The sequence below is a fragment of the Pelobates fuscus genome, chromosome 1 (assembly GCF_036172605.1).
Source record: "Pelobates fuscus isolate aPelFus1 chromosome 1, aPelFus1.pri, whole genome shotgun sequence".
Classification (NCBI taxonomy): Eukaryota; Metazoa; Chordata; class Amphibia; order Anura; family Pelobatidae; genus Pelobates; species Pelobates fuscus.
Window position 1 is genome coordinate 204,928,470 of NC_086317.1, and position 51,719 is coordinate 204,980,188.

General features: G+C 43.3%; 1 protein-coding gene across 1 annotated transcript; it reads right to left on the minus strand.

The window, feature by feature from the left end:
- Positions 1 to 9,415: 9,415 nt before the first annotated feature.
- LOC134608655 (monocarboxylate transporter 7-like) lies at positions 9,416 to 43,223 on the minus strand. The gene is made up of 5 exons (XM_063451705.1): positions 42,998 to 43,223; positions 42,407 to 42,550; positions 23,610 to 23,738; positions 15,675 to 16,418; positions 9,416 to 9,801 (listed from the first exon to the last, which is right to left on the minus strand). Exons 1-5 carry the CDS (start codon positions 43,221 to 43,223, stop codon positions 9,416 to 9,418), a joined length of 1,629 nt encoding a protein of 542 aa, XP_063307775.1.
- Between the last annotated feature and the right edge of the window lie 8,496 nt (positions 43,224 to 51,719).

Genomic DNA, 51,719 nt, shown 5'->3' on the forward strand with positions numbered 1-51,719 from the left:
CCGCGTGTTGGAGCCGGGAGGGAACGGATGACAAATCCACGTGTTTGGTGTCTAATGGTAGGTTTCAAGTTTCTCCGTCATTTGGCAGCCTGTGTGTGTCTAGATGACACACGTATCGGTGGAAATTTCGCTCAGTAAGTCGCTTGTCGCAGGAGCTCTTGCTACCCGCGTCCGCCTGGCTCGGCAGTCAGGCCCCGCCCCCCGGCTCCATCAATTTTGATTATCCATCTGGGGGGCAACGATCTGGGGACCGTGCCTGTGGGGGGCCTGGTGGACATGGTCAGGAGGGACTTGTCCCAGATCTTGATCATTTTCCCCAACGTATCCTTAATTTGGTCAGAGGTAGTGGCAAGGAATTTTTGGCGGCATGCCCACAGCCAGAGTGCGCTGGAGTGCAGCCGCAAAAAATTTAATTGGCGGATTGCGAAATTTGTAACAGGGGTTGGGGGAATTTCAATACGGTACCAGGTTTTTGAAAAAAACTGCGGTGAACTTTTTTCGACCGGATGGGGTGCATTTGACGGAAGTCAGGCTCCACCTGTTTAACTTGGCGCTTCAAGAAGCTTTGGAACAGGCCATGGGGGGTTTGTCCTTGCCAAATAAGGGATGGTAGATTAGATGAAAAGGGGCATAATGGCCGGGTCTCATCCTCCCCCTGTCTCTTATAATGAACCTGGAGGAGGTACCAGGTTGGACGTGTCCCCACTGGGTTGCAAGTCGACCGGTGGGGAGCATTATGGTTGGGCCCCACCGAGCGGAAAACCGGCTGGTGGGGAGCCCTGAAAAGGAAGATGTTTTATTATGCCGAGGGAGGGAGGTGAGAGCCTTGGGGAAGTTAGATTGGCAAGGACAGTTTCTTGATTACTGTATGAAAAGTGTTTATGTTAATTTATTAATTAATTATTATGTTATACGTTTAAGGAGTTATACAGTATTTGGTTATGTTAATAAATGCTGTGGCCTGTTTTTTCCCAAGAAGTTGTCTGTCATTATTTGAAGGGGTAAGTTATGGTTTTATGGGGGGATGAGGGGAATGCTCTCCAATGCCCACTATGTTCATACATGGCCCCAGGGAGAGTGCGCAGCTTAGCGGACAGGGGCACATGTATGAGTGTGGGATGGATGATGCATGATTGGCTATGTGCTACGTGTGGGAGTGTGAGATGTGAGGAAATGGGTGGTGACAAAGCAGACTGACCTCAGTGCCACTTAGGAGCCGGGCCAGCAACAAGTTTCCCGCCCACCCTCGAGGCGGGGGCATGTCCTTGCCAAATAAGGGATGGTAGATTAGATGAAAAGGCGGATAATGGCCGGGTCTCATCCTCCCGCTGTCTCTTATGGTGAACCTGGAGGAGGTACCAGGTTGGACGCGTCCCCACTGGGTTGTAAGTCGACCGGTGGGGAGCATTATGGTTGGGCCCCACCGAGCGGAAAACCGGCTGGTGGGGAGCCCTGAAAAGGAAGATGTTTTATTATGCCTAGGGGGGGAGGTGAGAGCCTTGGGGAAGTTAGATTGGCAAGGACAGTTTCTTGATTACTGTATGAAAAGTGTTTATGTTAATTTATTAATTAATTTTATTATGTTATACGTTTAAGGAGTTATACAGTATTTGGTTATGTTAATAAATGCTGTGGCCTGTTTTTTCCCAAGAAGTTGTCTGTCATTATTTGAAGGGGTAAGTTATGGTTTTATGGGGGGATGAGGGGAATGCTCTCCAATGCCCACTATGTTCATACATGGCCCCAGGGAGAGTGCGCAGCTTAGCGGACAGGGGCACATGTATGAGTGTGGGATGGATGATGCATGATTGGCTATGTGCTACGTGTGGGAGTGTGAGATGTGAGGAAATGGGTGGTGACAAAGCAGACTGACCTCAGTGCCACTTAGGAGCCGGGCCAGCAACAAGTTTCCCGCCCACCCTCGAGGCGGGGGCATGTCCTTGCCAAATAAGGGATGGTAGATTAGATGAAAAGGCGGATAATGGCCGGGTCTCATCCTCCCGCTGTCTCTTATGGTGAACCTGGAGGAGGTACCAGGTTGGACGTGTCCCCACTGGGTTGTAAGTCGACCGGTGGGGAGCATTATGGTTGGGCCCCACCGAGCGGAAAACCGGCTGGTGGGGAGCCCTGAAAAGGAAGATGTTTTATTATGCCTAGGGGGGGAGGTGAGAGCCTTGGGGAAGTTAGATTGGCAAGGACGGTTTCTTTATTACTGTATGACTGTATGAAAAGTGTTTATGTTAATTTATTAATTTATTATTATGTTATACGTTTAAGGAGTTATACAGTATTTGGTTATAAATTAGAGGAAATGAGGGAGAAACTTTCCTGAACAGGAAGTAAATCCCTATAAAACCAGTACACCAGTGGAACACTATATAAATCACATTAAAAGTGTATCTCGGACACGGTGCAAACCACATAGAAAAATAATAAACAAGTTTATTGATAAAAAAAATAATTAAAGGTAGCACCACTTGCCTAAGTACATTAGACTGATCAAACAGTCATTGTGGACAAAACACAAAAAAAGACAGACTCCAGCTTCATATGGCGTAACTAGATTATATGGTACAGTTTGACATTAGAAATAATAACTCAATGGCTAGGAGTGTAGCAACAGTATTTGGTTATGTTAATAAATGATGTGTCCTGTTTTTCCCAAGAAGTTGTCTGTCGTTATTTGAAGGGGTAAGTTATGGTTTTAGGGGGATGAGTGGAATGCTATCCAATGCCCACTACGTACATACAGGTGGCAAACCTAAGAGTAGTGTTCAAAAAAATTTTCAAAAATATTTATATTTTATTTTTATTTTTAAATGGGCCTGGGCCTGGGCCTGGAGCTGCAGCTCCATCAGCCCCTACGTTAATCCAGCCCTGACAGGTCATACAAAAACAATACCAAGATGGCACTGGTAAGCTGTTTTAAAAAATAAATGTCATTGATTAGTAATTTTGAGACAACAGATACACTGGTCAGCAATTTGGGCACAAAAATGGCTATTTGGACACCAAAGTGGCACTGATATGATGGGGACAAAAATATTTTAAAACTAAGATGGCACTGATTAGCTATATTGGGACAGAGAGATGGCACTGATGAGCTATTTTAAGACAAAGATGGCACTGGGAAGCTGTATGTATGCAAATATAGCACTAATAAGCTTTTTGCGAGCATAACTGGCACTGTAGGAAGTGGGTGACATGTGACCTGGGTTGAGGGTGTGTGGTTTCCATAGAAATTGAGTGTGGTTAGAAGTATTATGTTTGTAAAGGGAGGAGTTAGCAATATAGCCACATCCACCAGTGGCACCAAAAATATTCTTTCACCCAGGCATCAGTGACCCCAGGATCGACCCTGGGTCAGTGTGTGTGTGTCTGTATGGGTCATTGTGTGTGTCTGTGTGGGTCAGTGTCTGTGTCTGCATGGGTCATTGCGTGTGTCTGTATGTTTGTGTCTGCATGGATCAGCGTGTACATATGGGTCAGTGTGCGTCAATCTACGTGGGTTAGTGCGTGTGTCAGTTTGCATGGGTCAGTGTGTCTATATGTGTGTGTCTGCATGAGGTCAGTGTGTCTCTAGCTGTGTGTGTCTGCATGGGGTCAGTGTGTGTCTATATGTGTGTGTCTGCATGAGGTCAGTGTGTCTCTATATGTGTGTGTCTGCATGGGGTCAGTGTGCGTCAGTCTACATGGGTTAGAGCGTGTGTGTCAGTTTGCATGGGTGTACTTGAGTCAGCATGTGTATTAGTCTGCATGATTGGGTGGAGCAAACGGGGCAGCAAATTTTTTTTTGCCTAGGGCGGCAAAAATGCTAAATATATATGCTAAATATAAAAAGCTAAGGTGCTATGGAAAAATGCAAAGTTCTAATCGTAATGTTAGCGTATAAAGTTTTTATTTACTTTGATATGCTAGTAAAACACTTCAATTCCGCTGTGCATTCTGCAGTAATTTAACCCCTTAACCCCTTAAGGCCGAGTGACGGACCTCGTCCGTCACGCGGTAAAATTAACCTCAGATCGCAGCAATCGCGGCGATCGTGGGGTTAATGGTGCTTTGGTCTGCCTCTGAATTAGAGGCAGACCAGGAGCACCGGATCGGGCTGTCCCAGTACATGTGCCCGCTCTGACAGCATGTCAGAGCGAGCACATGTGCTGTGTATACTTACCTTCCGCCTCCCTGCACTTCCGGGTTCAGTGTGAAGTGCAGGGAGACGGATCAGTGCTGAAAAAAAAATAAAGTTTATTTAAAATCCCACCCCTCTTTACCATTTTAATAAAAAAAATTAACTCCTTCTCTGACAAATGATCACTGACTACAGTGATCAATTGGCAGGGATTGCATTTTAATATGATCTGATTTTTTTTTTTTTTATCCCTGAGGGTTAATTCTTTTTTTTTTTTTTTAACCCTCAGGGGTTAAATGTATTTTATTAATTAATTTAAGTATTTTAAAATTATATATTTAGCTAGCTGGGGAGGGTGGAAGTTAGTGGGGAATTGGGGGATTTGGTGTTAGGCTAACTAGGGGTTAACGTTAAAAAAAAGTTTTAAAATAAGCTTTAAAAAGTTAAAGATTAAGTTAAAAAAAGTTTTAATAACGTTTAAGTAAAAAAAAAAAAAAAACACCCCCCTTTACCCAGTCCAAATAAAAATTAACCCCTTCCCTGCCAGTCGATCACTGCCTACAGTGATCAAAACACAGATCACAGTATTATACTGTGATCTAATTTTTTTTAACCCCTGACGATTAACTTTTATTTATTTTTTAATCCTCAGGGGTTCAATTTATTTAATTAACTAATTTAAATATTGTATAATTAAATATTTTTTTTCTAGGTGGGGTGGGTGGGAGCTATGGGAAAATGGGGAATTTACAGTTAGTGCTGCTTACTGCTAGTTAGGGGTTAATGGTAAAAAAAAAAAAAGCTTAGAAAAATGTTAAATCTGTAAAAAAAAGTTTTAAGAAAGTTTAGGAAGTTTAAAAAGTTTAAAAAAATTAAATTAAAAAAAACTAGAGAAAAAATGATCCCACGCTAAGGTTCAAAATATGCCTTTTGAATTACCCCAGGGTGTATTCTTTTTATAAATAGTATGTGTTTGTGGGGAAGTTTCAATAACCAACCATCTAAACTACTCCAAATTGGAACATGGACACAGCGTAAAACTTCAAAGTTAGAAAAAACTGAATGACTGCGTCTCAAATGTGCCCCTTCAACATCCACATATACCTGGCAAAGGTACATGCGGGGGTATTGCTGTACTCAGACCACATAGCTGAGCAACATATGAAGTATTATATAGTCGTAGCACACATAAGGTTTGCAAAATATACTGTGCAAACTCACTTTGTGTGTCAAAAAGGCAGAAAAAACGCTTATTACCACTACACCTGGTACAAGCTAGCGGAAAAATGATCCCACGCTAAGGTTCAAAATATGCCTTTTGCTACCTGGGATCAGTGTATGGATAGGCAGGGATGGCTCTGTATTGGCTTACTAGGATGTATTGCAAATTCTCACCTTGGTTTCACTTAATAGTAATATTAGACAGAGGGAGGACTGGGGATGCCTGTTCCCAACCCTCCCAACCCCCGCACCCAATACCGAAGCTCTGCCCTGATCGATTCCTGTGGTGGGCCGTGAGAGGATGAGATACCTCAAATCTGTAGCACCTTGGGGAATACAGAAAGGCCGTTTTCACTCCTGTACGAGGTACCATTTCTGGGTTTGTTTGTTTATGGTTTTGTTATAGTTTTTGTTTTGTTTTTTTTGGTAGGCCAGTATTTTTATCCGTACACACATAAGCTCGGGTTAAATCTGAATGTATTTATCAAAATGCTGCGCAAGTTACCGCTCTGATCCCCTTCCTGCTGGTTGCATTAGGTACTTGTACCTTGCTTAAATCAAGGAAGGAGGGGAAAGGGGGAAAGGGAAAAGAAAAAAAGAGGAAAGGAAAGATCTTTATTAACATATATATTAACCAAGGACAAGTCTAATGCAATCAGAACTTGCATACCTGTTGACTTATACCGCAAATGTAGAGGTACTAACCTATGCAATGATCCCTTTTTGTAATGATTAACGCTATGTCAAAAATACCAAACCGATAAACACAGAATGTAAAAAAAAAAAAGTTAACCCATGAGTAACTAAGCATTTGAAACGGTGCAGATAGCTTGCAATATATGACTAAATATAGCACTATGATTTCAAGCAAAATTGTTTTAGACAGCATGTATAACCTGATTGTTACTGGTATTCTGTTATGCCTGTCTATGTTTACTCTTGAATTTCTTATAAAAAAAAAGTGCAATATATCTTAAATCTGACACCAAAATGTCACCAATTGTCGACTACTACAACATTCTCTGTCAGTATTGAAACTTGTAATCATCTATGCACTTTCAAAAATAAAGAATTATAAAAAAAAAAAAAAATATGCCTTTTGAAATACCCTGGGATGTCTTCTTTAAGAAATTGTATGGCTTTATGGGGTATTTGGATCATATAGCCTGGTAAAATACTCTAAAATGGGACATGGGCACAGCGTAAAAATGTAAAGTTTGAAAAAAAACTGGAATGGCTGTGTCCCAAATGTGCCCCTCCGATGTCCACATATACCTGGCAAAGGTACATACGGGGGTATTTTTGTACTCAGCCGACATAGCTGAACAACATATAAAGTATTATAGAGTGGTGGTACACATAAGGTTTGCAAAATATACTGTGCAAACTCACTTTGTGTGTCAAAAAGGCAGAAAAAACGCTTATTACCACTACACCTGGTACAAGCTAGCGGAAAAATTATCCCACGCTAAGGTTCAAAATATGCCTTTTGAAATACCCTGGGGTGTCTACTTTAAGAAATAGTTGACCTTTGTGGGGTAGTTTGAATTTAAAACCTGCGAAGATGCTTGGAAATTACACATAGGCCCAGCGTCAAAATTCAAAGTTCTGTAAAAACTGATATGGCTTGGTCTCCTATATGGCACTGTAGCTTCACAAAATAGTGCCAAAGACATTCATTGGGGATGTCTTTTTACTCAGAAGACTTAGCTGAGCATAATTTGGGGGTTTTGAACTTAGTGGCACATATGAAATATACAAAATGCCCAGCAAAAATGCAATCCGTATGTAAAAAAATGCCCCAAATTATTTTTTACCACATACTTTGGCATATATTGCTGAAAAAATGGGGGCATGCTAAGGCACAATATGCACCTTATGATATACCCTGGAGTGTCTACTTTTACAAATGGTAGGTCTTTGTGGGGTTTTTTTGAACAGTCAAACTGTTATAATACCCCAAATGGAAGCATAGGCTCATTAAATCCGTCTCTCAAAATTCTACTGTGAATACTGAAAAGGACAGGTCTCCTGTATGGCACTGTAGCTTCACGAAATAGTGCCATAGACATACAATGGGGGTGTCCTTTTACTCAGAAGACTTAGCTGAGCATAATTTGGGGGGTTTGAATTTAGTGGCACATATGAAATATACAAAATGCCCAGCAAAAATGCAATCCGTATGTAAAAAATGCACAAAATTATTTTTTACCACATACTTTGGCATGTAATGGTAAAAAATTGGGGGCATGTTAAGGCACAATATGCACCTTATGAGATACCCTGGAGTGTCTACTTTTACAAATGGTAGACCTTTGTGGGTTTTTTTTGAACAGTCAAACTGTTATAATACCCCAAATGGAAGCATAGGCTCATTAAATCCGTCTCTCAAAATTCTACTGTGAATACTGAAGAGGACAGGTCTCCTATATGGCACTGTAGCTTCACGAAATAGTGCCAAAGACATACAATGGGGGTACCGTTGTACTCAGCAGAAGTAACTGAACACATAATAAAACTTTGTACAGGAATAGCACACACCAACTTTACAAAATACACATGAGAAGTTCTTTGTTATAAGTTTGTGTGCGAAAACCCCCAAAAAACACAATTTTACTCCAATATTTAGCAGAGGTTGGCGGTAAAATGGCTACGTAGAAAGTGTCAAAACAACCTTAGGTAAATAGCCTGTGGTGTCTACTTTATATAAATATATACTTTTGTGTGGCAATTTTGTTTTCTTTTATGGCTATTAAGCTTACAAGACAAACATACCAAATTCTAAAAGTTTATTTTACTCCTTGTGCTTTGTGACCTGTAACTACCAAAAAAAACCTTAAAATCACAGACACATTATATATTCTGTAAATCAGAACAACTAAATGAATTTATTTTTAATTACTTTCCTTAACCTGCACTAATTGTGCACACATTATTATTGCAAAAAAAAACACAACATTTTTCATTTTTTTTTCATTTTTCTGTATTTTTTAATAATAAATAAGCATTTATGTATATATATGTTACATCAAATTAAAGCCCTTTCTGTCCTTTAAAAAAACGGTATATAATATGCGTTGGTGCAATAAATTATTTATATATGTATATATATAGTGATATTTAAGTATATATTTATGTATATAGATATATATATTATTTCGTTCTACGTGTTTTTTGATATAAATATATATATTAATATTACAATACAGTTAGAACGAAATAACACATCTATATATTTTTTAATTATTTTTTTAAATTATTTTATTTATTTTATTTTTTAACGTATTTACATATTACATTTTTTTATATTTTATATTAAATATATATATAACAATAATTCTATATATATTTAATCAGTATCAGTCTACGTGTAATTTGATATTAATATATATATATATATAATTATATATATATTAATAGTGAAATACACCTATACAGTGTACGTGTGTGTATGTATATGTGTATATATATACTTAGATCATATATATATATATATATATATATAATATATATATATATATATATATATATATGATCTAAGTATATATTATTATTTTTTTACACTTTTAACATTTATTTTATTTTATTTTCAGCCAGTAGGGGGACCACCTGTCATTACAGGCAATCCCCCTGCTGGCAATACAGAAGCCAGCTATCCCTGCCATGTGATTGTGAGGTCCTCGCAAGGACCTCACTCTCACATGGCCGGGGGGGACCGGAGGAGGAAGATCTGCCGCGGGGGGGCTCCCTGGGAGTCCCCCCAACCGCGATCGCCGGCACCGGGTAAGTAAGGAAAGACCGGAGGGCGTACTATTACGCCCGGCGGCGTTTAGAGCCGCCTATAATAGGACGTAATAGTACGCCCTCCGGTCTTAAGGGGTTAATAAATAGTATAATAATAAAAAAGACCAATAGTAGCACAGAGACTGGCCCTGTATATGTTTGAATAGAGCTCTCATATCCCCTCTGAACTGTAGATTTTTAGAAAACTTGTGCCACATGTATGCAGATGAACAGAAAGAATGCGAAAACCCATGGGTGGCAAGGTGTCCAATGATTTTCAGATCAATCCGCTGACAGGTTTCCAGTCATTTCTGGGATTTCTATCACCACATCTTGGACATTTTGACATTCAGTGGAGTCTTGTGTATCGGGTGAATTTTTCTTGCACTGTCCATTAATGCAAGGTCTTACTATGGCAGGTAGTTCCATCTCTATAGTACTGGAGTTTTCCTCAGTTCCTGACGGGTTTTCATCTACTACTGCATTGTTTATTGGCATGTCTTGTGCATCTTGGAATTCAGCTGAGTCTTGTGTAGCTGGTGCCTTTTTCTTGCACAAACCATTCTGAGAAGGTTTTACAAAGGCCAAGCATATAGCACCAAGTGCCATCCCGACAGCACTGAAGTAGAATGCAGACCCATAATATTTTGTTTTGTCCACCAGTAAACCTAAATAAAAGAAAATAAAACAAAAAAGTAGAAACATTACTTTCAGCCATATAATCTTCTGCAGACATAGCTTGTACTCAGGGCCGGCCTTAGGGGTGTGCGAGCTGTGCGGCCGCACAGGGCGCCATGGAGCAGGGGGCGCCGTGCGGCCGCACAGCCGATTTAAAAAAAAAAAATAAAAAAAAAAATTTTTTTTTTTTTTTTAAATTTGCAGCGGGGGCGGAGCTTACCGTGCGGCGGGGGCGGAGCTAAAAGCGCCGGAAAACTGCTGCAGGGGAAGCAGGAAGGAGTCCCTGCTTCCCCACCAAACAGTCACCAGGAGCTGCACTGCCTCCACAATGAACTCCACAGGTAACTGTGGGATTGTCAGGTGAGTGTGACTCTCTGCCTGTGTGTATGACTGTCTGCCTATGTGTGTGTGTGTGTGTGTGTGTGTGTGTGTGTTACTGTCTGTGTGTGTGTGTGTATGACTGTCTGCCTGTGTGTGTCTGTGTGTGTGTGTGTATGACTGTCTGCCTCTGTGTGTGTCTGTGTGTATGACTGTCTGCCTCTGTGTGTGTCTGTGTGTATGACTGTCTGCCTCTGTGTGTGTCTGTGTGTATGACTGTCTGCCTCTGTGTGTGTCTGTGTGTATGACTGTCTGCCTCTGTGTGTGTCTGTGTGTATGACTGTCTGCCTCTGTGTGTATGACTATCTGTGTGTGTGTGTGTGTGTGTGTATGACTGTCTGTGTGTGTGTGTGTGTGTGTGTATATGACTGTCTGCCACTGTGTGTCTGTGTGTATTACTGTCTGCCTCTGTGTGTTTGTCTGTGTGTATTACTGTCTGCCTCTGTGTGTGTGACTATCTGCCTGTGTGTTTGTGTGTGTGTGTGTGTGTATGACTGTCTGCGTGTGTGTGTGTATGACTGTCTGCGTGTGTGTGTGTGTGTATATGACTGTCTGCCACTGTGTGTCTGTGTGTATTACTGTCTGCCTCTGTGTGTTTGTCTGTGTGTATTACTGTCTGCCTCTGTGTGTGTGACTGTGTATGACTGCCTCTGTGTGTATGACTGTCTGCCTCTGTGTGTATGACTGTCTGCCTCTGTGTGTCTGTGTGTATGACTGTCTGCCTGTGTGTGTCTGTGTGTATGACTGTCTGCGTGTGTGTGTGTGTGTATGACTGTCTGCCTCTGTGTGTATGACTGTGTGTGTGTGTCTGTGTGTATTACTGTCTGCCTCTGTGTGTATTACTGTCTGTGTCTGTGTGTATGACTGACTGTCTGCCTGTGTGTGTCTGTGTGTATGACTGTCTGCCTTTGTGTGTCTGTGTGTATGTGTGTATGACTGTCTGCCTGTGTGTGTGTGTATGACTTCCTGTGTGTGTATGGCCGTCTGACTCTGTGTGTGTGTGTGTGTCACATACAACCAATACACGCATATCACACACTGTTAATATACCCATTACAAATATCACACATAGCATACATATCACACACAGTCATCACACGTACCATTACATACACAGACAACACAAACATAACAGCATACATGGATGACGGGGGGGGGGGGCGCTGTTAAGATTTTTCGCACAGGGCGTCTAAATGCCTAAGGCCGGCCCTGCTTGTACTTATGTTAACCCCTTAACGCCGTTACGGCGTTCTATGCCGTCCCGCATTAAATGGGCTTTAAAGCCGTTGCGGTGGCAGAGAACGGCTTAAGCCCCCAGCAGCTCCGATTTACTCACCTCCGCCGCGATCCTCTTCTGGAGGGCTGCCTGACAGCCCAGGCAGCCCTCCCGCGGCAAATGAAGCCCCCGGGGGCCATGTGATCACTCTCAAAGAGCTATCACATGGCCCCCTATAGCTGGTTGTGGATCTGCCAGCAGGGGTACTGTCTGGAGTGTCAGACAGTCCCCCTGCTGGTGGATAGTGTTGGTAACAAAATACACTTAGAATGACATTCTATATCTATCTATCTATATATAAAATACAAAAAACCGCAAATATATATATATAGATAAATATATATAATTACATAAATAACTACATAAGTGTACACGTAGACTTTAAATACATATATATGTATATATATTAAAATTCTATGTGTATATTTAAGTAATATTTTAACATAATTATGTGATTTAATTAGTTAAAATTTGATTGACATACCTGACAACCCAGGCAAAAAGTGCAGAGTGCATTTTTCACACATGATCGGCACTTTTACTGACGATATTATTGTTGTAATACAAGTTACCATTTTGAAACACTAACATTTGTATTCAGCAAAGTCTCCTGAGTAAAACAGTACCCCCCATGTACAGGTTTTATGGTGTTTTGGAAAGTTAGAGAGTCAAATATAAGGCTTGCATTTCATTTTTTTCGCATAAAAATTTGCCAGATTGATTATGTTGACTTTTGAGACCGTATGGTAGCCCAGGAATAAGAATTACCCCCATGATGACATACCATTTGCAAAAGCAGACAACCCAAGGTATTGCAAACGGGGTATGTCCAGTCATTTTTAGTAGCCACTTAGTTAGAAACACTGGCCAAATATTAGTTTTTTGCTTTTTTCACACAAAAACAAATATGAAAGCTAACTTTGGCCAGTGTCTGTGACTAAGTGGCTACTACAAAAGACTGGACATACCCCACTTGCAATACCTTGGGTAGTCTACTTTTGCAAATGGTATGCCATCATGGGGGTAAATCTCATTCCTCGGCTACCACACGGTCTCAAAGGTAACATTACTAATCTGGCAAATTTCAATGTGAAAAAACTGAAAAATGGAATGTGCTATATTTGACCCTTTAACTTTCCAAAACACCGTAAAAACTGTTAATGGGGGCTACTGTTGTACTCGTGAGACCTTGCTGAATCCAAATATGTGCTTTTTTTGCAGTAAAAGCTAACAGTATTATGACATTTACAGCTGAAATGTGAGGCAGAACTACAATTCTTTTTTAAAATGTACAATTTCTCACAGTTTTTTTGCTTTTATTCATAATAAATAATAAATATTTGATATTAAAAGAAAGCCCTGTTTCTCCTGAACAAACTGATATCTAATAAGTGTGGGTGCATATAATATGAAAGAGGTGAATTACGGTTGAACAAACATATAGCACACATTCCAGTTTTTGTTTACATTTTGTTTTGATCAGAACGTGTACTATTGACTTCGTCCTGAAGGGGTTAAACTAAACTTTTCACTCTATCTGTACCTCCATTAAAACTTCTCAGTGCTTCTGATACTTATCTTGCTACAAAAGGGATAGTACATGGCCTGATTTCCCAGGTGCCTACATTCCCATCAATATTTACAAAACGTTTAGACCTGCTGACTTTTAGCCAGCTATTTAACCCCTTCAGGACGGAGTCAATAGTACACGTTCTGATCAAAACAAAACGTAAACAAATACTGGAATTTGCGCTATATGTCTGTTCACCCGTAGTTCCCCTCTTTCATATTATATGCACTTATTATATATCATTTTTTTTTTTTTTTTTTTATTTGTAGTTCCGCCTCACATTTTAGCTGTACATGTCATAATACTGTTAGGTTTTACTGCAACAAAAAGCACATATTTGTAATCAGCGATGTCTCACGAGTACAACAGTACCCCCTATTAACAGGTTTTATGGTGTTTTGGAAAGTTACAGGGTCAAATATAGAACGTTCCATTTTCAAATTGAAATTTGCCAGATTAGTAATGTTACCTTTGAGACAGTGTGGTAGCCCAGGAATGAGAATTACCCCCATAATGGCATACCATTTGAAAAAGTAGACAACCCAAGGTATTGAACGTGGGGTATGTTTAGTCTTTTTTTAGTAGCCACTTAGTCACAAACACTGGCCAAAGTTAGCGTTCATATTTGTTTTTGTGTGAAAAAAGCAAAAAACTAATATTTGGCCAGTGTTTGTGACTAAGTGGCTACTAAAAATGACTGGGCATACCCCATTTGCAATACCTTGGGTTGTCTACTTTTGCAAATGGTATGCCATCATGGGGGTAATTCTTATTCCTGGGCTACCATACGATCTCAAAGGCAACATAACTAATCTGGCAAATTTCAATGTCAAAAAAATTAAATGCAAGCCTTATATGTGACTCTCTAACTTTCCAAAACACCATAAAACCTGTACATGAGGGGTACTGTTATTCTCGGGAGACTTCACTAAACACAAATATTAGTGTTTTAAAACAGTAAAACATATTACAACAATAATATAGTCCATAAAAGTGCCGTTTGTTTGAAAAAAATGCAAAAAACTTAACTTTTACTTAAAATATCATTGTTTTAATACAATTTACCAGTTTTAAACACTAATATTTGAGTTCAGCGAAGTCTCCCGAGTAAAACAGTACCCCCTATGTACTATGGTGTCTTGGAGAGTTACAGGGTCAAATATAGTGCTTGCGAATTAAATTCGCTGCACTTTCTCCCTGTGTTGTCAGGCATGTCAATCAAATTTTAATTAATCAAATGACATAATTATGTTAAAAAATTACTTAAATATATACGTAGAATTTTAATATATATGCATTTATAGGTATTTAAAATCTACGTGCCTACTAATGTAATCTTTTATGTAATTATATGTATTTATCTCTATATATATATTTGCGGTTATTTGCATTTTATATATAGATAGATATATATAGAATGTCATTCTAATTGTATTATGTTACCAATATATATATATGAATAGCAAAATACAGTTAGAATGAAATTACATATGCTTATATAATTTATTTTAAATTTTGTTTCAATATTTTATTTATTTATTTTATTATTTTATTTATTTATTATTGTAATAAGACGTATTTATATATAATATATGTGTATATATCTATTATATATATAATATATATATATATTATATATATGTAACGTCATTCTAAGTGTATTTTAATATTAATATATATATACTAATATTAATATTAAAATACACTTTGTATGACGTTACATATATATAATATGTATATATATAATACATATATATATATATATATAAATACTTTTAATTTAATTTTACACATGTTTAATACATTTTTTTTACTCTTCCTACCAGCAGGGGGACTGTCTAATATTTTAGACAGTCCCCCTGCTGGCAGATCCATAGCCAGCTATAGGGGGCCATGTGATCGCTCTTTGAGAGCGATCACATGGCCCCCGGGGGCCTCATTTGCCATGGGGGGGCTGCCTGGGCTGTCAGGCAGCCCCCCAGAAGAGGATCGCGGCGGAGGTAAGTAGCTGCGATCTTCTGGGGGCTTAAGCCGTTACGGCGTTCTATGCCGCCGCAACGGCTTTAAAGCCGTGACGGCATAGAACGCTGTAACGGCGTTAAGGGGTTAAACATATATTTCACAGAATTCTTAGCCCCAGTGTTTGCTCCATCAGTGCAAACATTCCTGCTTTTTTTTTTATAAAACTAGGACTAGGATTATGAACTAGTGAGCAGGCACTGAGTCAGATGTAATTATTACACATTCACACAGCGCCTGATACTTGTGGAGTTTATAAACAGTTTTCCAGAGGATGCTGGACTGACCAAAACAGTCACATCTGTCATATTGCAGGGTTCGCAGTGTTGCATAGCTCATTCAAATACTCAAAATAGGGTGACTCTAATCATTGTAGACAATATATGATTCTGTTATGATGGCACAAGGAAACGAGCCCTGTGGAGACACTCAGAGTATTGCAGGTTATCATTATTTTAAATTTTGGAGTGGGCATTGGCAGAGGCCAACAATGAAGATCAAAGGATGCCCAGTGCTGGCCCATGCACAGCTGGTGCTAACCAAGTGCTTGTCTTGTTGTGTGACTTCATGGGCTAGTGGGGAGATAAAAAAAAATAATTATAACAAATTGTATTAGTTACCTGTTAATGGGGGTCCCGTCAGTGATGTGAAACTTTGAATAAAGACAAAGACTCCAACTGCTGATTCCATCTTCTCGATGCCAACAATGTCCTTTTCCCCTATCAGCGGAATGTAAGTTGCTGCAACAGCTCCCATAATGTAGCTGTAAAAGAAGCTACATGCCATCAGTCCCAGAAAAGTATGAGCAAAAGGGATGGCAACAAGAGCTAGGCACAGCAGGATGACAAATGTCAGTTCAATGTAAATCTTATTAATTGGCTCCTTGTGCATGATAAAGCCTCCACTAATTCTTCCGAGGAGTTCAGCAAAGGCCATGAAGATAAGAATGCGTGTTGAAAGTTCTTCAGGTATGCCCAGACTTACACTGTAAGGAATAATGAATAGGGGAGGTACAGAAGTGCCAAAGACAGCAAATAATCCAAATAGTGTGTAAAATATAAAGCTAGTATTTTTCAATATAGAAAAATCAAGTACAAGCTCATCCTTTTCAGACTCTACTGGCTCAAGCATCTTCTCCTCTTTGGGCATGTCAGTCTTTGCCTTTGTATTGTCTACAGAATCTGTGATGTCTATAGTAATGCGTGTGTCCTTATTATCAACTTCTGAATGTTGTTTTGGGTCTTCTTCTGGTATAATAATGATTGGCTGTAGCAAGAATCCACAAACCATGATGACAAGTTGCAGAGCTCCGATGACGAACAGGCAAATTCTCCAGCCCATGTATTGCATAAGTGCAGTATAAGCTGGAAAGTAAAGAAAAAGGCATTATAAGCATGTAAGTGGGAAACAATCATCAGAAAAATATAAATCTCACAATATGTTTTTACATAGTTAAAACCCTTAAAACGTTCTTCATATTAGTATTCGTTTATACAGAATTTGTTGGCACTATATAAGTGTCAATAATAATAATGATAATCATAATAATAATAATAATAATAAAAAAGGAGCAATGATTAACTAGAAACGGAATTTACAGTGCTTAGGTCAAACATTGCCAAACTGGGATCATTATTGAGTTGAAACACAGTTCCCAATTTGCAGAACTGTTCCTGAATTCACTACAGTTTTGTTTGTTGTTGGGTTTACTCACCAAACTGTGAATTGCAAACCACATTTAAAAAAGAAAAAGAAATGTATAGTCACAACTTGGCTATTTTTGTTATTAGGTTTGCAATTCACTAGCATTCAGTCATTATCCATATAATTGTGCTTCGCAGTCTGCTGAAAAGTAGTTCTATGACCAAACATTTTTAGACTAGATTTAAGACACTTTTCAAGTGGCAAAGCCATTTTAAACACACCTTTTTTATTTAAAGTAAAAGAGGGCTGGTCACAAATGCTTGACGACAGCGTTATAAACTACTAGATAGCACTGAAATTCTAATGTGTCCATGTTATATCCATATAACGTGTGGCTCTTTCTAATGTCACTTTTCATTTTAAAAATAGATGAACTAGAAAATTCCTTAAGCAGGAATGCCTTCAGTTCAGCTACTTTGGCCTTAAAGGGAAACTCCAGTGCCAGAAAAACGATCCGTTTTTCTGGCACTGGAGGGTCCCTCTCCCTCCCACCCCCCAATCCCCGGTTACTGAAGGGGTGAAAACCCCTTCAGTCACTTACCTGGGACAGCGGCGATGTCCCTCGCCGCTGTCTCCGCCTCCGCGACGCTCCTCCTAGTGATTACGTCGGCCGGTGGGCGAGACTAATCTCGCTCACCGGCCGAGGAGACCTAATGCGCATGCGCGGAAATGCCGCGCATGCGCATTACGTCTCCCCATAGGAAAGCATTGAAAAAGAATTTCAATGCTTTCCTATGGGGTTTTGAGCGACGCTGGAGGTCCTCACACAGCGTGAGGACGTCCAGCGACGCTCTAGCACAGGAAACCTGTGCTAGAAACTAGGAAGTGACTTCTAGTGGCTGTCTAATAGACAGCCACTAGAGGTGGAGTTAACCCTGCAATGTAATTATTGCAGTTTATGAAAAACTGCAATAATTACACTTGCAGGGTTAAGGGTAGTGGGAGTTGGCACCCAGACCACTCCAATGAGCAGAAGTGGTCTGGGTGCCTGGAGTGTCCCTTTAAATTTTAAATTCACTCTGAATTCTCACTCTATTAAATAGCCCTGAGAATCTCTTTCCAGCATTCAAAACTTTTTTGCCACTGTAACAAGTTTATTCTCAAACCTGTGAAATGTTAGGGACTCACCAGGGAATTACAAATTTACCCCCATTTTAGTTATTTTTGCCTAAATTTAGTAATTTCCTAGTCAATTCATGTCAATACACCATTAAGTTTATAGCCACCTCCCCACCCCCTGCACCCACACCTGGCATCATGTGGGAGACATTTAAATTGTCTGGTGGGTTATTTTTCCACCATCATGCGTGGAGTAATAATTCCCTTGATAGGTAGTGGACAAGTTCTTTGTACAGCTACACTAACCCCTGTATAAAGTGGGGACTTCGTAATAAAGTAAAAATACAAGGTGGAACATACCATTATCCCTCCATTTCTGCTCAGTGGATGAGGTATTGATAAGAGCAGTAGCTGACTGCCATAGTTATATATTTATTTCTACAGCAAACAGGGTGACAATGTTTCAGCCTACACTGGCCTTTTTCAAGTCATAAATCTAAGATCGTGCCTATCGATACATATGTGGCGGCCACTCCAATAGGGACACGAGTCTCGCCGCCAAGGATGTCCTTTTTCCCCTCTCTGGAACTCTGCTGCGCCGGATTTGGTGATATAGCTGCTGAGTGATTATAGCTGTTATAGCTTTCGCCCACAGACATTAGCCGAGACTTAATGCTGGGAGTGAACTGGTTTAATGGAGCATGGTACATGCAATTTATACACAGACCCCCAGCAGAGAGTCTCCATATAGTTCAATACAAACTCCTCTTCGGCGTCTCTGTGTCAAAAGACACCTCAAAAGAGGTTAAGAGGGTTAACAAGCTCCAAGGTGGGCTGAGTACTGGGGGTATAAAAAGGGAAAATTTGTGGTCATGTTCGGTTACCGAACGGGAAGGGGAAAAGGATACACACAAGTATTTTCAGTGTCAGGGTGTTCTGTCATACTGCTCCCCCCCTTGTATGGTGCTTCAGCAGACATTGCTTAATAGTTTTCGGGTCAACTTCGATATGTCTAGACTTGCTTGTTAGTTGGTGAGCTCAGTTTGCCTTGACAACCCTTCGGCGTTCCCGTTCTGCTTGCTGGGCCGGTAGTGTATGGTGAAGTTGTATGGTTGTAAAGCTAGACTCCACATCAGTAATCGGGCATTGGCTCCTGCCACCTGGCTGCCACCAGTTGAAGATGTGTGTTAGGGAGGCACAAGAACAGGGGAGATAGATATGATAAGGTGAGATGGGACAGGATCGAGCGGGCAAGTAGTCGGGCGAGAGGAAAGGAGAAGCGCAGCCACCTCTTGTTTAATAGCCGGGAAGAAAGTCTGAAGGGCAGGAAAGGCATTATCTACGTGCGCTTGAGAAAGAGAATGGCAAGGTGGGGAGAATTCTTTTCGTAGTGGTTCAATCTTGTCAGTAAAGTAGCAAGCAAAGCATCGGCTGTAAGGTTAGTTTGGGGGGCGGCCACAGCAGGGCGAAGAAGAGAGTTAAAGGTGCTGATGAGTTCTGTCTGCTGTGAATTGGGTGCGCTGTTCCAAAAGGATCTGCCTGGGAAAACCTACTTGAGAGAATATCCAGATCAGTGCATCTGCTACGGTTTCTGCTTGGATGTTAGTCAAAGGGACTGCTTCAGGATAGCGGGTAGCGTAGTCCACTATGGTAAGTATATACTTTTTACCGGAGGGACTAGGTCTCACTAGGGTTCCTATTATATCGACCGCTATTTGGCTGAATGGTTCCTCAATGATCGGCATGGACTGCAGCAGAGCCTCGGGGTGATCTCCGTTCTTTCCCACCCGTTGACAAACATCACAAGTTTGGCAGTACTGCTGAACATCTTGATTCCCGGTCAAAAGAAGTTCTGGGTTACTCTATGAGACGTCCAGCCTATGCCCAGATGTTCTGCCGAAGGTATATTGTGTCCGATCCGTAGGAGTTCCAGCTGATACTTCCTGGGAACTACAAGCTGGTGCTTCTGGGATGGGGCTGCCCCTCTATTATGATTCTCTGTTAACCGATATAGCCTGTCCTGTTCTCAAATAAACTTTTTCCTCTCTAAACCCCCTTGTTCGGTGTCTGCCTGGGTCCTATAATTTTGGAGTGTGGGTCTTCCCTTGCCTCCCTCCCAAACTCCTCTGGGGTGTCCCAAGCTAACTAGGCCAGGTCTACTGTCGGGGTTGGGGAGTCATCGCTTACCTGGATCTCCCTAGAACGTGAGCCAGCCGGGCTTGAAGATAAGTAATTACTGGATGAGCTTCCGCAGTGTTCCCTGGTAACGTAGGCTGAGGTAAGGGTCCCCAAATCACTTCCGAGCAGTACCTCCGCGGGCAAGTCTTTCATAATCCCCACATTCACAGTACTGGATCCAGCTCCCCAATTCATGTGAACTCGGCCAGTGGGTAGTCTGTAAATAGCGCCCCCGGCTACCCTAATGGCCACAGATTATCCAGTATGTTCATTGTCCCGAGCCAAGTAGCGTTGTACTAATGTCAGGGTAGCTCCGGTGTCTCTCAGTTCCCTAGCAGTTTGTCTGTTTACAATGACTAACTGTGTATGTTGTTGAGGGTTGTCCATGGTAGCAGCCTGAACAGGATCAGCTTCATCTAATGCTCTCCAGGATCTTCTGGTATAGGCTGGGACTCTTTCCAGGGATACGTGTTCTCTGCATTCTAAGCAGTGGGCTGTGGCCCTGGGTGGTACAGGGTTGGTATGACCCCACGAGGGTCTTGGGGGTTCCAGTGGGCAGTTGCACCTTACATGCACTAGTTGCTGGCATCGGAAGCATCTGGGCCCGGTCTTTGTTGGTGCTGTTTGGTTCCCAGGTAGTCCCCTGTAAGGTGGTTGAAGTTGGTTGGAGGTTCCTGGAGCAGCAACTTCGGTGCGGGGGCAGGTCTTACTGGTGGTCGTTCAGTTTTTCAAGTGTCTGTGTATACATCTGCCAGGCGGGCAGCCTCTGGTAAAGTGTGCAGTCTCCTATCTCAGATCTGGGTTAAGTAGGTTAAAAAAATGTTCCATTAAGAATAATTGTAGGATATCCTCTCCCGACAAGGCTGGGCACCCTATATCCAGTATAAGCCAGTATAAGGCATCTCTGTGGAGGCGGCATTCTGCATAGGAGTCTTTATCCTCCTTTCGCAATTCCATAAACCGCCTGCGGTATGCTTAAGGGGTGACTGCATACCTGGCTAGCAGGGCTTCTTTCTATCTTTCATACTGATGAATCTCCCCATCTGGTATGGCCCTGAATGCCTCAGCAGCTCATCCTGATCATTTTCCAGCCAGTATCATTACCCAGTCATCCTCTGGTACTTTGTGTAGAGCGCACTGCCTTTCAAAATCTGTGAGATTTCCATCAATCTCATCTGTCTCTTGAAATGCTTTTAAGGCTGTGAAAGGTACCTTCCTCCGTTCTGGCTGTGGAGTGGGGCTTTCAGTCAGCGGAGCTCCCGAACACTGTATTTCGGCTAAGTGTAGTTGGTATTCCCGCTTGGCTCTAGCTTCTGCAACCGAGTCCGCCAGTACTTTCATTATTATTTTGTCAGGAGGGTTTGGCCCGAACAAGGCCAAGCGAAACCGATCGTCCCGCATCTGTTCGGATTCTTCAGTGTTCGTGAAACTGCTTCGACGCTGGGATTGGTTCGGTCCAGCTTCATTAGTTCGGCAATTAAAGCCCTTTTCCGTATGTTTTTAGCATTTCATCCCTGCCTCTCCAGCACATCCTTCAATGTGGATCGCTTGAGCTGCTCGTAGCCATTCTCCATCTGCTGCTAGTTCCGGGTTCAGCATCCACTCTTGGGGAAAATAAAAATCCCACAGCTGCCACTAGATGTGGCAGCCACCCAGGTAGGGACACGGGTCTCGCTGCCAAGGATTTCCTTTTCCCCCTCTCTGGAACTCTGGTGCGCTGGATTCAGTGGTTATAGCTGCTGAGTGATTCTAGCAAGCTGAATGATTATAGCTTTCCCCCACAGACATTAGCCAAGACATAATGCTGGGAGTGAACTGGTTTATTGGGGCATGGTACATGCAATTTATACACAGGGTACAGTTCAATACAAACTCCTAACAGAAACAACAATATATGTGAACACAACCCAGTGAAGAAAATTATATATATGTGATTCAAAGCAAACCAGGACTTCCCTTAATGTTTCAGGTGAAGTATCCTGATAACTCCCCGAAGACTTCCTCTTGTCTTCAATAGATGTGCAATACAAACTCCTCCCTGGTGTCCCTGTGTCTGGGAGATAACAGTGTACTTTGCTTAAACTTATTATCTCCCAGGCACAGAGGTACCATGTGTAAAACACATAACACCCCAAAACAAATACAATATTACAAGGGACCCCTTGGTACAAGTCCTATATTCCCGAATAGCCTGGTTCCGAGCACCCAAAGTGTCCAAATAGCGCTTAGATCCCACGAATACAGAGGAGTCGCCACCGGGGTAAAGTTTTGACTGACCGCACACGTGGCGTCTGCCCAAAATAGTTCCAGAGGAAAAGTGGAGGTGGTTGGTCACTTTCGGAAGTCCCAAAACGAATAAAGCACCAAACAGATTATCTTGTTCCTGGGTAGCTATTGTTCGCCTAGTTTTTGCAAACAATCCTACCGAACAGCGCTCTGCTGAGATGTTTGGAAAGGGAGCAGGCGAGGATAGAAGTTCAGCGGTGTTTGCAAGTTAGTCTGTCCATTTTAGTTCTATACACTCGACGTTCGAACACCACTCCCTGCTTTCATGCAACAAGATGGCCTCTGACTCAGTTCCCACATGTTCGTTCATGTGAATGGCAGCCACCCAGCAGAACACTTGAAACAATTAGGTGTGAACCGATGATGGAGGTGTCAAGAGAGGTCAATAGGGTTAACAGGCTCCAAGGTGGGCTGTGTACAGGGGGGTATAAAAAGGGAAAATTTGTGGTTTTGTTTGGTTACCGAACGGGAACGGAAAAAGGATACGAACAAATATTTTCAGTGACAGGATGTTCTGTCACAACAGTGACAGTACAATAATGATATAATTATATGTAACTAAAATAGAATTAAATCATTCAATTACAAAACACAATATCACATACTAATTGGTTTGGTACTTCTGGTTACTACAAAAATAAAATTCCTCATGAGAGATCACATGTCAATTTCCTGACACAATGATATCATCAGAGACAATCTTAGCTCTCAAAGAGGGGGAGCATAACATCATTAACAAAACATGTAAATAATAGCCCCACGTAAGAATAAAAAAATAGAGGTTAAACTTGGAATCACACAGAAATGTGATTCCCAATCAATGTGGTTACATGACCACTACTTCAAAATACTCAGATGATGCCCACAAAGGCGTTATCAAAGGGGAAAACCTATGATGCCACAGGAGTAATGGGGTTACCGGTCATGTGACCGCAAGCATGGTAGGTAACACTTTTGATGGCTGCACACTGTTTACAGGAAATGCTCAAACTAGGAATAAGTCAGGTGACGGATAAAATAAGAAAAAAAAAATCCCTGTGGCTGCTGTCTGTTGTACTGGACAGTCTCCACATACATAAACATTGCACTACCTTGGAGTGTTTAATGATTTTCTTGCTGACTTCTAAAGCAGGGAACAAATAGTCCAGATTTTTTGCATCTGGGTCCTTATTTTTGCCATTTTGTTGCAGCTGGACAGGTTAAATGTGGTGGACTTTCAAAAGGTTGTATTGCAAAATTCCCACAGGTGTAATCTGGTCCATTGTGCACTGACCTGTTGGTTATTGTTACTTTAGGGAGGGCAGACACTAGTTAATTATAGATCTTACCTGGAACAAATACAATGACTGCAAAACATTCCCCTGTGGTTGCAGCAGAAATAACCAGGGACCGGCGCCTGTCAAAGTACTGTGACAAAATGGTGAGGCTTGGGAAGAAGCTAAGGCTGAAGCCAAGTCCTAAATGAAAAAATAAATAAATATGTTATCGAGAATTAACATTGAAACAGAACTGCTACCAACTAGCTGCACTTAGATTCTAGGTAGCAAGCTTAATTGTTATGGCAAATTGACTGTGCATCAACCCTTTATTCATAAATAATTATTATTGACCAGATCTATAATTATTACTAACTATAATATTTAAATTTAGAATAAGGAGACATTAGTTAATCTAACGAGTATAGCAATGTTATAAGTTACTACCTAGTTTTCATACATTTTTCTTGTTTAGAGTTATTTGTTTAGCTCTACATTTTCATGAATAAAATCCAAATGACAAACTAAGGGAAAACTAGACTTGGAAATATTCCCAGACTCGTTTTTTCCATTCTAATTTGTGAATCACCATTTTTGTATTAATTATATTACATTTCCTAGTAAATGTCTATTATTAAGACCCTTTTTTTTTATCCATAATTCTGGTTGAGGCTGATTTTTATTGTCAACCCATCTCAAGGAGTCTGAGCAACTATTTGCTGCTTGCAGTGATTAATTCAAACTGTAATTTACTAAAGTCCGAATGGTCCATACTGAATGGGGCAAATTAATATGGTTGACTACTCATACAGACCCCTTGTAACAGATGCCCTGTTCGTTGGATTTCTAATTTTGTTGCTATCTATTCATTTACACTACCATTCACCTAAAACGGTATACGAATAGAAACAAACAAACTTTACCCAGCTAATTTGTATACAGAATGTTTTACCGAACCTATCGACCACCCAAGACAGTCGTGTGCAGTCAATTGACTTATTTGACACTATTACAAACCGCAACTCTAACGTTCTAAGTGGTTCACTGGGTGGCTGTCGATTCGTATGCACAAACACGTGGCGGTGGCCATCTTGTTTTGTCGAACGCGTTCAGCGGGGTTTGGTCGTCAAGTGTCTGGAACTATTTTCAGACACTCGATGGCCCGAACACCGCTGAGAATTCCAGGACAACTTAGATTCGTATTCATTCATCCGAAGAAGGCGGCATTCGGTAACCATGCACGAAAGAGACCAGCCGCACCAGCTGAATTCATGGAACTATTCTGGGCAGGAGCCTCGTGCATGGCCGGGCAGAAATGGGACTTCCACCTAACTTTCGAACCCCTGAACCGATTTGAATGATTTTTAAATATATTGTTCCCCCAGATAGGGGTTATCAGGAGATGTATGTTATATGGGGTTCTGATGTGATTTTGGGGTGTTTCTAGAAATGCATAAAATTGTCCCTCTTTTTCATTTGGAGATAATTGAGTTGATACAGTAATTAACTCAAATATCTCCCAAGCAGAGGGGAGGGAATGTGTGTAATGTATGGTGTGTCTCTCTGTCTGACTCTATGTTTATTGACTTCACTGTGTGTCCCTGTTCCCAACAAGGTCCACCTGGGTGTCATCCTTGTTGGGAAAAGTTGCATAAAAGGCCAGTGTGGCCCCATTAAAAATCAGCTCAGCTTAACCCTCAACACGTAGCCTTGTCTCGTGCTTGTAGGGAACCTGCTTCACAACTAATCACTAGCTCTTGTAAGAGCTCTACTACCTATTTGGAGATTTGATCGGCTGCGATGACATCTGGAGAATACTGCAGCATAGCTCCATCTATAGGAAAAGGACGTCTTTAACTGCATACACCCCTTTGATACTCAAGGGGTGTATGCAGTTAAAGACGCCCTATAAGTCTTATTTATTATTATTTTACACCTTCTTGTTGTGGTGGCTGGCTAGCAAGTGCAATTCTATCTAGCCCCCCTAAATATAGTAATATCTTAACTATATTCCAGTCTGCTGGTGCGGTCTCTGCCCCATATCTGCCTCTTTTGCTAACATCATCAGAAGTGATGATCTCAGTCAATTAAAATGCTTCCCCATAGGAAAGCATTGGATTGGCTGAGATTGTCAATTCTGATTGTCACGCCAAGGGTGCATAATTCATTGTTGCACTATAGAATATTGCCATTTAATGTAATTTATGTAGTGCATATATGAATTGGCCACTTAGTAGAGTTCAGATGACAGAAGGGGTAATGTAAATTGCAAAGGAATGTGAAAAGGGCCAGATGGCTTACAACAAGCATGTCAAACTCAAAGGCTAACACAGGCAAAATAAACAAGGTTTAAGTTTATATAGGCTGCAAAAAAACAAAAACTTCAGTTTTCACAGAGACGTAGGTTTATTTAGAAAAGTACAGTATAAAAAAAGTTGCCATAATACAGACAAGGGGCTGTGTAGGAGGGGGGCTGGCAGGGAGCGTTTACTTACCTCTCCTGCAGCTCCTGTCAGCTCCCTTCTCCTCCGCGCTGGTCCGGTCAGCTCCCTCTGCAAGTCCCAGTGTAAGTCTCGCGAGAGCCGCGGGGTCAGAGTGCGGCTGCAAGACTTTCACTGGGAGCTTACAGGGGAGCTGACCGGACCTCGCGGAGGAGAAGGGAGCTGACAGGAGCTGCAGGAGAGGTAAGTAAACGCTCTCTGCCAGCCCCCTCCACTGAACTGCCAATGCCACTGGACCACCAGGGAGTGAGAGCCCCCCTCCCTGCCATGTATCAAGCAGGGAGGGGGGACGAAAAAATAAATAAAAATGTAAATAATAAAATATTAATAATAATAATAATAAAATTAAGAAAAATATTAATATAACAAAAAATATTAATATTAAAATTATAATAATTAAAAAAATAATAATAAAAATGCCCACTCCCCACCAAGGCTCCGCATCACACTCTGCATCACACACACACACTGTATTCATACACACACACTGACCTCATACACACACACTGACCTCATACACACACACACTGCATTCATACACACACACACACACACTGCACTCATACACACACACTGCATTCATTATATACACACACTGTAAATAAATATTCAATTAATATCTTTTTTTTAGGATCTAATTTTATTTAGAAATTTACCAGTAGCTGCTATACTTACCCAGTGAAAGAAGAAGAATGTTACACTGTATACAATTTCAAATAAAACGTATACAAACATAGCCAGGATTCAGCTGTAAGCATTTGCAACACTTACAACAATCAAGTAACATACATTCATATAAAATGTAAGTTACTTAGCCTTTTAGTAAGTTACTAAAAGGCTGAAAGACCTGAATTGGTCTTTCACCATATATACTAATACTAAGTAAAGATTACTTAGTATTAGTAAATTATGCCCCTATTCGCTATACCGCGAGTAGGGGCATGTCTATTAAACAGTGAGCAACCTGTGGCGGGTGGGGGCCCTAAAGAAAAAAAGGGGGGGAGGACCTATTGTCCTCCCCACCGGCCCCCACCCCTGAGCGGTGGGTGGGGGCCCTAAATACAAATTGGGGGGGGGGACCTAATGTCCTCCCCCCTGGCCCCCACCCCTGAGTGGTGGGTGGGGGCCCTAAATACAAATGGGGGGACCTAATGTCCTCCCCCCTGGCCCCAACCCCTGAGCGGTGGGTGGGGGCCCTAAATACAAATTAGGGGGGAGACCTAATGTCCTCCTCCCTGCCCCCCACCCCTGAGTGGTGGGTGGGGGCCCTAAACTAGAATAAGTTGGTGGGGACCTAATGTCCTCCCCCATAGCCCTCACCCCTGAAAAGTGAATGGGGGCCCTAAACACAAATTGGGGGGACCTAATGTCCTCCCCCCTCGCCCCCACCCCTAAGCGGTGGGTGGGGGCCCTAAACAAAAATAAGGGGGGGGACCTAAATACAAATTGAGGGGGACCTAATGTCCTCCCCCCTCGCCCCCACCCCTAAGCGGTGGGTGGGGGCCCTAAACAAAAATAAGGGGGGGGGACCTAAATACAAATTGAGGGGGACCTAATGTCCTCCCCCCTGAGCGGCGGGTGGGGGCCCTAAATACATATTTAACCCCCCTCCCCCCAGGTGACTAGGGGTCCCCAAACCCCTAGTCACCCCCTCCCCCCAAAAAAATAAACTCCTACCTACCCTCCTCATCCTAAAAAATAATGAGGTGTGACCTTTAACTAAATACCTATAAAAATAAAAATAAACTTACCTTTCAATGGTTTCTTTCTTCTAAAATCTTCTTTTTTTAGCCCCAAAAAAGGCCAAATAAAAATACATAATAACCGACGCAATTAAAAAAAAAAAAATAAATAAAAAAAACAAGAACAAAAAACAATAATCCATCTTCAACCCGGGGAGGGCTCGTGCAGACTGAAGGCTTATAAAACCTTTCCCCGCCCTGCAATTAGGCTCAGAGCACTCTGATTGGTGGGTTTAAACCATCTAATCAGAGTGATCTGACAGGTAAGTCTCTACATTTACCTGTCACAACACTCTGATTGGTTGGTTTGAAATCCACCAATCAGAGTGCTCTGTGTCATTTTACACAGCGTGGGAAAGTTCTTTGGAATTTTCCCACGCTGTGTAATTTGACTCATAACACTCTGATTGGTTACTTAATCCACCAATCAGAGAGTTATGAGTCAAATTACACAGTGTTTGTTTATTTTTAATTGAGTCGGTTATTATGGCTTTTTATATGGCCTTTTTTGTGGCTGAAAAAAAAAAGATTTTAGAAGAAAGAAAACATCAAATGGTAAGTTTATGTTTATTTTTACAGGTATTTAGTTAAAGGTCCCCTCTCATTTTTAGGGTGAGAGGGGTAGGTAGGGGTTTACTTTTTGGGGGAGGGGGTGACTAGGGGTTTGGGGACCCCTAGTCACCTGGGGGGAGGGGGGGTTAAGTTTGCATTTAGGGCCCCCCCAATTTGTATTTTGGGCCCCCACCCACCGTTCAGGGGTGGGGGCCAGGGGGGAGGACAATAGGTCCCCCCCCTTATTCTTGTTTAGGGCCCCCACCCACCGTTCAGGGGTGGGGGCCAGGGGGGAGGACAATAGGTCCCCCCCTAATTTGTATTTAGGGCCCCCACCTGCCACTCAGGGGTGTGGGCCAGGGGGGAGGACATTAGGTCCCCCCCCCTTATTCTTGTTTAGGGCCCCCACCCACCATTCAGGGGTGGGGGCCAGGGGGGAGGACATTAGGTTTTTTTATTTTTTTTTAACAGTTAGCAGCCACAGTAATTTTTACTTAGTATTAGTAAATTTGTCTGAAAGACCAATTTAGGTCTTTCAGTCTTTTGGTAGATAACTCCCTAATACCGTGGGAATTAGGGAGTTATCTACCAAGCGGCTCCAAGTAAAGTCCCGAAGTACCGAAGTTGCTGAAGTTCCGAAGTGCCAAAGTGTTCAAGTGCCAAAGTTGCCGAAGTTCTAAAGTGTCGAAGTGCCGAATTGCCGAAGTCCCAAATTTCGGAATGCCGAACCGAGCCGAATATTTTCCCCATGCTCATGCCTAGCTATCAATAACATAAAAAATAAATTTTTACCGATAGACCCCATGCCGCCAGACCAACCCCCAGTAAGGGCACAGACACCCAAAGGGATACCAGATGGGTCTGCCCCTGTTACCCAGCGGGACTTTCAGAACCTGGTCGGGGAACTCAAAATCCTCCTGGCATCCAGCACAGCATCCATAAAAACAGATGTGCAGGCTACAGAGGACGATATTTCCGGCATTAAGCAGGGATTGACAACCCTACATGACTCGGTCCTGGCCCTACGAGCCCAACAGCAAGCAATCTCTCTCCACTATACCGCCTTTGATGACAGAACAAGGCGCAACCACCTTAAGATCAGGAGAGTACCAGACGCAATCATATCTGACGAACTGCCTCACTATATGAGGCGCCTCGTAGCCGCTGTCCTGCCGCCAACGCATGCCAAAAAATGTAACACAGATGGGATATACCGCCTACCATCCTCAGGCAGAGCAGCCCCAAATGCGGTTCGAGATGTGATTGTACGCTGCACCACCTCCCAAGACAAGAGCAGGCTGATGACAGCTCTCCGGGGCAAGACACCATTAACATTTGAAGGCGCACAACTCACAGTCTATCAAGACCTCACTAGATCCACGCTACAATGGCGAAGATCGCTGCACCTGGTCACCAGCACCCTCAGAGAAGCGGGACTGGAATATCACTGGAGGTCCCCCAGGTTCCTGGTGGTCACACACAGGGGAACTGTCCATAAACTCTCCACACTAGCAGAGGTCCCGACATTCTGTAAGGCACTGGGCTTTCCCGCACCCACGCAGGATGCCGACCGACGCAGCAGATACCTGACTCCCCCGGACACAATAATAACCAGGACACACACAGTTTACCCCCAGCTGAGATGCTTCTATCTTGTTAGCCCCGAGACATTCCCAGTTTGCCGCTATGTTCCCAACCCTCCCCCCCCCCCCCCCCCACCCCGGGGCCCTCCAGGGCTTAGGGTAAGTTTAGAAGGAGGCCCTGAATCCACAACCTGTTCAGGTTGCATTAAGCTCACCCATATCACGCAGCCATCCTCCCGGAGTAGTTCACACACTCCTGATAATGTACCAGTGCTGGTCCATAATCTTAACGGTTCATTCCTGTTCTCACACTAACTGCATTGGTTCAGGGATGGCCACAGTGGTTATTTCTGAAGTTGGGAGCGTTAAGGTCAAGCCTGAGGCCCTCGTCTATATGGGACAGATAGGTTATGAGTTCTTCTAAATCCTCTGGCAAGTCCCTAGCTGCAACCTCATCCAACAAAGTATCCGAGAGACCATTCATAAATATGTCTACAAATGCCTGGTTGTTCCATCGCACTTCTGCAGCATAAGTGCGAAATTCTAAAGCGTACTCCACAAGAGGAAGGGATCCTTGTTCCATCTTAAGAAGAGTTTTGGCTGCATTCACTCATCTTCCTGGGGGATCAAAGGTTTGTTTGAATGCAGCCACAAACTCAGCATAGTTGTATACCAAGGGGTTGTTATTTTAACATAAAGGGTTTGCCCATATCAATGCCCTATCTACAAGTAGGTTGATCATAAAACCCACTCTAGTCCTTTTGATAGGGTAGGCCCTGGGTTGTAATTCGAAGTGTATGCTGACTTGGTTTAAAAACCCTCAGCATGCACCTCCGTAACGTAAAGGGGACGTCATATGAGTGGACGTATTAACTGTGGCAACCTCTAGGTTAAGTGAAGCAACTACAGGTATAGGATTTTGCGCTTCGGTTTGCAGATGTGCTGTACGAGCCAGTAAAGTCTGCAGCGCAAGGGCAAACTGGTCCATTTCCTCGAACCGCACATCATGGCCAGAAGCTTGTGGGTTGACACCTGCAGGGTCCAAGGTCCTATTCTAATATCACGGTCGTGTGATAACCCAACACGCAGTATGTAAACCCACAAAAAATCCAAGCATGTATTACTGAACCTTAAAATGGTCGGATTTAACGTAGGTGAAAAAGAGTAGTCAGAGGATAGACAAAAATCATAATACCAGAGATCAGGAGAATGATACAAGAATAGCCGGGTCAGCATACTAGAAATCAGGAGGTCAAAATACAAACCGAGTCAGGGAACCAGAAAACAGGAACGTCAAAATCCAAGCCAGGTCAGTATACAAAAACAACAGTAAATATGCAAGACGAATCAAAGAGCACTAAGGGGAAAATAAGGAACCACAATAGGGCAAGGAACAAGGCAAAAGGCACCCCTTTTATAAGGGAGCGTCTTTTGCTTTAAGGCCACGGGGCCTCGTCAATGACGTCATGACGTTGGAGCGCATGCGCCACGTCATAAAAAGGGGGTGACTCCAGCGGCCGGCGTGTTACATGCTTAACTCGTTGGAAGAGGAGTCTGCCCTGGATCCTGCACCACGTGGGCATGATGGAATAAGGTAAGAGATCTTGACAACTTTGCTGGGAGGGCAGATTGTGTGTTAGTCTGTGCCAGAGCCAGAGATGTATGCAATACCATGAGGGAATGGGCAAAAACAACTTCACAGGAAGCTAGGGGAGGATGAGCGTGTGTGCCTATCTGTGCCAGAGCCAGAAATGTTTGAGATGCCATGTGAAAAAAAAGTGGTTTAACTCATTGGGAGTCAGGGCAGGATGAGTTGGTATGTTCACCTGTGCCTCAACCAGGAATAGGTCAGGTGCGAGAACCAGGAGAGTTTGAAGGTCTATGTGAGAGGATGGCCTGGCTGGGTGAGGAAATTACGTAAGTGTGGGCAACATTCTGTGCCTGACCATGGGGTGTCAAAGGTGTCCTGTGAAAATGTACAGAAAAAAACTTCTAGCAAGAGGGGGTTGAATGAATATATGTGCAAAAATGTGCCTGAAGCAAATGTATTTAATGTGCTGTGTATAAAATGTGGAGGGACAGCATGGCTATGAGGGGAGAGCAGAATGTTTGTGAGCCGTACTCCGTGCCAGACTCAGCCAGTTCCCAAGGTTCTGTTTGTGTGAGGAGATGGAGTGGAAGCGAGGGAGAGACAGTGGTTTCATCGGTAGGAAAGTCGACCCATCCACAGTCTGCCCAAAGTGAAGGGCAGGGACAGACTCAGCCTGTGGATCCAGGGAGTATGGCCGCATGGGAGCATACTGTTAGGGAAACAAGGAACCTTGTCACCTTATCACCACCACACGTCACGCATACACCCAAGCCAGCTCAGGAGCAGGAGTCTGTCTCTAAGCAACTGTCTGGTTCTGAACGAAAGGTTCAGAGTCAGATAGTGCAATGAGCCCAGCAGACAGACCACACAATAAAAGAGATGAAGGGTGTTGATACAAGCAAATGGGAGTGTTTTCTGTCTCATCTTTTGTGTGTTTACAGGGGGGTACTGCAGAAATCTGTTGGTTTCTTCCCCTTAGAGATTCTACATGGGTGCAGTGGGTGTGGCCCAAGGGATGTGACCAGAGAGCAGTGGCAAATGGAAACAGGCAAATCAGGCATGTTTGTTGTGGATATGGCTGTTATATGGCTTAGGGACTAAATGCAAGCCTTTTAGGGGGAGGTGTGAGAACACATGAGGGCTACCCCATTCATACATAAACAGTGCTATGAAAAAGATGAGTGTATGGTGTGAAGGCAAAAAAAAAGAACAAGTGTTGATACACAAGGTAGAAGCATGAGAGCCTTCTCCTATTGCTTCTCTTATTTGGGGGAGGTGTCATGCCAAGAGTACGTAATTCATTGTTGCACTATAGAATATTCCCATTTAATGTAATTTACGTAGTGCATATATGAATTGGCCACTTGGTAGAGGTCAGATGACAGAAGGGGTAGGAATGTGAAAGGGGTCAGATGACTTACAACATGGATTGATTCTTTGATTAATCAAAGGCTCTGCAAGGTGGACTGTGAAATTCTACACTTGAAAAGCCTGTATGTCTAGTTCCAATGTAAACTAACTGACTTCAACCATATGGCCTGTAACTCTTAATTGATGAGTTAATTTCTTAAAATATTAATGATCATTAGCTTTCAAGAAAAAAAACCCTTGTGTTCCAGTATTAGATCCAAAAGAAACATTAATACTTATCCACAGATTAATAATTAAGCCTCATTTTTATTATATTTAGAATGGGACAAGCACAATCTTCTAATCAATCCTAAACATGATTGGCGTAACTTAACCATATGGGAAGGGATTGTGATGTCCGCTATATTGGGTCACAAGTAAGAAGTGTGACGTATCTATGGAATGGAAAAATGGTAACAAATTCATAGATGCAATTATTATTTCGTTGGCAAGTACAAAAGAGGAGATCGAAGAAAACATTTCTATTTGGATTCATGTTGGTCTGGAACACAAGGGGGTGGTCACTTATTGTTTCTAGAGGTTAGCCTTTTCTTCACCTCTGGGCCAGGCTTGGTAATCCACAGGGTATATATCCAATGCTATCGAAATGCATATTGTACTTGCTTGGGGCCAAAATCTAATTTTGAGTGAGTCACCATCTTCCTTGCCAGAGACCCCCAGGGCAGAAGTTTTACCTGAGTTTAAACCTGAGTAAGTGATTGGAACTTCTGTTATTTTTTCCTTTTAGTTTTTTTATCTGTTGTTGGTGTAAATAATTTGTTTATCATCTATTTTTTGTATGCATTGTGACTATTTGATGCTCATAATAAATATTCCTTTATTGTGTTCTGCCTTTGTCTGGTAAAGAATCACGTTACCAGAATAGACTAATTAGTGTTATGCAATAACATAAATATTGTGCTAAGTTGTATTTGGTGTTTTTTTTTTTTATTAATTTACGTGGGGGACGAAGGCACCCCATTTATAAATTGTCTTGGTGGTGGCAGTGTTAACATTTTAATATTTATATTATTATGGTTAAGTTTGGGTAGTGTTAAGTGGGAATTTATCATTATTTCCGTTTTAGTGCAGACAAATAGTGATCTTTAACCCTTTCACCACCACAACTATATCAGGCACACTCTTGAAGTAGGGTGCTTTCGTGACATTGATGATCTCCGTCAAGGAGGTGGGCCAGCACTGCCCCAGAAAGCCCCCAGAGAAGCCATCTGAGAAGTGGCCACTGCAGGTGTCCTAAGGCTGCAATGTTTTTCTCTGAAAAGGCAGTGTTTACATGAAAATGCATGCAAAGACTAACTATAGTCACCAGAACAACCAATTGGCAATTTAGCCAAACCATATCTTCCTAAAGGCACGTATGGTTGCGGACACTGTAGTGCCTGCCAATTTATACCCAAAGACACTAAGATGTTTTCAGATAGTTCCAATCACGAAGTCCATCATGTACAATCTTTCTTCAACTGTCGTACGGAGGGGGTCATCTACCTTCTGACGTGTTCATGTGGAATTAAGTACGTGGGGAAGACCTTCCGCCCCTTTAAATTCCGCATTAGGGAACATGTGAACTCTGTCAGAAGGAGACTGGAAACCCCTATCTCCAGACATTTGAAGATATATCATGCTAATTCATCCAGCAGATTACGTTTTATGGGCATAGAACTTATACCCCAGCCCCAACGTAAAGGTGACTGGGACCGCAAATTGAGACAAAGGGAGTCCTATTGGATTTACAAATTAAAAACACTCTCCCCTAAAGGACTCAATGAGGGGTTCTCATTTACTCCATTTTTATAGTTTAAAGGGTACTATAACATCCACGATTAATAGGCTAGTCACCCTCTTAGAACTATTTTTAAATCCTTAAATTGCTGACTGCGCAATGGTGTATATATGTAAATAATAAAGTTTTTTTGTTTTTTGTCATCTGTTCTTTGGAACAACATTGTGTGTAATCACTAGCTCTTTATCTGACTTAATAGTACTATCCCTTTAATTGAGGGACTGTCATTTAACGCAGTTTAACTAATGGCCCCTCTCTCTGTCTTTCTTTGTAGCTCTTTGCAGCATATGGGTTTGATGTATTAACCCATGTTATGCATTAGCATAACCCTCTAAGATAGTGGAGTTCTAAAGTTGGTCTTGCAGCATTCATTTCACCTTTAAGCTTGGGTTAGATGTCGTAATATGATCTTCCATCGTGGGCACTCATAAGTGGTTTGTTTATTTATCTATTAGCCCTCGTTAAGCACCATAATCGGTGTATGTGCGATGTGCTAGTTTAGTGAATAATCCCCTTTTACCAGATTTGAGTGATTGACATGAAACCCCGCCTCTTTGACGGAGCTTCACACTCCCACTTAGCTGGACAGCCCAGCATTGAAGGATTCATGGCGATTGGATTGCTAGTTACTGCATCCCCTCCCCCTTGTCCGCCCACATTTGACGGACATGCTGTTGAACCTATGACCGCCGCCGAGTGTGTGCAACAATGAGGATAGGCGGATCCGCTGTGGGATCACCTTATGATTGACCCACACTTCCACCAATGCATAGGCACTACTCGGCTATGATGCGGCATAGGAGGTGGGACAGAATGACACCTTCAATTTGCCTCGATCAGCTGCAAGCCATCTGGTCATGATACGTCGGATATTTAAGAAGCCTGGGAGCACACAGTGTTTGACTAGCTCCTGACGACGGCGTGCATACACGCTGAAACGCGCGTCGAGCGTTTCCTTTACTTTATTTTTCTTATGTTTGTCTCACACTTTTAGGTAGCACTTTATAGTTTTTTATTAGGTGACTTTTCGGTTTGCCAACGGTAGCAGGCATTTAGTGTGTTTGCCCTAGTTAAGGTGGTTGTATCCACATATTATACTAGGCAGCTATTGGAGAGATATTTTTGGGGGTTCTCTTGTTTGTTACTCCTCTATAGCCCTCGTGCGGGGCTATTCATCTAGTTTTACTATTATTTTGTACTAGTATGATATATCAAGCAAGTTGGGGGTACAGGTTATGATTCATTATCTCTCACCTGTTCATTCTCCTATTACTCTCTCTCTCTTTCCTGTTACCAGGCATTCAAGTGCCTTTTCCGTGTCCAAAGTTGCTTCTCAGGATCCCCTTGTCTCAAGGGTCTCCTTTTCTGTGTATTTTCTCTGGGTTACCCCCTACTTTGCAGCTTTGAGGTAGGCAATGAATGGGGTCTTTTTCAATGGTTTGCATATAGCTATGTGAATTATTGGATCTACCCTATTCATCATTCGTTTCTTCGTACATTAAGCTGTAGTTGTTCTGGTGACTATAGTGCCCCTTTAAGTATTAGTCGTGTATACTGAATTTAGTGTTTTACCCTGTCAGTTACTACCATGTCACTGGCCCTACAGGCCTTTATGTTGGTGAACCTGCCTGCTCCAGCATGAGTCAGAAACTCAACTGGAAGATAAAAATCAATAACAGCTGAGGATCTGCCTTTTGGTTTTCTGCATTAGGGGCTGATGTGGGTGCAGGGAGGGCTAAGGTAGGTGCGTTGGGGATAGGGGCTATACAAAAAGTCTACATGGCGCTTAACTGTACTTTCTTGCAGGCTGCTACAGCTCCTTATCTCCTAGGTGCTCACCCTTCCTCCTCCCACCCCCTGGCCACCTCTTCCCCCTCACAGAGAGCACTGCAGAGGGGAAAGAGACCATAGAAACATAGAAACATAGAATGTGACGGCAGATAAGAACCATTCGGCCCATCTAGTCTGCCCAGATTTCTAAATACTTTCCAGACAGCAAGAACTGTGACAGAACACTGGGTCTCACTGAGAAGGGGTCACCTAACCTGTGATTGTAGAGGTTGCAGGAGTCCCATAACCTCCCACTTTAATATGTGATTAATTATGTTTTCTAGGCGGTGAGGTCTATGATCTCCTCAACTAGAGCATGGCCCCTATCTGCCTCAGGCCCTCTGTCCATGACCTATCTGCCCGAGTCGTCAGTCCTACACTGAACAAAAGTCCAACATAAATATCAGGATTAGTGATGTCCCGAACGGTTCGCTGGCGAATAGTTCCTGGCGAACATAGCTTGTTCGCGTTCGCCACGGATGGCGAACATATGCGATGTTCGGTCTGCCCCCTATTCATCATCATTGAGTAAACTTTGACCCTGTACCTCACAGTCAACAGACACATTCCAGCCAATCAGCAGCAGACCCTCCCTCCCAGACCCTCCCACCTCCTGGATAGCATCCATTTTAGATTCATTCTGAAGCTGCATTCTTAGTGAGAGGAGGGCCAGCGTGCTGCTGCTGATTTAATAGGGAAAACGATAGCTAGGCTAGTGTATTCAGTGTCCACTACAGTCCTGAAGGACTCATCTGATCTCTGCTGTAAGGACAGCACCCCAAAAAGCCCTTTTTAGGGCTAGAACATCAGTCTGCTTTTTTTTTCTGTGTAATCTAATTGCAGTTGCCTGCCTGCCTGCCAGCGTGTGTGTCAGGCTCACAGCGTATACTGTGCCCACTTGCCCAGTGCCACCACTCATATCTGGTGTCACAATAGCTTGCATTTAAAAAAAACCAAAAACTTTTTTGACTGTAATATAATAGCAGTCAGTTTCCTTCACACGTGTGCCTTTCAAGGCCTGCCAGGGCACAGTGTCACACCAGTGCAACTCATATCTGGTGTAACAGTAGTGTACATTTAAAAAAAAAAACCTAGAAATTTGACTGTGAAATAATAGCAGTCAGTTTCCTTCACACGTGTGCATTTCAGGGCCTGCCAGGGCACAGTGTCACACCAGTGCAACTCATATCTGGTGTAACAGTAGTGTACATTAAATAAAAAACTAGAAATTTGACTGTGAAATAATAGCAGTCAGTTTCCTTCACACGTGTGCGTTTCAGGGCCTGCCAGGGCACAGTGTCACACCAGTGCAACTCATATCTGGTGTAACAGCAGTGTACATTTTTAAAAAAGATTTTTTTTTAAATGTAATAGATTGAATAGCAGTTAGTTGTCTGCAAGCATGCGTGTCAGGCCTACAGCGTCTACTCTGCCAACTTCTGCCAGTGCACAGTGCCACTCATATCTGTTGTCACAGTAGCTTGCACGCATAGTACCACTAATCGAAAAAAAAATGACAGGCAGAGGCAGGCCACCCCGCAGGGGCCGTCGTGGTCGTGGTGCTGTGATTCCCTTTGGCCCTTGAATAATGCCCAGTGTTCAGAGGCCACGTACTTCGAAGTTCTGAGGACATAGTTGACTGGCTAACACAGGACACCCAATCTTCTACAGCTTCCGCTCGGAACCTTGACGCACCACACTCCTCCAGCTTAGCTTCGGGCACCTCTCAAGTTACCACTCGCCTGCCTGCCGCCACCACCAACACTAGCACCACAGCCGCTTCACTTGATATGTTAGAGGAGTTATTTACACATCAGTTGGTAGAAATGAGTGATGCACAAGCATTATTGCCAGAGGATGTAGATAACAGGGATATGTCTCAGTTAGGCAGCATTACACACATGGACGTACGGTGTGGTGATGATGATGTTGTACCCGCTGCTGCTTCCTTTGCTGAGTTGTCAGATACAAGTGAAGCGGTTGATGATGACGATGCGTCCGTGGATGTCACATGGGTGCCCGCTAGAAGAGAAGAAGAACAGGGGGAAAGTTCAGATGGGGAGACAGAGAGGAGGAGGAGACAAGTTGGAAGCAGAGGGAGGTCGTCGCAAGGAGCTAGTGGCACAGTCAGACAGCATGCATCGGCACCCGGGGTCAGCCAGACAGCACGCCAATCAACGCATGCTGTTGCCACCACCAGAATGCCGTCATTGCAGAGCTCAGCAGTGTGGCATTTTTTTTGTGTGTCTGCCTCTGACAACAGCGATGCCATTTGCAACCTGTGCCGAAATAAACGGAGTCGTGGGAAGTCCAACACCCACCTAGGTACAACTGCTTTGCGAAGGCACATGATCGCACATCACAAACGCCTATGGGATCAACACATGAGTACAAGCAGCACACAAACTCAAAGCCGCCATCCTCCTCCTGGTCCAGCATCTTCAGCCCTGTCCTCCTTGCCCCCTCTCAACCATCCGCCACTCCATCTCTCGCCTTGAGCAGTTCCTGCTCATCTGCCCACAGTCAGGTGTCTGTTAAGGACATGTTTGAGCGTAAGAAGCCAATGTCACAAAGTCACCCCCTTGCCCGGCATCTGACAGCTGGCTTGTCTGAACTCTTAGCCCACCAGCTTTTACCATACAAGCTAGTGGAGTCTGAGGCGTTCCAAAAATTTGTAGCTATTGGGACACCGCAGTGGAAGGTACCAGGCCGAAATTTCTTTGCACAAAAGGCAATCCCCAACCTGTACTCGATTGTGCAAAAGGAAGTAATGGCATGTCTGGCACACAGTGTTGAGGCAAGGGTCCATCTGACCACTGATACCTGGTCTGCAAAGCATGGTCAGGGCAGGTATATCACCTACACTGCGCATTGGGTAAACCCGCTGATGCCTGCCAAGCATGGAATGCGTGGCTCTGCAGAGGAGTGGTGACACCGCCACGACTTGCAGGCAGGCCTGCTGCCACCTCCTCTACTCCTCCTACTCCATCCTCTTCCATAACCTCCTCGGCTGAGTCCTCTTCTGCTGCTGCGTCTTGCTCCACATCAACGGCACCCCCCCAGCTCCCCAGGTATTATTCCACATCCCGGATACGGCAGTGTCACGCCGTCTTGGGGTTGATTTGCCTGAAAGCAGAGAGTCACACCGGACCAGCACTCCTGTCCGCCCTGAACGCACAGGTGGATCAGTGGCCGACTCCGCACCAACTGGAGATCGGCAAAGTGGTTTGTGACAAAGGAAGAAATTTGTTGGCGGCATTGAATTTGGGCAAGTTGACACATGTGCCGTGCATGGCACATGTGTGTAATCTGATCGTACAACGCTTTGTGCATAAGTACCCAGGCTTACAGGCGTCCTGAAGCAGGCCAGGAAGGTGTGTGGCCATTTCAGGCGTTCCTACACTGCCATGGCGCACTTTGCAGATATCCAGTGGCGAAACAACATGCCAGTGAGGCGCTTGATGTGCGACAGCCCGACACGTTGGAATTCAACACTCCTAATGTTTGACCGCCTTCTCCAACAAGTAAAAGCCGTTAACGAGTATTTGTATGACCGGGGTGCTAGGACAGCCTCTGCGGAGCTGGGAATTTTTTTGCCACGTTACTGGATGCTCATGCGCAATGCCTGTAGGCTCATGCGTCTTTTTGAGGAGGTGACAAACCTAGTCAGTCGCACCGAAGGCACCATAAGCGACATCATAACATTTGTTTTCTTCCTGGAGCATGCCCTGCGAAGAGTGCTGGATCAGGCCGTAGATGAGCGTAAAGAGGAAGAGGAAGAGTTGTGGTCACCATCACCACCAGAAACAGCCTTATCAGCATCGCTTGCTGGACCTGCGGCAACGCTGGAAGAGGATTGTGAGGAAGAGGAGTCAGAGGAGGAATGTGGCTTTGAGGAGGAGGAGGAAGACCAACCACAACAGGCATCCCAGGGTGCTCGTTGTCACCTATCTGGTACCCGTGGTGTTGTACGTGGCTGGGGGGAAGAACATACCTTCATTGACATCACTGAGGAGGAGGAGGAACGGGAAATGAGTAGCTCGGCATCCAACCTTGTGCAAATGGGGTCTTTCATGCTGTCGTGCCTGTTGAGGGACCTTGTATAAAAAGGCTGAAGGAGAACGACCTGTACTGGGTGTCCACGCTACTAGACCCCCGGTATAAGCAGAAAGTGCCTGAAATGTTACCGAATTACCGCAAGTCGGAAAGGATGCAGCAGTTCCAAAATAAATTAAAAAGTATGCTTTACACAGCGTATAAGGGTGATGTCACAGCACAACGGGAATCTAACAGAGGAAGAGGTGAAAGTAATCCTCCTCCTTCCACGACCACGCCGGCAAGGACAGGACGCTTTACAGACGTGTTGTTGATGGAGGACATGCGGAGCTTTTTAAGTCCTATGCATCGCCACAGCCCTTCGGGGTCCACCCTCAGAGAACGACTTGACCGACAGGTAGCAGACTACCTCGCCTTAACTGCAGATATCGGAGCGATGAACCCCTTGACTACTGGGTGTGCAGGCTTGACCTGTGGCCTGAGCTATCCCAATTTGCGATAGAACTTCTGGCCTGCCCCGCTTCAAGTGTCCTGTCAGAAAGGACCTTCAGTGCAGCAGGAGGTACTGTCACTGAGAAGAGAAGTCGCCTAGGTCAAAAAAGTCTAGATTACCTCACCTTTATTAAGATGAATGAGGGATGAATCCCGAAGGGACTGACAGTGGGCGATACATTCGACTAAAAAATGCCTGATGAGGGGGACTACTTAACACACCACTCCTTTTTGGTGGCACATTAGATTACACGCGCAGTGCCCCAAATTTGAAGTAGGAGGACCGACCAAGCATCTTTTTCCATCTCCCGGTTCCTAAAATCGATGCCATATACACGTCCCCTGATAGGGTACGTAACAGGGATTAAACTGATAGCAATAGTACTACTTAACACACCTTATAATAACGCAGAGAGAGGCAACGCAGAGAGAGGAGTCTGAAGAAGAGGAGTCAGAGGAGGAAGGTGGCTTTGAGGAGGTGGAAGACCAAACACAGCAGGCGTCCCAAGGGGCTTGTTGTCACCTTTCGGGGACCCTTGGTGTTGTACGTGGCTGGGTGGAGGAATGACATCAGTGAGGACAAGGAACGGGACATGGCTAGCTTGGTATCCAACCTTGTGCAAATGGGGAGTTTGCGGTTGTGCAAATGGACTGTTTGCGGTTGTTTGCGGTGCGTTAAACGGGGAGTTTGGTCTGTCACTGTGAAGCGGGCGTAACCCTTACACTACCTGATCGATTCAACATCATACCTGATGTTTTAAAGCACGTTATTCCAAACAATTTAGGAATGTTAGGTGATTTATGCCCTTTATGGATTAAAACCAGACTCTGCATCAACTATGTAATTTTCCACGGGAGTTTTGCCATGGATCCCCCTCCGGCATGCCACAGTCCAGGTGTTAGTCCCCTTGAAACAACGTTTCCATCACTATTATGGCCAGAAAGAGTCCCTGTGGGTTTTAAAATTTGCCTGCCTATTGAAGTCTATGGCGGTTCGCCCGGTCGCGAACATTTGCGGAAGTTCGCGTCCGCCATTCGCGAACGGAAAATTTTATGTTCGCGACATCAGTAATCAGGATCCCTCAGGTAAGGTTTCCTCAGACGGAAATCTTATGGCACTTTCCATGTGTGAATGTATTGTACTGGGAAATATTAGTTTTGCCACTACAAAGTTCTTTCACTCAGTCGCACAATGCTGGCCATAGGAGCAAGGAGGGTTTAATCTTTCTTTTCTACTAAGAGCTGTAAATGAGGGGCACTTACTAACATTTCTGGTACAATTTTGTATGATTTTGGGATTGGGGCACTTACCTGACATAACGCCAATTGAGATGTACATTGTGTTCACATTGCTTGCAAATGTGGTTACCAGCATGCCAATACTACAAAGCAATCCTCCAGCCATGACTACAAGGCGATGTCCAAACTGACTGGTCAGGATACTAGCAATGGGAGCTAAAATTAAACAGATGACACTTTTGTTCCTGTAATTAAGAGTGTTCCATAACAAATCTAAATACATTTAGGGGTTATTCACTCAACTGGGAATTGCACATTTTGAGGAAAATTATAGCCTTTTTTCATCTTGCAATTCCTTTGTCAATTTGACACCCTTCCTAGAATATAATTTTTCTAGAATATAAAACCTTTCATGAAGAGAGCCTGAATTTAATGCTGAGTATTTCTTTGGTGATTCCCTTATCACTGAATTGTGGATTGACTAAAATAACCAGATAAACTTCCAGCCTATGAGCTGGTGTCTTTCTACGTGAGAGTGGGGCTAAAACGTCAAATAAATGTCTGCAGGTAACATGCAGTTCTTGTAGATCAAAGCATTTTCTATCCCTTCATATAAAGTCAGGTTACCTGACCTCCAAAGAACTATTCCTTTAAACCACTTACCTGTGACTGTGAAGACAAATGCACAGATAGAAAAGATCCATGATACTTTGTCGTTACTTTCATTAAAGTAGTCTTTTAGTTCATCAAAGAAAATTCCAAAAGTATTGATGATTCCGTATGTGAAGGCTTCCACAAAGAAAAAGGCCACGGCAATCACCCAGCCCCAGCCTCCATCAGGCACCTTTGTATAAACATTGGGGCGCATAAATTTCTTCATAGCAATCATGTTCGCCCTGAGGACACAAAGCCATAATACATCATACACATATTGGGGAAAAATAGTTACATTTACACAGTATTAGGAAATTATCTCTGAAGAAGCCACATTCTTTTGCTTTTCTAATCTCCATGGGCAGAAATAAGATGGCTGTAAAGCTAAATGGACACTCCAAGCACTGCAGATTATTTTAGTGGTCTGGGTGCTATAAGTCCATGGGTGTTGTCCACCAGTTTGCTGACAAACCATTTTGGAGCAGTTAAACATAAAACAGGAATCCCCTTGCAGCCACATTGATAATGTAGAATTTATACTTCTGCAGCATCAATGAGAACTTGTTTGCAGTTCTCTCAGTCTGACACTGCCATTCAAGGTCAGATAGATTGGCAATTTCTTATTCAGATTTCAGAAGTGTAATTTTCACATTATCAGAAGAGCATGTTTTTGTCACTATTACTCCAAAAAGGTGTGAAAGCAAATATGGAGATAATAAGAGATATAGAAAAAGGGACAGCGCTGACAACACCTGCTAGAAATAATAAAAGGGGGGATCCCTCTTCCCCGCTTATGGACAGTAAACAAAGAAAAAACAACAGAAGGGGTCACAGATTAATAATCCTTAAGGTACAGTGGAAAACAGCTTAAATAAGAAAAATATGGTAATAAATACAGAAATGTCCAGATTTTAAAGTCCAGAGGTTGAGAAAGTCCAAAATTAGTATACCAATATAGATGTAAATATACAGTAGCCAGAGGTGGTATTCGGAGGTATGGGAAGGATTCTTCTACGGGAATGTCATTGACTCCCATAATATTACTTCCAGTGACATCCCCATAGAAGAATTCTTCCCATACCTCCGGATACCACCTCTGACTACTGTATATTGGAATCCACTGTAGTGGTTATGGTGCTTTGTGTCCCTTTAAACAGACAATTATTCTTAATACTTCATCATTTCTTCTCATTAAAGTATGTTTTTAATAGCAGATAATTGGTTCCTATGTCAATGCCTAAAATTCTGAAAACACAGTAGTCAACCAACACAGATCTTCAATTTGAATTATTTTAGTAAATGTAGTATAGTGAATGTTGATGTAAATATAATTATTTATTCAAAAGACTGTCCTAGTCCTTTTCTGTCCACATGTTATTGTAAAGGCTTGTGGTTGATATGTATTTGGCAAATAGGTTTCTAAACAAGAATTAAATATCAAAGGAGGTTTAATACTAACCTGTAAATGTACAAATATTCTCACTTTTCTTGAATTTCTTGAATTAAAGTCAATATTAACCTATAAGTGATGGGTGACCACTGCACTGAAGGCATATGACCTATACAATGTGCAAACAATGTGCAAAGCAAGGAGGAAATAAGGCTGTCTGCCCGTGACATCACAATGTTTATGAGGTATGCAGGTAAGGCTGTCATAGATATATTTGATATGTTAACTTTTTTTTTTTTTTATTAAAAATGTGCTTGAACTCACTTTTTTCTTTTTTTCTTTTTTAAATCTCTTTTATATCTGGTCATTGCAACCTGGATGTGTCTTATGGTTATTTTTTTACTTATTCTTATTTTTTATTTTGTCTCTTTCTGGTTTGAATATATTTTTTAGTGTAGTCCTGTTATTTCATATTTCCTCCATAGCGTTAAGCTCAGACACTCTTGGGTCGGTTAATACCTATCTCTCATTCCATGCTTTACCTTTGGTAGAGTTGCTGCCTTGCATCTTGCTGAAGATCTTCATAAATCATGACAACCTTCTAGCAGGTTCTTAAGTCTTTCTCCAGTCCTACTTGCTGTGATGAGTTTCTGTTTTTTTTTTCAAGTTTTATGGCTTTATTTATGTCGTACTTATTGCCAAAATGGTAAAATATCTCCATAGTGCATAACCGCCACTTCTAGGAAAGCCTTTAAGTACAAAGCATGCTTACTTATACTGTACTTCTGCGTTCGCATTGACTTGGCTTCTGTATGATGCCTCGTGCATCTATTGAGAAATGCTGTGCAGGTGCATGGGTAAATTCTAAGTTACATGGACCTGGACTGCCAGGTATTCCATGTGAATTTAAAAAGTGTGAGATTTTAACACATTAGCACCTACAAAGGATATAGGGTACTTGAACCAAGTACCATATGTGGTAGAGCCAGGGGCGGACTGATCAAGGGCCCGCCCTCCTGGTCATGGTCCAAGGTTTTCTGGTTCCCTGCTATTCTTCTACCCCTTCTTTCTGGTGCTTTTACACATATATTATGTGTAGGCTGCCCAGCACACAGAATGGATGTGTGAGCCACAAATCCCTGACTCCCACATCCCCGAGTGCCCCCCAAAATGGCCAGATTTACTTTTAAGGGGTTAATCCAACCAAAACCAGTTTTTTAATAAACACTGTTTTTAGATGGAGTAACCCTTGCTGGCGTGCCTCCCCAGCAATTAAAATAAAGCAAATTTAATTACACACTTCCACTAATTTTGCTTTGGACATCACAAGCAGCATCCCCCACATGTACAACCTTAAAACTAGCCACATGTGTTTGGAGTCTACTTGTGGGGTTGCGTGCGTGGGGGATGTGGTTAGTGATGTGTTCCTGTATGTCAAAGTGTTGTGTTAGATTAATCCTTTCTCTTGTTTTACCTATTGTACAGCGCTGCAGAATATGTTGGCGCTTTATAAGAGATTGTAAAAGTTGTGTGTGTGAAGGCTGTGTGCAGTATTGCAATGGTGGGTATGCTGTTTGTGATGTGTATGTGAAGGGAGGCTGCATGTCATTTTGTATGTGTGGGGATGCTGCTTGTGGTGTGTCTATACAGTGAGGCTCCTTGTGGGTTTTTGCGTGTGTGAATGGGGCTATTTGCAGTGCATTATGTGAGTAGAGAGGGCTGGCTGTGTTGCAGTGTGTGTGGGATAGAATCTGTAGTAGGCATCTAGTGGTTACTGGGGTTGTAGTGTGTGCGTGTTTGGATAATAGAGGTTCTACTGTGTATAAGTTGGATAGTGGCTGTAGTGTGTGTGTGTGTAGGGGGATAAATGCTGAAATAGGTGCAGGGAGGCACAGAGGCTGTGGTGGGCACTGTGAGGCGCGGGGACTGAGGTGGGCGCAGGGAGGCACGGGGACTGAAGTGGGGGGTGGGGCTGGACAGAGTATGAGATGGTACATAGATGTTGTGGTGAGCTCAGGAAGGGACATAGGGGCTGTGGTGGGTACTGAAAGGGATAGGAGCTATGGTAGTTGGAGGTGGCATAAGGGATGTGGTGGGTACAGGGATAGGTAGATCCTGGGGTAAGTGCAAGGAGGAATGGTGGCTGAGGTAGGTGCACGGGAACTGAGGCAAGTGCAGGGGGAGTTGTGGTTAGTACTGGGGGGCTGAGGTGGGTGCAGGTGGAGCTGTGGTTAGTACAGGGGGGTCGAGGTGGGTACAGGGAGAAAGGGGGCTGAGGTGGGTGCAAGGGGAGATGTGGTGTGTGGAGGAGGAGCTTAGGTGGGTATTGGGGGCTGAGGTGGTTACTGGGGGTGGAGGTGGGTACAGGGGGGCTGAGGTAGGAGCAGAGGTGGGTACTGGGGGCTGAGGTGGGAGCAGAAGTGGGTACTGGGGGCTGAGGTGGGTAAAGGAGGTTGAGGTGGGTAATGAGGGGTAGAGGTGGGAGCAGAGATGGGTACTGGGGCTGAGGTGGGAGCAGGGGGGCTGAGGTGGGTACTGGGGGCTGAGGTGGGGACAGGGGGGCTGAGGTGGGAGCAGAGGTTGGTACAGGGGGGCTGATGTGAGTACAGGGGGGCTGATGTGGGTACTAGGGGCTGAGGTGGGTACTAGGGGCTGAGGTGGGGGCTGAGGTGGGTACTGGGGCTGAGGTGGGTACAGGGGGGCTGATGTGGGCACTGAGGTGGGTACAGGGGGGCTGATGTGGGTACAGGGGGGCTAAGGTTGGGCAGAGGTGGGTACAGGGGGCTGATGTGGGCCCTGAGGTGGGAGCAGAGGTGGGTACAGGGGGCTTAGGTGGTAGCCGAGGTGGGTACAGGGGGGCCGAGGTGGGTACTGGGGGGCTGAGGTGGGAGCAGAGGTGGATATTGGGGGCTGAGGTGGGTACAGGGGGGCTAAGGTGGGAGCAGAGGTGGATATTGGGGCAGAGGTGGGTACAGGGGGGCTGAGGTGGGTACTGGGGGATGAGGTGGGAGCAGAGGTGGGTACAGGGGGGCTGAGGTGGGAGCAGAGGTGGGTACTGGGGGCAGAGGTGGGTACTGGGGGGATGATGTGGGTACTGGGGGCTGAGGTGGGTGCAGAGGTGGGTACTGGGGGCTAAGGTGGGTAGAGGGGTGCAGAGGTGGGTAGAGGGGTGCAGAGGTGGGTAGAGGGGTGCAGAGGTGGAAACAGGGGGGCTGAGGTGGGTACAGGGGGGCTGAGGTGGGTACTGGGGGGCTGAGGTGGGTACTGGGGGGGCTGATTTGGGTACTGGGGGGGCTTAGGTGGGTACTGGCGGGGCTGATTTTGGGTACTGGGGGGGCTGATTTTGGGTACTGGGGGGCTGATTTGGGTACTGGGGGGGCTGATTTTGGGTACTGGGGGGGCTGATTTGAGTACAGGGGGGGCTGATTTGAGTACAGGGGGGGCTGATTTGAGTACAGGGGGGGCTGATTTGGGTACAGGGGGGCTGAGGTGGGTACAGGGGGGCTGATTTGGCTACTGGGGGGGTTGATGTGGGTACTGGGGGGGGGGGCTGATATGGGTACAGGGAGACAGGGGGGTGCTGACCTGAATTAAAATTATAAGAAGCTTACCTGTGCTGTTTGCCAGGCTGCTCCAGCTACTTATCGTCCAGTGCTCTTCAGGCAGGGCAGGAAGTGATGTCACTTCCTGGCCCCGCCTCTTCCTCCTCACACACAGCACCGCACGGCTGGAGACCTGGCAGCAAGAGCTGAATACTCACTGCCAGGTCTCCCTGAGAGAGAGTAAACGGGTGAGGGAGGAAGGGGGTTAACTACAGAGTGATATGCTGCAGGGGCCCTGCAGCATATCACTGGAATAACGGAGGAATCATGTTTTCTGGCTGAGGAGATCTCTGATCTCCTCAGCCAGAGCATGACTGCTGCCGGGCCCCTGACTGCCTCGGGCCCTCGGTCCATGACCGATCTGCCCGACCTGTCAGTCCGCCCCTGGGTAGAGCTGCATTGTAATTCAGGATAATTGGTCCCAAGATTTTTTAATAATCAATTTTTGGTGTTGCTATTGTGGTTTGGTTACCCTTATGGCGAGTTAAACAAAACTAGAAGCAAACTGCTTTGCCAAATATGTGTGGCTAGATGCTGTGCATAAGTCAAAGCATGTAGGGGTAGCCCATAATTGTATACCTAGAATGGGCTCTAAATGTATCAAAACCACTCCCTTAAGTGGTATAATCACAGTAATATGCTAAATAAATACCCACACTTCTATTATTAATATATATAAAAAAAACGTTATTATATGATTAATAAATATAAAAATAATCACAATCATTCTATGTATACCAATTATAGTACGATTCGTAAATCAGAAGTCACTGTCCATGTAATGCCCTTGACAAAGGCCCCGTGCACTGAAACGTTTTTATAGAGCCCCCTGATTACTGACTAGTTAACGTAAGCTTGTACAGCAATTTATTGCTATTTTATTTGTTTTCAGTCACATTATTTTGCTTTAATAAATATTTATTTCCCCTTTTGTTTTACTATATGCTTATTAAATACTTTTAAGGTTATTGCTAATACTATGTATATGAATGCAGTACATGTATAATGACTTTTGATTTATGATTTACTATTTTTTGTATATGTAGATTGATTCTGATTATTTTTCCAGGAGCTTGTTCTGAAGTTGGTGGTGGATCCAAGTGTAGGGAGGAGAATAATTAGTATCAGCAATTTAATTTGTTGTTGAGACATAGAAACATAGAATGTAACGGTAGATAAGAACCATTCGGCCCATCTAGTCTGCCCAGTTTTCTAAATACTTTCATTAGTCCCTGGCCTTATCTTATAGTTAGGATAGCCTTATGCCTATCCCACGCATGCTTAAACTCCTTTACTGTGTTAACCTCTACCACTTCAGCTGGAAGGCTATTCCATGCCTCCACTACCCTCTCAGTAAAGTAATACTTCCTGATATTATTTTTAAACCTATGTCCCTCTAATTTAAGACTATGTCCTCTTGTTGTGGTAGTTTTTCTTCTTTTAAATATAGTCTCCTCCTTTACTGTGTTGATTCCCTTTATGTATTTAAATGTTTCTATCATATCCCCCCTTTCTCGTCTTTCCTCCAAGCTGTACATGTTAAGATCCTTTAACCTTTCCTGGTAAGTTTTATCCTGCAATCCATGAACCAGTTTAGTAGCCCTTCTTTGAACTCTCTCTAAGGTATCAATATCCTTCTGAAGATATGGTCTCCAGTACTGTGTACAGTACTCCAAGTGAGGTCTCACCAGTGTTCTGTACAATGGCATGAGCACTTCCCTCTTTCTACTGCTAATACCTCTCCCTATACAAGCAAGCATTCTGCTAGAATTTCCTGCTGCTCTATTACATTGTCTGCCTACCTTTAAGTCATCAGAAATAATCACCCCTAAATCCCTTTCCTCAGATGTTGAGGTTAGGACTCTATCAAATATTCTGTACTCTGCCCTTGGGTTTTTACATCCAAGATGCATTATCTTGCACTTATCCACATTAAATGTCAGTTGCCACAACTCTGACCATTTTTCTAGTTTACCTAAATCATTTGCCATTTGGCTTATCCCTCCTGGAACATCAACCCTGTTACATATCTTAGTATCATCCGCAAAAAGACACACCTTACCATCAAGACCTTCTGCAATATCACTAATAAAACTATTAAAGAGAATGGGTTCAAGTACAGATCCCTGAGGTACCCCACTGGTGACAAGCCCAAGCTTCGAATATACTCCATTGACTACAACCCTCTGTTGCCTGTCACTCAGCCACTGCCTTACCCATTCAACAATATTAGAATCCAAACTTAAAGATTGCAGTTTATTGATAAGCCTTCTATGTGCAACAGTGTCAAAAGCCTTACTGAAATCTAGGTAAGCAATGTCTACTGCACCACCCTGATCTATAATTTTAGTTACCCAATCAAAAAAATCAATAAGATTAGTTTGGCATCACTCAGCGGGGGATGACGTAGGACGCGTGTGCGCGAGCGCTACGTAAGGGGGGTGGAGGGAGTGAAGCCCGCCGAGAGTGCCGTGGGAGTCGGATGGCGGACGGAGGAGATTTGAATGAAACGCGAGATCTATGATCCAGGATTCATGATTAGCCCGGTCGTGCCTTCGACCCGAGTGGATACATGTACTGCGGGAGATATAGAGGCGCCCTATTATTGCTGAGGTCGGGGCAGAGACCTGTGAGCATTGGACTTCTTACTCATAACTACACGCTTAAGCTGCTGGCTGTAACTTAAGGCTGATTGGCGGATGCAGTTTAAGGAAGACGGGTGAGAATTATACCAATTACAACAATTATACATATTGGTACTCAGCACTCAGCACCCGACAAAGCAATACAATATCTTGGAATTTTTTTCTTGTTTTCCCCGCTGCAGTAATTCCCCCCAGGTCTAGTTAAACGTGGGGTGGTAAAAATAATTCAACGGAAAGTGAAAGCGGAAGAAAAGTAAGACAGAGAAAGTGATATTTTAGTTTACTTTTCTTTTTTTTACATTTACATGCCTTCATAAATATAGAAGGAATTGGGAAACGGTGTATTGGAAGCGAAGGAGGGGGAAAACCCATGATTTCCCATAATTTATCCTAAAACTGAACAGTGTTAAACACCATAGCTTGGAAAAAGTAAAGAGTGCATATAAAGAACCTCCACCTATGAATGCATACTCTTAAAGGAAAAAGGGAAAAAATAAAAAAAGGAGTTATGAAGATGAAGTAGAGAGAAGGAAAACTAATTTTAATCAACCAATTATCTAAGGGTGTAACGTGATACATAAATTAAAACGTCAAAACGTCACTAAAGTTGAAGAAATACGTTTACATTGACTAAACGGACTCACGCTGATATATTTTTGGTGATTTTTCTTTTTTGTTGTTTTGTTTTGTTCTTTTTTGTGCTGCACGATATCACTAAAATTACGTCAACTAGAAGAATTCAAGAATAAAAATGCCATGAAGATGAAGTAGAGTGAAGAAAAACTAATTCTAATCAATCAAACAATTATCTAAGGGCGTAACGTGATACATAAACCAAAACGTTATTAAAGCTGCAGAAACACGTTTTCGTTGACTAACTATCTCACACAAGGAATTAAGCTGATATACTTTTGGTGATTTTTTTTTTTTTTTCTCTGTGCTGCATGATATCTCTGGGATTATGTCAACCAGAAGAAATCAAGAAAATAAAGTGTCCCTTGGCAAAGATAAAGATAAAGAACATAAAGAGAAGGTTGAAAGAAAAGAGAACAAGACGGAGAAAAGACTCTCTAATTTCTTTTCCCCCCAAACAG

Coding starts and splice junctions, on each gene's coding strand:
- LOC134608655 (XM_063451705.1), bottom strand. CDS start 43,223: ATGATTGCTATGAAGAAATTTATGCGCCCCAATGTTTATACAAAGGTG. Junction 42,551..42,997: donor ATTTGTCTTCACAGTCACAG/GTAAGTGGTTTA, acceptor GTTTAATTTTAG/CTCCCATTGCTAGTATCCTG. Junction 23,739..42,406: donor CTCAATTGGCGTTATGTCAG/GTAAGTGCCCCA, acceptor TTTTTCATTTAG/GACTTGGCTTCAGCCTTAGC.